At 38.7% G+C, this 72,089-nt stretch overlaps 3 protein-coding genes across 4 annotated transcripts in view; all 3 read left to right on the top strand.

The window, feature by feature from the left end:
- LOC104896634 (protein DETOXIFICATION 14) overlaps positions 1 to 4,407 on the top strand; it is a 13,743-nt gene extending 9,336 nt beyond the window's left edge. The window contains exons 2-7 of the mRNA XM_010683401.4: positions 2,176 to 2,720; positions 2,921 to 3,007; positions 3,135 to 3,191; positions 3,275 to 3,513; positions 3,644 to 3,849; positions 4,034 to 4,407. Of these exons, the coding sequence (XP_010681703.2) occupies positions 2,176 to 2,720; positions 2,921 to 3,007; positions 3,135 to 3,191; positions 3,275 to 3,513; positions 3,644 to 3,849; positions 4,034 to 4,102 (1,203 nt within the window). The 3' untranslated portion in view covers positions 4,103 to 4,407. The remainder of the gene's footprint in view (positions 1 to 2,175; positions 2,721 to 2,920; positions 3,008 to 3,134; positions 3,192 to 3,274; positions 3,514 to 3,643; positions 3,850 to 4,033) is intronic.
- Positions 4,408 to 32,240: 27,833 nt separating this feature from the next.
- Positions 32,241 to 33,819, top strand: LOC125498680 (zinc finger BED domain-containing protein RICESLEEPER 2-like). The gene is made up of 3 exons (XM_048646931.1): positions 32,241 to 32,387; positions 32,487 to 33,692; positions 33,772 to 33,819. Exons 1-3 carry the CDS (start codon positions 32,241 to 32,243, stop codon positions 33,817 to 33,819), a joined length of 1,401 nt encoding a protein of 466 aa, XP_048502888.1.
- Positions 33,820 to 45,463: 11,644 nt separating this feature from the next.
- Positions 45,464 to 71,731, top strand: LOC104896635 (DExH-box ATP-dependent RNA helicase DExH5, mitochondrial). 2 transcript variants are annotated; one of them, XM_048647374.2, is made up of 19 exons: positions 45,464 to 46,209; positions 51,339 to 51,493; positions 51,569 to 51,656; positions 52,090 to 52,335; positions 52,464 to 52,559; positions 55,904 to 56,092; positions 56,200 to 56,359; positions 56,442 to 56,572; positions 59,435 to 59,602; positions 59,682 to 59,954; positions 60,096 to 60,290; positions 64,769 to 64,972; positions 65,120 to 65,189; positions 65,273 to 65,421; positions 68,950 to 69,255; positions 69,901 to 69,960; positions 70,228 to 70,285; positions 70,384 to 70,494; positions 70,637 to 70,789. In XM_048647374.2, the coding sequence occupies exons 1-19, from the start codon at positions 45,739 to 45,741 to the stop codon at positions 70,648 to 70,650; spliced, it is 3,144 nt and encodes a 1,047-aa protein (XP_048503331.1). In that variant the 5' UTR covers positions 45,464 to 45,738; the 3' UTR covers positions 70,651 to 70,789. The 2 variants fall into 2 exon arrangements, with proteins under 2 accessions (XP_048503331.1, XP_010681704.2); XM_010683402.4 differs by having other exon boundaries at positions 45,469 to 46,209; positions 70,133 to 70,285; positions 70,637 to 71,731.
- Positions 71,732 to 72,089: the final 358 nt, after the last annotated feature.

Genomic DNA, 72,089 nt, shown 5'->3' with positions numbered 1-72,089 from the left:
GACATGATCTAATTCCAACATAATTATTAATCCTTTGTGTGAATTAATAAAATAAAGTTCTCAAATCTCATATGCTTGCATCAATCATCCATACATATTCAATTGAATATAAATCACATATGAACTAAAAATAGTTCCCTATACATGATACTATATAAATCACATGCTTTGAAGACATGATACTAATCCAACCAACACATAGGTATGTACTTACCTTGTGTAGACAAAGTTCGAGGCCACTTTAACAAGCTTAAAAGTCGCCTAAAGAGAATTTTCCGCCAAACTATAATCAACATAACTACAAATCAATACTCTAGAAATTTTTAGCAATATTAAAAGACTTTAAATCCTTTTGAAAAGTGTTTAGAAATCTTTTCCATCATTAAAACTTCAATTATTAATGCCTCCTAGTATAGTACTATTATACAAGCTACTTCCTCCATATCATAATATTTGCAAAACTTTCTTTTTCGGGATGTTTCAAAATATTTGCAACACCTTTTTTAATTTCCTTTTTTAGTAAGTTTAGAATGGTGAAATTACTTTTATACCCTTGCTTTATTTACATACTCTAATCTAAAACAATTAACCTACCTAATCTTTTCTCAAACTACTCCATGATCTTCACTCTCTCACCCCACCACCCCCACCCCACCCCACCCCCACCCCCACCCCACCACAAAAACCCAACCCATTCCCCACCACCTCCACTCTCTCTCGTCCTTCACGCCCTCCCTTTCTTTCCCCCTCCTACCCTCGACACCATTGTCGGACCAGTACCGCTGCGAAGTCGAGCTCCTCCCTCACGCACTCCCTCTCCTTCCCACGCTGCGAATCAACCACCGCTGCGAAGTTGAGCGAAGACGAACGCACGAAGAATGGACGAAGAATAAGACGAACGAACAAAGAAGACTAACCAAGATGCATGTGACCCTTCTGCTTTCTCTGTCCTTTGTTCTCCTTCTTTCTCTCTCCTTCGATCCCCTTCTTCTTCCTTCGTCTTTGATTTGTTTTTAGTTAGATTTATAATTTGGTTAGATTAGATTTTTTTTTATTTGCTTACATAGAAGATGAAGATGGAGAAGATGAAGATCTTGGTAAATTTTTGTGAATTTTCATGAAACGAGAAGATGGTGGTGACAGGATGATTGTGGTGGTTATGATGGTGGTGGCGGGATGGTTGTGGTGGTGGTGTTGGCAGTGGTGTTGGCGGGGTGATTGTGGTGGTGGTGTTGGCAGTGGTGTTTGCGAGGTGGTTGTGGTGGTGATATTGGCGGGGTGGTGGCGGCTGACGGTGGTAGGGTGGTGATGGTGGATGCTAGGTGTTGATGTAATGGATTTATTGTATTATTAATTAATCTAATTACATACCCCTTCCCATTTAATTATACACTATTGAAAAATTATCTTGGAGTCCGCAATTCCAAAAGTGTTGCAAATATTGCGAAATGGAGGAAGTATTAAAAACCCTTAAAACTCATACTTCGATCATAAAAACTCAATCATAAGCATACTTATAAAATTTTCACCAACTTATAATGTAATAAAACCCTTTTCAAACATACTCAAACATAATTAATTCCCAAATCTGATTCAAATTTATGTTCTCCATAATTGCAAATTACCTTCATACTTTTACGTTTTTATTTTTAGTTGTGAACAACTTTCAATTCTAACACTTGTTTATCTATTATTGATATAGTATAGCTAAAACTTCAAATAATGTACTAAATTGTCTTGATCTGACCTTATTATCCTATATGTAATTGACCTACACAAATTGAAATTATATAACCCATTAAAGTGATCACTTTTTTACATGACTATAATATTGTGGAAGTATATTGCTAATTTTTTATTTTGATGGAAGATTTTGATAATTTGTTATCTTTGTCTTTTTTTTTTTGTAAAATTTTTGGTCTTTCCTTTGTTTTAAACCTATTTTTAAGTTATTAAAATTTTAGTTGTTTAAAATGGCAAATATTTGATTGATTGATTGATTACCCATTATTATTTTAAAAATTTTAATAAAATTGATGTAATTAAAAAAGTATGAGTATTATAGTTATTTAATTGGAGGACACCATAACTTCCCTTCACTTATATAATAAAGAATGAGAGAGATAGGTTGGACTTCGGACATTTATTTGTTTGTACATTTGCATTTATACACAGCTAGGGATGGCAAGCGCATTAGAGACAATAAGCGGACAAGCTTATGGAGCACAGCAGTACAAGAAGATAGGAACACAAACATACACAGCCATTTTCTCACTCACATTAGTTTGCATCCCTCTCTCTGTGCTATGGATTTACATGGAGAAAATACTCGTTTTCATAGGCCAAGACCCTTCAATATCACATGAAGCTGGAAAATTCTCGATATACCTTTTGCCTGCTCTCTTTGGTTACGCAATTCTTCAAGCTATTGTTCGTTTCTTCCAATCTCAAAGTTTGGTCATGCCTATGGTTGCAAGCTCCTGCGTCACTTTGTGCCTCCACATACCCATTTGTTGGGCTTTGGTATTCAAATCCGGGCTTCAAAACCTTGGAGCCGCTATTGCAATGGGCATATCATATTGGTTGAATGTACTTTTTCTGGCTTTATACATGAAGTTCTCCTCTTCGTGTGCAGCAACTCGTTCTCCCATCTCTATGGAACTATTTCATGGAATTGGGGAATTCTTCCGCTTTGCTATTCCTTCCGCTGTAATGATTTGGTAAGTTCATTCTTTTTTGCTTCTATGGTGTTATGGACTATGTCAAAGGACCAACTCAACCAAAACCTAAGTTGATGGTTGGAGTCCCAGGAATAGTTTAATACTCTATCATTTTCCCTCATGCGAGAGCCCATTGGACTTGAAGTGTGGATGCAGCACAAGCCTCCCTCATAAATACTCTACTTATTTTGTGCTTGCAGTTTAGAATGGTGGTCATTTGAGTTGTTGATTTTGCTATCAGGCCTTCTACCAAATCCACAACTCGAGACTTCTATTCTTTCTATATGGTAATGCGCTGTATTATCCATCAACAACAGTAATGTTTGCATTTTTGAAATGAGTAAAAGGGGGTAATCTTGTGGTAAAATCTCTGTAACGTGAATGTCATTGGTTTCTTTTTCTGTGAATTAATAGCTTGACAACTTCATCAACTCTCTATGCAATACCTTGTGGAGTTGGAGCTGCTGCAAGGTACGTTCTTGATGAACAAAGTGTAGTTTCTGTAATTCAAGTTTCAGCTTGAGGAGCACTGATGTTTTCTTATTCAAGTACAGCACTAGAGTCTCCAATGAACTTGGGGATGGAACCCCACAGGGAGCTCGTAGAGCTGCTTGTGGAGTTGTGGCGATTGGTATGGCGAATGGTCTAGTTATAAGCTCAGTACTTTTCGCTACACGAAGAGTTTTTGGCTACACTTTCAGCAATGAGAAGGAAGTTGTCAATTATGTCACCGTGATGGCACCTTTGATCTGTGTCAGTGTTATAATAGACAGCCTACAAGGTGTTCTTTCGGGTATGTATTCAACACTTTGCTTTAGCACTCCACATGTATCATTATATATAGGATGTCCGGAAAAAGTTAAAATATTTCCTAAAATAGTACTCCCTCCGTTTCTTTTTAATCCACACACTGTACATATTAGGTGTTGCTAGGGGATGCGGATGGCAACATATAGGTGCTTATGTAAATCTTGGTGCATTCTATATTTTCGGAATTCCTATTGCCGCATTGTTAGGCTTCTGGGTGGACATGAAGGGAAGGGGTCTTTGGATTGGGATTCTCCTTGGTGCTTTTGTGCAGACAACACTTCTAGCTATCATAACAATCAGTACAAATTGGGAAGAGGCGGTATGTCTCCCTCAGCATTTTTATCAACATCTGTTGCTAATTTTTTTCTGTTTTCCTTCAAAGTGTCCACTTAATTTTGGACCCACAATTAACGGACCAGGACCACTAATCTGGTGTGAAGAAAATAAACCCAAATTAGAGATCATCGTTTTCATAGCAGTTTTTTTTATTATTTGTTTTACAGGCAAGAAAAGCATTGCAAAGAATATCCAAAAGTGTAAATGGGGATGAGCAAAGACTATTGATTAATTAACTAGTTTGGATGAGCGAAATACTGCCTACTAAATCACAAGCTTTCAATGACATGACAATAATTGCCTAGTGGAAAGATGGTGCTTCAAGCTGCTTCAAGCTTTGCTTTTCAACGTGAAGAATAGATAATTTTTTTTTTTTTTTTTTTACAGGAAAGAATAGAAAACATTGAATATAGGAAATGATTTTTTTTTTTAAGCAGAGAATTGTATGATGAGAAGTACTCCATCCGTTCTTTTTTTTCTTTTCAATTGTAATCTTGACACTATTTATTATTAAAAAAAGAATCTTCTTAATTTTATTCAATTCACAAGAAAAAATTAAATCATGTAAGGTCTTGTTTGATTCGTCTCAAGTAGTAATTTATTAATATTCAATCATTATAATTTTTACTAATATATAATGTAATATATTTTAGTTTAAAGACATGCATTGGGAAACGTGCACATGATGGTGAAAATGATAAAAAAAAAATGAATTATAATAATTAAACATTTGGGTTAATCGCTCGAATTAATTATAATCCCATTTTTTGATTATTTTGTTAATAATCCAACATTTTAGCATCATCTGCTTATTTTGAACCATGACCTGATAAAACACGTTAGTGACCAATATCATGGGTTAATTCGATATATGTCTTGTTCTAATTCATTCTAATTTAATTAATCAACTTCAATTTTAATTCACTCTAAGTAGAACAAGTAACCACCAACCACATCACCACCACTGCCAAACATTCTCATTTCACCCTACACCACCACCAACCACCACCACCAATCGTCAACACAAAATATTTAAACTGATTACCAACTACCATCTGCCATGTCACCACAACTCACCACCATTACCACAACCACCCACAACCATTCACCATAACTCATCTTTCTCACCACCAACCAATCATTGTCGTCTACCACAACTCACCACCATCACCACCATACACCCAGTGTCATCCACCACAACTCATCACCGTCACTATCATTCACCCACTTTCATCCACAAATAGTCACCACCGTCATTACTAATCACCTACAACCAACCACCAAAACTCACTACCATCGCCACCAACTACCACGTGCCATCCACATCCCACTTTCTTTTGATAATTTGATATGCGAGAACAAAGTTTTTGAAATCGATATTCTAATTTGAGTCGAGAACTATCGTTTAGAATTGATCGTAAAATCGAATCACAGAATCATAAGATTGTAAGAACACGTATAATCAAGATAATGCACTCAATGTTCATTGAATGTACTAAAATTATGAGTTAAAAACTAAAAATTGGAAAAAAAAAAGTTGTTTACCCACTATATTGACAATAACTAACAATATATATCTATTATTTTCTATGTTAGCATGATTTAAATTTGTGAGTTTTTCGTTAGTCAAAAGTAATGTATAGTACTGTCTAGAATCGGAATTGAATTGTCTACCATATTTGAATCATAAAATCGTAAGATTTTAATATTTGAATCATGATTTTAATAACTTTGTGCAAGAACATACATGACACTTCATTTAGCTTTTGTTGTTTCTATGGGTTATTTCTATAAATTAACGAAATTAGCATTTTATAACCCACGAAAACTTATCAATAAGAGCAGAATTTTTACTAGTCGCGAATATATCCCCATACTAGAGAGTTGAAAGTGAAGTGAGACTTCCAAACAAAATTATGCTCTAAGAAATCGTTTGTTTGAATGCAGGAGATATATATCTCTATTATATAAGGGAAGGTTGGAGCTATGGTGTCCCCCTATTAATTTACTTAAACCCATTGGTAAACTGAGTACTATTTAAAAAAGGGGGAAATCAAAGTCAATTAAAATCAAATGTAGCATTAAAAAGTTAAATTCATAATCGAAGACAATAAAAAAAAACATTGATAATTGAGCCACCAAAAAAAAACACTGGCTATAAAATTTAGTACATTTATGTTGAAAAAAGTAAAAGAGAATATTGAATCAATCAAATATTTTATCAATCAATTCACAAACACAATAAAAAAAGGAAAATTCATTTAATTAACAAAGTGAAATGATTTATTTAATACAAAATGCTATGTTAATACAACATAGAAATCCTAAATAAATTCACTTAACGTTCTTTTATCCTTCATTAAGTTTAATTTTAAAAACCTAAATGAAGAATAAGTAAAAAATAAATTCTACAATTATTACATTAATTTTGGTCATTTGATCATGGGAGATCTTTCTTATTTACACTTCAACGTCATAATCCACGCTCCCGAACGGCTGGTTTAATGCCTTATTAAGCTCCTTCCTTATTTAGCAAAACCATTACTGCATAATTGCTAGCTCTAGCCTCATGTTCTCTGTCATGTTTTCACGCCATAGTTGCTACGTCATCATGTCAAATGTCACTATGTCATCATGTCATCATGTCAATGTCGTTGGCAAAAACTCAGGCATAACAGTTTGCCTCCAATTGTTGAATCGCGGTAACACAAAATCCATGAGACAATTGTTAAAAATTTAAAAATCAAATGAAATACGTTCTAAGTTACCAAGATATTTTAGCAAAAATCATAGAAAGAATCTCACTCGTCAATTATAGAGAATATCCTTCGGAGAAACATAAGGAAGGAAAATTCATTTAGGCGGTTATGTTAGGCAACCCAATGGTCTCAAAAAATGAAAAAGGCAGTTTTCTTTTTTTTAAATAGCTGTTTAATTCTAACCGTTGGCACAATGTCATGATTGCTCTTGATGACATAAATATCGTGGGCGGTTAAGGATTTTAATTTTACCAAATATTTCTCTCTATTTAAGTAAGATAGTTTCCATAACTCCCCTTATTCTCTCCGTCGAAAAATCGATCACTGATACCAGGTAATTTCATACTTTTCGTTCGTTAATTCCTTTAATTTCGCGCTGTTTTCTTTTCTTTTCCAATTGCACTTATGGCACCTAGCAGACGTAGCATTAGGACATTCGTAAAAAATCAAGAAAAATCGAGAGGGAAAGAGAAAGTCGTGGAACAAAGAAGTGAGAATGAAGACGAACTGTCAACGATGTCAGAAGAAGACATGCTAAGGTTTTTAGACTTAGGGAATTTGCCCGAAAGTACTGTCATTAGGAATGCCGAGTCTGACGAACCACCAAAAACATGTCCCCCCAAATGGGTGGTGCTCTATGAGTACCCCTTCAAAATAGGCCTGAGACTTCCCTTCACCCCCATAGCAAGAGACCTGATGCAAATTTACCAGATCAGCCCTGGGCAAATTATGCCCCAAGTCTGGCGGATTCTTAGCGTCATCGACAGGGTGACAGCGTCATGGGAAGAAGCCTTCAAACTTCACGACCTACTGTTGTATTATGAAATTAGGGTCAAGGCAAAAAAATAGAATAGCCCTACATGCAAAAGTAAGGTTAGAACCTATGGTTGGGGGAGTTCAGTCGAATGACAGAGGTTGGAAAAACAGATTTGTGTTTGTGAAGAGGTCGTCGCTAGGGGAAGCTTGGACGTCTTTAGTTTGCGGCTGGAATGCCGAAGGTGTGTTTATTTTCAGTCTTTTAACATTCGTTTCGCGTCGTTAACACTACTCTTACATCGTTTCTACTGCAAGTCTTAACCCTAAACTACTGTCGCATCGCGACGAGTCTTAGAGTCTTTGTGACAAATTTTTGAAAGTACCAGAAGAAGACAGGCAGTTCAGAAGAATCCTATTTGCTTCTCAAGACAGTTGTTCATCTATGGCATCTGGTTAGTTTATCTACTCCATCTGTTTTTGGGTAGGATTTTTACCAGAAAAAATTTCACGTTACTAACTTAGACGCTACTGGACAGGTTCATCACAATCGCGCCCTAGGGGGAGTCTAGACAGCCAAGCATTGGCTGAAATGCTGCATAAACGCAAGAGGGAGTCCTCTGTTGACGCTGTGTCCCTGTCGATAGCGTCGACAAAGAAGGACACAACGGTCGTCGTCCACTTGGACGATGAGCAAGATGTTGCGTCTAAGACGCCCAGAACTGATTTTCTGGCCCCTCCAGACAAGAGTGGGCCTTCTTACACTGTGACCGTCCCTAACGACTTTATGTCGTTGGAGAGGTCCATATGGCCTGAGGCTGACAGGTTCCTTTTTCCCAGCGCTATGGAAAGGATCAAGGATCACACTCTTCCTCGCATGGTGTCGGATGGACTAGAGCTCCTATTCCTAGTATAGACACTCACTTTACTTTGAGACACTATGCTATTATGACAATGACTTATGACTGCCAAATGACACACATTCTCTCTTTCTCTATGCAGTCCTCTCAACATCTCCTTATGGAAAAGAGGGAGATCTCGTCCCTGCTGAAGGGTCACTTGACCATGAAGCAAAGGATGGAGAAGGCTGAATCGGACGCGAAGTCCAAAGGCACTGAAGCGGAGTCTTACAAGAAATCTATGGAGGACATTGAGGTAACCCTAAAGAAAAATGGAGAAGAGATGGAGGAAAGAGAAGAAGCAACCAAGTTGGAAGAATCCTCGCGTCGGGAGATCGAGACTCTCCAAGCGAGTGTTGACGCACAGAAGAATGAGTTGGACCTTCTTAAGGCCGAAGTGACGACCAGGGTCAGGGCTAAGCTGATGTACCAGTTCCTAATGAAAAAGACGTGTCGTGGATGCCACAGAAGGATATCGACCTGTATCTTAAGTATATGGGTTCGATGAAGGATCTGATGGACGAAGAAGACTTGGCTGCGACGGCAGACTCTTCATTAAAGGTGGATGAGAACGCCCCGTCTTGCGCCGGATTCATTGCGTCGGATGTGCCACCTGACCCTGAGACTGAAAAGGAAGCCCCAGCCGTTACTTTGCCAGCTGTAGCGTCAACGGAGAAGGAAGCTGACGAGGCCCCTGTCGCTTAGCTCTTAATCATTCTAAATTATGTCCCTTGTTTCTTGAACTTTAATCAAACCTTGTTTTGGGTCACTTAAGGGAGTGACTATTTGTTTTGTACTTTTTGGGTCACATACGGGGGTGATCATAACTTTTAACGTTTGAACCTTTGGGTCGCCCATGGGGGTGACCATTACTTTGATGACTGTGCTTTTGAACCTTAGCAAAGTTAATCTTATATTTTCACTTTGTGTCTTATGCAAGTGTCTTAGTCGTTATTCTGACGTTTTTAGAGGATAGTCAGACGCTTAGTAAGCCATCCTTGGTCGTTCAGACGTAACGTTTGGACTTATTAACTTAGAATACACATAGGAAATATATAGATACTTACGTGCGTGTGTCAAAAAAATAGATGAAGTGTCGCAAGCAGTTGTGACTTTGAAATGACTGTGCCCCTGCTGTAACGTTAGCTGGGGTAGAGGTAGACCAAAAGACTTTAAATAGTGAGAACCATGATCTCTCGTTTTATTATATAGTAGGATGCAAGTCTACTTGTCGCCTTGTAAAGGTCGTCGCGACGTTATTAGGACGGATGGGAGTAACTTCTCTGAAAGTCAACAACACACAGTGAGAGAACACTAAGGTCGCTAAAAATTAGCGATGCGGATACAATAGCAATATCATCTACTTCTTACACAATGATGGGAAAACAAAATACATCACTTAACTTAGAAGAAGTATCGTTTGAGGTGTGTAGCGTTCATACTGCGTGGCACGGAGCTTCCGTCGCGTCGGACCAATTGGTAGCCTCCATTGCCTACTACCTTACTAATTTGGTATGGTCCTTCCCACTTAGGCCCTAGCTTACCAGCGTTAGCTTCTTGTGTGTTCTGAAATGCTTTTCTTAGGACCCAATCACCTTCAACGAAGGATCTAGCTTAGACGTTTTTGTTGAAACTCCTTGCGACTATTTGCTGCTGAGCCGCCATGCGTACCAATGCTGCGTCGCGCAACTCTTCAATGGTGTCCAAGTCGTTCACGAGCTCATCACAGTTCTGTCGCTCCGTCGCTAGACCACATCTCGCAGTCAGGGCATTCACTTCAGAAGGCAAGACAGCTTCACACCCATATACTAGTGAGAACAGTGTTTGTCCTGTCGCAATGCGCATTGTCGTGTGATTAGCCCATAAGATGGAAGGCAGCGCCTCTGCCCATTTACACTTCTTGGTTGTGAGTCGTTTCTTCAAAGTGTCAATAATCGTCTTATTACTAGACTTCGCCTGTCCGTTGGCTTGCGGTTACCTTGGCGTTGACGTTAATAATGTTATGTTCCACTCGTCACAGAAATGTCTTGTCTCGTTGCTGATAAATCGCGACCCATTGTCGCATATTATTTCGGACGGGACACTAAACCTGCAGATAATGTTAGTATATATAAAAGAAATTACTTCCTTGTCACGTACCTGTTGGAAAGAACCTGCTTCTATCCACTTAGAAAATTAATCGGTTAGTGCCAACATAAAGATCTTCTAGCCTGGGGCTGGAGGCAACTTGCCCACTATGTCCATGCCCCATTTCATGAAAGGCCAAGGTGTTAAAGTAGGGTGCGTGCAAAATTTCGCAAGGTTTATGCGTCATACCTGCGAGCCGTTGACAGCTATCGCACTTAGCCACATACCTTATCGCGTCTTTCTTCATTGAGGGCCAATAGTATCCCATGCGCAACGCTCTATTGGACAAGCTACGCCCTCCTGAGTGATTTCCACATGTCCCTTCATGCATGTCCTCCAGGACTTGTTCCCACTGATCTTTTTCCAAACAACGCAGATAGGGCCCTGCAGCAGATTTCTTGAATAGCACTCCTTGGATGAGTACATACCGGAACGCTTTGAACCGAATCCTGCGCGCCTCTGCCTTGTCTGCTGGAAGCACGTCGTTAGCAAGATAGTCATAAAGCGATTTTGTCCAACTGACACTTACCTCCTCAACATCAGGGTTGCTCGTAGCCACTAGGTTACTGATACTACCAACAACCTTTTGGGTGTCTTGAGGTTGTTCGGTCGTTGCTGCAATGGTGTCTTCAACATTCTTAGCGACTGCGGGATTTGCCAGATGAACTATAGGGACGGAAGTAAACGAAATGTCCCTTAAAGAGGATCCGAGATTGGCCAACGCATCCGCCTGCATATTCTGGTCCCTTGGTATCTCGTATTTCTTGCGACAACGTCGCTCCGATTCGAACGACACGATCGGGGATGGACGGATCGAGCATCATTTCATCCACGTCCTGCTCACTGGGCGCGTCGGGCGTTGATCCATCCTTTAGTTGCTAGATGGCCGCTTTCGGCGGCTTGAGCGACGAGCTGTAGCATTCTCTCAACGATTTCTGCTCGCCCTTTATTTCTTGAACCCCCCACTTGGTTGGGAACTTCAGCGTCAGATGATAAGTTGACGGGACAGTCTTCATCTTATGTATCCACGGGGTGCCAAGGATGATGTTGTATGCCGACGGGCAGTCCACGACGTAGAATCTTGTTGGCAAGTTGACACCTTTGGCTAACGTTGGCAACGTCATCTCTCCGACAGTGTGTTGTGCTTCTCCACTGAATCCAACTAAAACAGTAGATTTTTTAGTAATATCTTTATCACACAATCCCACACCCTCAAGGGCACTTCTGAATATGATATTGGCTGAGCTGCCCCCATCGACTAGCACTCGCTTTAACAAGCAATTACTGACTGTCAAGGATATGACTAGTCCATCATGATGTTCTACGTCGCAGACGTCGTCGTTATGGCCATGATCATGATGGAACTGGCACCACCTTGTCTGATCTTTTTGCGCCTCCGGTCGGTCCCTCTTCTTTGGCCAACGGATGGGTGCTCCGATTTTGGTCAAGGCATTTTCGACGCCTTCGACATCGACGGAGAATCCATAGGAGTCTAGATCTAGGAAGGTTGGCGACTCCGTCCTTGCTTCATTACCTGCATTATCGACAACGTTAGTAACATTGTTTACCTGATTCGAGCGACCATACGGGTGGTTTCGCCAATTATTCTTTTTGGGGACAAAAGCCTTTCGGTCGCTGGTGGTTTCCGGTGCACGACGCGTCGATATGGTGTTGAGGATGGCATCGTCTTCTTCCAGTCTCATTTAGGCCAACGCTCGTGACTTGACTTCCTCGAACGTTTGGCACGAGTATTTCGTCAGACGGTTGTATAGTTTTGATCACAGAATTAGTCCTTTCCTGAAACATTCAATAGCAGTCTTAGTGTCAAGATCTTTAATGTTAATCATTTCTTTATTAAAGCGATTATAATAATCGCGGACAGATTCTTTAGGTCCTTGGACGATGCCATATAGGTCGCTCGCCTGCTTCTCTAGGCTACGACTGCCTTCAAACTTCTCATAGAACTTGTTGACTAGGGTGGAAAAATTGTCGATGCTTCCTGGCTTGAGGGATCCGAGCCATTTGAGAGTGGGGCCGGTGAGCGTGGCTCCAAAGGACTTGCACATACAAGCTTCTACCAAATGCCAAGGAATTGACGCTTGCCACATCCGCTGCTTGTACTGGGCGACATGCTCGCCTGGATCAGTCGAACCGTCGTAATTAGCAGCGAGGGTAGGCAGGTTGAGCTTTTTGGGGAGCACAGCTCTCGCGATCCTTTCTATGAACGGCGATTCTGCATAACCGTCCGGATTCTCCACGATGCTTGGCGTCTGGGCCCCAGGGAGTTGGGACATGAGCTTCATTAAGCGCCTATTTTGCTTTTCAATTTGGATCATGCGCTTTGCCATAAGATTTGCTTCTCCTTCGTCTTGATCGTTCTCTTAATTATTCAATGGTTCTTCGCCCTCAGGATCTTCATCGTTTTCAGGCTCTTCTTCGTCTGACTCAGAGAAGTCCCTCATGTAGGGGATGTCGTTCAAATTAGCGCGACGTCGGACCTTCGAAACTCTGGATGATGCTAACTCCTCTTGCAATTTCTGGATTCTTTCCTGCGATGTCGTGAAGTCGGTAGCTAGCCGCTCATTAGCTTGCGTCATTTCGAGCATTTTTGCTCTCATTTGTTCATATTGCCTCTGCATTTCCTCGGGGTAAGGTGTTTCTCCCATTTGATGGATTTTGAACAGTAGTTGGTCTGGTTATGCCCCACGGTGGGCGCCAAATTGTTTATGCTAAAATTTATCTCTTACGACGAAATTAAAGTTTTGGACGATTCAACCAGATTATGTCTAAGATAATGCGATGAATGAATGCAATGGGGATCAAAGGGGATGAACACATAAAGATGGTGACGTGGAAAACCCCAATGAAGATGGGTAAAAACCGCGGGTGGATGGAGATCCACCAATCTACTATGGTTGACTGTCTTTCTTGGCAAGTGACAATCGTTACAGAATATCTTTCCCCTTGGCTTAATTCTAGTAATGTTGCATAATCCTTAACTAATGATCCTTACTTCTCTTTTGTATGCCTCTTTTTTTCCCTTTGCCTTTTTCCAACGAGGATCTTAATAAATTCTACAATTATTACATTAATTTCGGTCCTTTGATCATGGGAGATCTTTCTTATTTACACTTCAACGTCATAATCCACGCTCCCTAACGGCTGATTTAATGCCTTATTGAGCTCCTTCTTTATTTAGCAAAACCGTTACTGCATAATTGCTAGCTCTAGCCTCATGTCCTCTGTCATGTCTTCACGCTATAGTTGCTACGTCATCATGTCAAATGTCACTATGTCATCATGTCAATGTCGTCCTGCAAGAACTCAGCCATAACATTACCCATATGGTGTTATTGCCTCCCCGACTCCTAGTTAAGGCTACAACGAAGTCCATGGATATCGAATCCCACTTCCATGTTGGAATATCTAGAGGTTAAATCTTTCCTTGAGGTCTCTTATGTTCACTTATGACTTTCTAACACGTTCGACATTTGAAAACAAACTCAGCTACTGCCCTCTCCATCCCAGGCCACCAAAACATCTTCTTGAGGTTCTTATACAACTTATCCCCCCCTGGGTGGATAGAATAATTCGTGTTATAACCCTCACTCATTATCTTTTATTTCAACTCCTCACATCTTTGTGGTGCACACCACCTACCCTTATAGCGTATACCCCCATCTTCATGGATTTCAAACCCTTTTGCTTTGCCCTCTTTAAGCTTTGCTTTGACTCGCTCAACTTTCACATCCCCAAGATGATTCTCTCTTATTTCATCTAGGAAGTTGGGCCGGATGGTTAGGGCACTCAACAACCTTTCTACTTCCCCTTCATGAACCACCTTCTATTTGGAGTTTAGAAAATTCCTCACAAAGTTTGTCGGCAACCACCAAGATATTCAGGTTATGGCTAGATTTACAACTTAACGCATCAGCAACAACATTTGTATGTCTAAGTCATAGTCCTTATTGAGCTCTAACCACCCGCCCTGCCTCATATTAAGGTCTTTCTAGATGAAGATGTATTTGAGGCTTTTATGATCGGTGAAGATTCGACAGGTCACCCCGTAAAGTTAATGTCTCCAAATTTTCAAGGCAAATACAATTACAGCCAATTCTAGGTCGTGTGTCGGGTAGTTAACTTCATATGATTTCAGTTGTCGAGACGCGTAGGCTATGACCTTCCCATTTTGCATAAGAACACAACCTAATCCATTTTTTGACGCATCAATATAAATATCATATCCCTCATTCCCGATAGGCAAGGTTAGGACAGGTGCTGAAGTTAATCTCTCTTCGAGTGTTTGAAAAGCTTTCTCACTGTCCTCATTCCAATTAAACGTACAATCCTTCTTCATTAAGTTGGTCATGGGCTTTGCTATTTGGAAAGTCTTTCACAAACCTCCTATAATAACCGCTAAACCAAGAAACTTCTATATCGTGACATTCTTTGGGTAGGCCATTCACTCACACTTTATCTTTGCAGGATCTACTGGCACACCTTCCTTGGAGACGAAATGACCCAAAAATGACACTCTTTCCAACCAAAATTCACACTTCGAAAACTTGGCATATAGTTTGTTGTCCCTAAGTGTCTGTAAAATAACCCTCAAATGACCCTCATGTTCCTCCTTGCTCCTTAGAATAGATCAGTATATCGTCTATGAACACAAGACAAATTTATCGAGGTAGGGTCGAAAAATCCTATTTGTAGGTCCATGAATATCAGGTGCATTGGTTAACCCAAAAGGCATGACAGTAAACTCATAGTGTCAATATCTAGTCCTGAAGGCAGTCTTAGGTATATCTTGATCAACAATCCTCAATCGATGGTAACCTAACCTTAAGTCTATTTTGGAGAAATCCCTGCACCCTGAAGTTGTCAAACAAGTCATCAATCCTAGGTAATGGTATTTTTTTTCACAGTGACATTGTTCAACTCACGTAGTCTATACACAACCTCAAACTACCATCCTTCTTTTCACAAATAAGACGGGAGCTCCCCATGGTGACATACTAGGTATAATATACCCCTTCTCGAGTAGTTCTTCCAACTGGTTTTACAACTCGTTTATTTCTACTGGAGCCATTCGATATGGGGCTTTAGAGATAGGTCCAGTCCCTAGTACTAGGTCGACAGTGAACTCTACATTTCTCCTTGGAGGCATACCAAGTATTTCTTTAGGAAAAACATCCTGGAACTCTCTGACTATAGGCACATCCTCAGGTCTCAATGGATCATCCTCAACCCTTCTCACCGAACACATAAATAAAGGCCATCCTTTCTCTATATAGCCCTTAAGTTGCAAGGCATTGATTACTTTAATTTCAGGTTCTCGAAGTACTCTCCTATATGACACCCTTTTTTCTCGAAGGATCTCTTAGTTCCACCTTCTGTGCATCACAATCTATCTTAGCCATGTACTTCCCAAGCCAATCCATTCCCAAAATGACGTCTAGGTTCGATAACTCAAACTCTATTAGATCGGAAGGAAAGAAGCCCTCCCCTATTTTCAGCGACACTTTTAGGAATTTCTTAGAGCAATTAACAGTCTCCCCGATGGAATAACTATAGGCATAGAAATTGACTCGAACTCAACCAATGGTAGAGTTCTAACAGTTGTATGGGCAATAAAAGACAAAGATGCTCCAGAATCGAACAATACTTTAACAGGAGTAGAGTTGATAGAAAAAGTACCGGTGACAACATCCCTACGAGCCTCCTCGCTAGTTGTCATCATATACAGCTTCCCCTTGCCCTTATTATCATGGTTATTGGTCACATGGTTCCCGTTGGATACCTGATTGTTGGTGTTGATTGGTGGCTTGGAGTAATTAGAGTTTCCATTGTATGTATTTCCACCATTTCCATTCTCATTCCCAGGTTTGTCTCCATAGTTCCCTTTCTTTTGACCATTAGGGTTAGCTTTATTCTTCGAGTAACATTCATATGCTCTATGCCCCAATTTCCCGCATTCAAGACACTCCACCTTATTACCCTCACAATCTCTCCCAGGATGGTTCTTTGGGCACCTCCTACACCTCTACACACGCTCAGGTCTGCGGTTGTTGGTGTTGTTGTTGCGGTTATTGTTGTTGGGGTGAGTGTTGTTGTTATTGGGTCCCTTACCGAAGTTTCTTTGGGAGTTTTAGTGGTTTGGGTTCCCATGATGTTTCTTTTCAAACCTTTGAACCTTAGGGTTTGGATTCTCCTTCCGTTTATTTCTCACCCTGCTTACCCCCTTCCTCTCGTTTTCTTATGGCATATAGATGAGCAGCTTTGCTAAACACATGGTCTAAAGAGTTGAAGGTATCTCCCCCAGTCTTCCTTTCAGGTTAAGGGTAAGTCCTAGTTTGAAACGTGAGGCCTTAGCTTCCTTAGTAAGGGTAATATCAGGAGCAAGTCTCATTAGCTCAATGAATTTACGGTAGTACTCCTCAACAGACATGCTCCCTTGTTCTAACATCATAAACTCCTAGGCTTTTTGCTTTTTGAGGTATGGGGGTAATACTTGTACCTTAAGGCCTTCTTGAAAGTTTCCCACCAATAACCAGGCTGTTTTAAGAGGTTGTCCTTAGCTTGGGTCCACCAGAAATGGGCATCTCCCTATAGGTAGTAGCTAGCTAAGGGCACAGTCTTGTCCTCTGGGTAGGATAGGGTGAAGAAAAGCTTGTCGAACTCCCTAACCCAATTCTCCATTTCCTCGGGTCCCCCTTTCCCATTCAATATTGGTGGGTTCCTACGGGCAACCTTTTCAGGCAACTCCCCATCACGGTTATGACCTTGGGCTAGGTTAGCTGTAATTTGCACTAGGTCACGTATTGATTGCTCGCCATTCAGAGGGGTCTCATGTATGCCTCCCGACCGAACCATTCTCCCCTGAAAATAATGTAATAGCTATCTCATACACGTTTTGTAACACCCCCAAAATCCATACACGTCTAAACTATGTCGCATCTATTCGAGAGTGTTACCGTTGCGGTGAAACGCAAAGGCTTACTGAAATAAAATATTTGACTTAAATCATTACCATGAAAACTAAACTGCAGTGAAAATAAAGATGTAACTACAACTCGGGAATCATCAACGACCGCTTTTTATTTAAACCATAACTAAATAAACTATAATAGTTCTATAATATTTAACCAAAACGCTTTAAAAGTTTAAAGACTAGAAAATATCCCCCCGTATGCTCAATCTCATGCAGCAACACCAGCACACCTAGTCTGCTCCCCATTGTAGCATCAATGGTTCATCACAGGTCAACAAACAACATAATAACAAACAATCAGCTATGCTGAGTAAATAGTAAAACATTGAGATAATAGCATAAACATAAACAAAACAATAAGAATCGTTCCTAGACATGATACTACAATAGTATTACATTCATTACTTTTTATATAGTTGGCAGCGAACGGGCACCTCATCTTACTAGAATCATACGGGTCACTATATCCTTAATAGACAACTTTGTCTATTAGATGAAATGCAAATACGGTTTCGTTCCGTCCCACCTCCATCACCTTAGTATGCATACCCCCATGATCGTACGGAACCTTCCGCCTACTTGAGTTATCAAAATTCATAAGGACATTATTGTCGTCACAGTAGGCCTGCGCGGGAGTGTAGAACAAGTCCCACACTCCCTCCATTATTCATCACTTGTAGGGAATCCAACTACAAGTTTTTTGCCAAAATCCTTTCTTAGTATTATCCAATCACACTACATTAAACATATAATCATTTAATGTTATTTCTCAGATACAATACTCGATTCTTTACTTCTTGTAACATCCTTGTTACACCATAGATCAAAGAATACAAATCCAATACTTTCATGCTTATAATACGATAGAATTACGCATAACAACGCTACATATCGATTTCCAATCACAATCATGCTACCAAACAATCTCAGCAATCACAATCATACAATTGTTTCCTATCATGATTTTAGGTTCCAATGGAAGAATTTATAACCTAACATGATACAAGTATTTGCAAGTGAACTGGTACGCGTACGTACCTTGTAATGAAGAATCTTCGCTAACTAATTAAACGCTTCGCTTATGAAATTGAGACCTAATCGAATAATAAAATATTTCAGTGCTAAGTTCTTGATAATATTAAAATAAAAATTCAGCTTAACTAACTATGTAAAACTTAGTGTTTTGAATAATAAAACAATCAAACTTATTGTTTAAACTTTCTTTTCATAAACTTTATTGAACCTACGGAATTAGCCAATGTCCATAATGCTTTCCATATGTCTCAACTTCGCAGATATGTTCATGACCCAAACCATATCCTTCAACAAGAAACTGTCGAATTAGATCAATGCCTTACCTTTGAGAACCGACCCATTAAGATCTTAGATACCAAAACGCGAATCACTCGACGCAAAGTAGTTCGGTTAGTTAAGGTATTATGATCGAATCAGAAGACCGAGGAAGCCACATGGGAAGCTGAGGATGCCATGAAAAACTGATATCCGGAACTTTTTCCTCAGGTATGATAGAGTCTCGAGGACGAAACTTCTTCAATGAGGGGAAGAATGTGATACTAACTTTTCGTTCTTCTAGCTTAGAGAGTCTTAGGGATTTAAGTCCGAGGACGAACTTTGCTTTTTAGGAGGAGTGAATGTAATATCCCGAAATTCTTAAAACTCCTAAATAATTATTTTCTCCAAATTACAAAATTCATGATTTTATTCATATCAAATTATAATTATTATTTCAAAAATTCATATATTACTATACTGTATATATATATATCTATACTTGAATTATTATTTTTATTATTTTATTTTTGGAAATCTAAATTTCAAAAATAATAATATTATTTAAGAAAAAAAAAGAAAGAAGAAATTCTGTTTTGAAGCAAACATCTTGCTGAGAGATTATTTCCAAAAGCAAAAAAACCAAATTCGTCAGTTTTACCAAGCAAATCTGTCAAATTGATTGCTCAATCAATTATCACCCAAAACTTTCTCTCAATCAATTCTAACCTTCCTCCTTTGTTTCAATCAAATCTTTCCTTCCTTCTTGAATTATTCCTCTCTCCATCTACTAGGACTATAAATACCGGACATCTACACCTCTTTCAAGCACAATTTTCGCTTCAAAATTCAGTAGGTGAGAAACCCATTTATGAAACACCATGTTCTGTTGAATAAAATCAGAGAAGAAAAAAAGGGGGTTGTTGTCGTACCGCCGCGGCCAACGGTTGATTTGGCCGGCCGACCACCTTATGTCTTCTTCTTCTTTCTTCTTTCTTCCTTTTCTCTGGTGTCGCTTTTCATTTTTTTTGGAAGGAACTGGGTTCAGTTCTTCCATTTTCTCCTTTTACTATTTGTAACATCTCTTAATTGTTTTTCCTTTTCTTTTTCAAACCTATTTCTTCTTTTATCACGTGAAACTTAACAACTAAGAAGTTGATAAGGTTCTTTTTGTCTCTTTTGCAGACTTTTTTTTTCTTTTTATTTATTTATTATTATTTATCATTTTCTTCTTTAGTTTTTGTTTTTTTTTTGAAACTAAACCCTTATACTACTTTTAGTACTTGATCCTTCTTAACTTTTAGAGTATAGTAGCTACCACCTTTAACTTAATAAATTTTAATTACATCGGGTATTATATTTAGGTAACTAATTTAGTTATTTTACTTACTATTGTAGACGAAGATTTTGTAGAAGGAGCATTCTAGGGGTGACTTTATTATTCGTATCTGCGCTACTCGAGGTAATTTCGATGTTCATCGTGCTCTATTTCCCGTTGCAAAACGGTTATCTATGTGATTGTATGATTATGTTGTTATGTATGTAACAAATAATTTATAGACTAATATTATGAATTTATGAGTTAGTAATTACTATTATAAAAGTATGATTCTCATAATACTATGAAACTGGAGTATGTTATTATAATTTTGGTAATAGTATAAATCTGTTATAATCATGTGACTTCTTTGAAACTAAAGTATTAGTATGTTAATATTCTTGTAGAGAACCTATATGACTAGAGTATGTTCTATGTTAAAAGAACGTGTGGAATTGTATGGTTATCAACTTGAGAACTTGTGTTTATTATGAACTTTTAATTAAAACTAAGGAGGGTAATGAAGCCCGAAAGGGTGTTGAACAGGTTGCCCTATATGATGGTATAACTATCTATAGGTTGTTTATTATATACGATACGAAACTGTTGTCTTCCTTCTATTTGTTGTGATGCAAGTAAAAGGAATATGCACACTAGGGACTCTATGATTTTGGCCATGGTTATATTAGGGTGACGAACTCTTGTTGAAGTAGGCGGATAATAGGGATTAGTCCCGGCCTACTGGCGTTCACATTTCCCTCCCTTAATTTAAAAATTGTTGTTTTTAGTTGCGTGATTAAATGTTATGATTATGTGACTTGTGTCTGGAGTTAGTAATACAAAACGTTTGAAAATCCAAACATTAATATTGAAATTGTTGGATCACTTTATTCTTTTTCTAAAAATCAAAATTTATTTTAAAATTATTATTTTTACGGGATGGAGTCGAATTACTCAGTTTTCTAATTTTTGGGAGTTGTCTCTCTTGTTGTATTCTTTCTATTACTTTGCAGGTTGGACTTGGTGATGGGATCTCGTGTGAGGAGGCTTAGATAATTCACCTAGACGACCTGATATAGTTATTCTATCTAATATTATTTATTCTAGTTTTTTTTTTTAACTTTGGTTGTAATTATATTCTTATATATTTTAAGATAATTGGGTTAATTTATCTTTTTTTAGCCTTACGTTTATTCTTAGAGAATGAATGGGCGGTAATATCCTCCAAATTTGAATAAAGAATTTTCTTAAAACTATATTTATTTGACATTACGCTTATTTAAATTTCGAGGGTGTTACACAAAATCTCACTACTGAATGATAGAAGTGAGGGTTTTTTTTTTTCTCTTCTCCTATTTATAGCATGAGAAACATTAGTTTTCTAGGACTTGTTTCCAAATCAAATTTCTATTTATTATTTAACAAAAATCGAATTAAAATATAATTAGACTCAAAAGTAGGTTGTAAGTTCAATTATAATTGCAAGCTTGCCCACACTATATTGTTTTTGTAAATAATGCTAAAATACTTTTCGATTATATTCTTTGTATTTTTATATCTATAACGAATAACTCCAAAAATACGGAGTATTACAAAGAGGATCTATCAAATTATACGAGAAATTTGAACACATTGCTTGATGCCCAAAGTACCTTGAACCATCTCACATCTCAAACTGGAAATCCTCAAAGGTTTCGTTTAGGGTACTCAAGTGAGTCTTCATGTTAAAGGACATATTTAGGCAAAGATTATACTTAGATAACATAATTCAAGAAGAATAAGTATGCTACTGCTCAAGAAATGCATGTGTGCACTTATTGTGGTAAGAATGGTCATAAAATTTAAAACTGTCGGACCAAGAAAAAAATGATAAAAGAATATAACACATGTAAATCAAGTTTGGGTTCGTAAGACCAAATTGCCACTTGGTTTTGCAACCTGAAATATTCTGAGAAATGAACCTATTAAGAATAAGGTACCCAAGTATGGATTCTAAAGCTTAAACATTGATTTCTTTATGTATGCTATAGTGAAAGGAAGAAATCTCTGGTATTTAGACAGTGGTTGCTCAAGACACATGTTCGATGATAAAAGTCTATTTTTTTTTACTAGTAGCCTTTGAAGGAGGGAGTGTGGCCTTTAGAGATAAAAACAAAGTACTTATCAAAGGAATAGGTATGGTAACTACTACAAATTTAATCTAATCCAACGTTGGTAAAGTGTTGTGTCAGGCCTTTAAAATGTTGCATAAATTCAAATGCAACATTTTATGTAGTGTTGCTTTAACTCCCGTTGCATTAGCTTAATGCAACACTTATCTTCGGCTAATGCAACACTTATCTTCGACTAATGCAACACTTTGTAGAAGTGTTGCAGATCTATACCAAATGCAACGCTTTATTATTGCAACACTTTTGTTAATCTAGTGCGACACTTTTTTATAAGACAATTGCAACACTTTCTCTTAATATATACAACACTTTTCTACATATTTTACATAGGTACGCAACTTCTATTTAACAAATGCAATACTTATTTTGAATTTTGCACCACTAATTAATATGCAATATTTGAAAGGTCAAATGCAACAACTTTTGTAAGCTACTATTTATAACTACAATACTTGTCTATTGCCAAAACAAAGCTTTGCATTTTTTGTAGTATACAAATAAAAAAATGCTGCAATTTTGCTTTCCTGTTGCTATTTCAAGAAAAATATATACAAGATAATTATTTCCCTGCAAATATATGACTTACAAAATCAAATTTGTCACTCAAATAATAATATATCGAGATATGGAGTATAATCCGACCTTCAGCAAAATATCTGATCATCACATCATATATAATATGTATATGAATCCATACACATATCAGATAATAGGTATTGCAAATTAAAATGACTATTGTTAGTTTCCCAAAAACCTATGTCTACTTAGTTCCAAAATTAGGACAAAAAATCTAAACTGCATCATTCCTTTCGGTGACTCCAATCGAACTAAAATAATGTTCATCGATATTACCTGCAATAAGATAAAATGTTCATCGATATTACCTGCAATAAGATAAAAAAATATTAGTACTAATATATAGAAACATAGTTAGTTAAGAATTTTTGTTAATTTTATTTGCAATCTAGTATTAAATCAATAATATATTACATAACAATCACCAACTTTTAAGAAGATGAATAAATTCACACGACACATACATCACATAAATTTATATGTCATTCATCATAAATACGCATCATTCAAGTTATTACAAATCACACAAGTCATATTCTTAGCTAAATAAGAAGGGGAAATTCTTAATGGCAACCCTGAACTATGTTTTTTTCTCTTTGGTCGCCAAACTTAATTTTAATTTTCAATGGCACCCCCGTATTTATGATTATACTTTGAGAAAGTGGTATTAATAGCCATTTGTTGTTACAAAGAGTTGGTGAAAGGGTTGTTTATAAACTAGTTAAGGTTCTTTAAACTAGAATATCATAAGCTCCTTTATAAATAAAAAAACAGATTTTCATTTTTCTCCTATTGAAAACCTATTTAATTCCTTTATTTAGAAATAGATGAATGTGAATGTGTTTTTTAAAGGAAAGTTATGTCTATCTACACTCTAAAATACTTACTTAGTTTGAAAAGAACCCCTTTAGAAATTGTATATAACGAAAAAATCTTAATAATACCAGTTTTTCAAGTATAACCATAAACACGGGTTTACCATTGATAATTGAAATTAAGCTTGGCTACCAAATAGAAAAGCCAGAACTCACGGCTATCATTGAGAATTTCCCTATAAGAAGTGCAAGTGTCAATTAAATTTTGACAACATCTCCCTTACATAGAAGACATATCCCCTAATAGGGTATGCCTTTAAACCTGTTCATAATCGACCCATAACACAAGTACATCCCCACTGATAGGGTATGGCTTCAAAACTAGTTCGATCATAAGCAACCTAAAACACATTTAGAAGTGGTATACGCTAATCTCACAACTAAAGTCCAAATACACTATATATAACAGCTCGCAGTACTTTCGAACTTTTAGTTAATCACACTTAACATTCATAAACCTCAATCATCATTCATGAACCTCAAATTTATTATCTCGTAGTGGGAACATAACTTTACAAATTCATCATGGACCTGTGGGTTATGGGTCCATAACAATCATCTCCAAAACCAAATATCATATTACATAATTCTTTAGAATTCATTCAAAAGTAACGAGGGAGGAGATAATATAATGACTATATCTTTTCTTATTTTTCTTTTTTCAAAATCGTAAGAGTAAAAATGTAACTTCACGTTAATGAAAATAAAAATAAGATTCCTTCAAAATACTATTAACATGTTACAACCAACTTATAATTAACTAAAAATGCATTCATGTTTAAGAAAAATAGCTTTAGATGGCAATTACATTAATATAAATACTACAGATCTCTAATAACATGTACTTAAAATTTTGACTATTACATTATGCCACTCTTAAAAGAAATATAGTCCTCGAAATTCAAAACATAAAACTTTAGATCACATAAAACATATTTGCAAAAATCAAACCAAATATACACTTAACTTAGCTATAGTATCTCCGAAGGCTCAAGCTTATTGTAATAATAATCACTTAAGCTCCGATTCAAATTCTCCATAAATTTCCTCAAATCATCACACACTATAATCCAAATCCTAATAACACTGCTCACTTTTTCATATCTAACATCCCACACTTTCGAGCTGCAAGCAAATTACACTTATCATACACAAATTTCAATTAACATTTAATAATCTCGAATTTACATATATTCATAGCGGAAACAAAACCCATAAAATTGATCATGGACTTAAGAGTTATGGGTATATTAGTTATGGTTCCATAATATAACAACTTCAAAATCATATATTATACTATATAATACTTTACTTGATTCCCAAACAAAGAATATTTTATTTTCAAATAAATACTTAAATACTTCTAGATACAACCTCTGAATCATTAATCTAATTACAATTTCATAACCAACTCTCTCTTTTCATCCACTTGCAGCCTTAGACATACATGTGCAAATTAGAGAAGAAAAATACAAAACAACCAAAAATTAAAATGAGCAGAAAGTTTAGCAACTTTACCTCAGCCCGTCATACTCCATTCGTCTTAGGAACACTCTTTACACTTTTTTTTTCATCCGTTCCAAAATACTCCTTACACTTATATTTTTGGATATGACCCATGCTCGTAAAAAACTAGGATATGACATTTTAGGGAGTCGTCTCGAGCTGTGTCCCCGTCCATTTCGAGCAAGCCTCGTTTGGTCAGTTTTAATCCTGCAAAATAAGGAAACCTACCCCGGGGAGTGTCCCGAGAACGCCCCTCCGATGCTCAAGTCAGTAAATAACTTTATGGCGGGAGAAAATAGTGAGAGAAGTTCTCAAGTGGCTGAGATTGGATATCTGAGTTATGGGGATGCGCTCCTTATTTATAGGGAGCTGTTTAAGATGTAAATTGCAACTTGTATTGCCAACAGGGGCCTAGCAAGGCTATGGACTAATATGTGAGCTTAGTTCCCGGTGAGGGTATTTTTGCCTTGTAATATGTTATTGGGCTCGCCATATTTTGGGCCCAAACATTAGCCCCACGCTTAATATGCGATAGAAGACCCTCTGTAGATCGTGTGTTGAGCGGAATTCTATAGATTATTATACCCAAAAATAGCTTTCAATATTGTGGACCAAGTATAAAATATATATGTATATATATACAAGTGGACCAACCGCATGTTGCCATGTATCTACTTGTATGCTTAATTCAGCTTGGTGCCTTTTGTAAAACGACAACCAAGCATTAAATTATGGTTGAGTTGCATTTTTCCATGTGGGCCATTATAACAAATATTAGTGCCATTAAAACTTTCAAAATGGCATTTAGGCGCCAACTTCCATCCTTTCGAATATTTACGACCTTCTTCGAGCTGACCAAAGGCTTCATGCACCTTCAAACACTGTACTCATCTTCCTTGAGCAAGGTAAGCGTCCTCTTGTAATCAAAAAGCCATGCAATCATAGGTAAGCATCTCTCGAGGCTTGAGGCATATGAATAATATGATGTCGAGCTATGAACGGGACTTGACGCATGATATCGAGCAGGAGAGAGAGAAATAGGGTTCTAGGACCCAACCCGTGTTTGAAGAATACAGTAATTGGTGCTGCAGCCAGCCCCATTCGATCCATGCTTAGGTCGCTCGAGCTACGGGTTACTCGAAGGATGGTGGACGGCTGCATCTTCGAGTAGAGTGCGGTCGAGGAGACTATTATATATGTTATAACTTCTTCGAGCCAAACCATGGTCTCGAGCATAATATGTGCCTTTGACGAGACGAGTCGGATCGCTGCCAGCTAATTCAACATAGACTGAGTCGAGGGACGTCATTGTAGATGCTCTAGTACGATATTTCGAGTGCAAACATGATAGCAGTATGAAGAGTTGAGCAGTAGGGGTCTCGTACTTGGCAAGTGTTTGTTTAATAAAACCACTTTCTTTGTCATTTATTCGAGCATGAGGGCGAGCATGAACCAAGTGTGATGTGAGCATGAAACTCAGTGAGCTCGAGCGTGGGAGAGAAGTGAGCGTGTAGAGAACATTTTCAAAGTCTTTGTATGAGTGTATTTAGGCGCCAATTTCCAAGCCATCAAATTCATTAATATAATTATTTTCCTTGAAGCGAGTGATTATTTAAGAGAGAGAAAAGAAGACTATGGCTTCATATTCACACTTCTTCCTCGACAAAGCTTATATAATTGCAAGGGAGGCAGAAAGAGATATCTCGAGGAGGCTCAAAAGCTTGAGTGATGCGGTAATGTTCGAGCTATAGGGTACTCGAAGGATGGTGATGTTGCATCTTCGATGGCTTTTGCATTTCAAAATTAATGCACCCTGCTACAAACTAATAAGTACATAACAAGCGAAGGTTGACTTTTGCGCCCATTATTTGTGACTCAGTAGTAGTACTTCAACATGCATCTTGTAGAGCGATTTGCATTTAGGCGCCACTTTCAAAAATTTCTAAGTCTTCGAACCCATACAAATCCATTCCTGCGTTATGACCTCTTCGAGTAGAACCATGAAGGTCATACTCGTGCTCCTCTTCGAGAGGATGGGAAGTCATCCTGAGAGGAGGAAGAGTTATCTCAAGAGCTTGAAAAATCAGTATTCCAGAGGGTGAACGAAGTGAGCTCGAGCATAGCCGAGTGATGTTGTGAACATGAAACCAGTTCGCTCGAGCGGGAGGGGGTAGTGAGTAATTCGATCATGAGAGAGGATTGAGCAGCTCGACCAAGGGAGTGAGGTGAGTAGCTTGACCAAAGGAGTGAGGTGAGTAGCTCGACCAAGGGTCTTAGGAGTAATGCGAGTAGCTCGACCAAGGGAGTTACTATTTGTATTACATAGTTTATTTACTTTAAACTCTTAATCGTTTCAATTTGAAATTCAAAATAGAAAAAGAGCTATCTTAACCTTAATCACTCAATTAAAGTAATGAATATATTAAGAATTGGGGCCTCGCAATCACTAGCTAATATGCCTTTCTCTCATGCCTTTCTTAGTTCGTGGTTTGATATTCTGGTGTCCTAGGCGTAGAGGAACCACACCAATCCATCCCGAACTTGGTGGTTAAACTCTACTGCGGTGACGATACTGTAGGGGAGGTCCTGCGGAAAAATAGCTCGACGCCAGGATGATAAAAAGCTTAACACCTCTCATTCTTATTACTTTTCAAAAAGAAAAAAAAATGAAAAGCTCGTCTTATTCAAAAACCTAATTATGATATCCCTTCTCTCCCACTTCACACCTCGGAATGCACCGTTCTTATTTTGAGGATACTCCCGGGAACAGATCTACGCAAGTAGCTCGACCAAGGGAGTGAGTTGAATAGCTCGACCAAGGGAGAGAGGCGAGGAGCTCGACTAAGGGAGCGACGTGAGCAGCTCGACCAAGGGAGCGACGTGAGCAGCTCGACCATGGGAGTGACGTGAGTAGCTCGACCAAGGGAGTGAGGTGAGTAGCTCGACCAAGGGAGTGAGGGAAGTAGCTCGACCAAGGGAGTGACGCAAGTAGCTCGACCAAGGGAGTGAGTTGAGTAGCTCGACCAAGGGAGTGAGGAGAGTAGCTCGACCAAGAGAGCGACGTGAGAGCTTGACAAAGGGAGTGACGCTAGTAGCTCGACCAAGGGAGTGACGCGAGTAGATGGACTAAGGGAGTGACGCGAGTAGCTGGACCAAGGGAGTGAGTTGAGTAGCTCGACCAAGGGAGCGATGTGAGTAGCTCGACCTTGGGAGTGACGTGAGTAGCTCGGCCAAGGAAGTGAGGCTAGTAGCTCGACCAAGGGAGTGACGCAAGTAGATCGACCAAGGGAGTGACGCAAGTAGATCGACCAAAGGACTGATGCGAGTAGCTCGACCAAGGGAGTGATGCGAGTAGCGCGACCAAGGGAGCGACATGAGTAGCTCGACCAAGGGAGTGACATGAGTAGCTCGACCAAGGGAGTGAGGGAAGTAGCTGGACCAAGGGAGTGACATGAGTAGCTGGACCAAGGGAGTGAGGCGAGTAGCTCGACCAAGGGAGTGAGGTGAGTAGCTGGACCAACGGAGTGAGGAAAGTATCTCTACCAAGGGAGTGGCGCGAGTAGCTCGACCAAGGGAGTGAGTTGAGTAGCTCGACCAAGGGAGTAAGGCGCGTAACTCGACCAAGGGAGCGACGTGAGTAGCTCGACCAAGGGAGTGACGCAAGTAGCTCGACCAACGGAGTGATGTGAGTAGCTCGACCAAGGGAGTGACGCGAGTAGCTCGACCAAGGGAGTGACGCGAGTAGCTTGACCAAGGGAGTGAGTTGAGTAGCTCGACCAAGGGAGTGAGGCGAGTAGCTCGACCAAGGGAGCGACGTGAGTAGCTCGACCATGTGAGTGACGTGAGTAGCTCGACCAAGGGAGTGAGGTGAGTAGCTCGACCAAGGAAGTGAGGCCAGTAGCTCGACCAAGGGAGTGACGTGAGTAGCTCGACCATGTGAGTGACAGGAGTAGCTCGACCAAGGGAGTGACGCGAGTAGCTCGACCAAGAGAGTGACGCGAGTAGCTCGATTAGGGGAGTGAGTTAAATAGCTCGACCAAGGGAGTGAGGCGAGTAGCTCGACCAAAGGAGCAACGTGAGACCAAGGGAGTGAAGCGAGTAGGTCGACCAAGGAAATGACGTGAGTAGTTCGACCAAGGGAGTGAGTGAGTAGCTCGAGAATACCAACTAGCACAAGGGAGTGCCCAAGAATATGCTTGTTCAAATGAAAAGCATGAGAATTTTGTCGTGACGCTTGAGAATATCACCAGTTGATCGAAGATATCTTCGTGTTATGGAGACCGAGCAATTCGCCTATGTGACCCCCCCATTCATCCAATTAGCCCCACGCGTAACTCTTAATGTGGGACTTTCCTTCACATTGAGTGTTATGGGGATTTGCTCTTTCAAGAGTTTGAGAAAGGTGCATGGTACCTTCTTGAGATGAATTAGGGTTTGGTGAGCTCCAAGATCTCGAGGGACATACATGGAACCTCCTCGAGATGACTTCGTCTAGGGGGTATGGGACCTCCTTGAGGCGAGTAAGAGGCCGATGAGGCCAAGGAACTCGAGGGACGGCACCTTCTCTAGATGAATTGGGACCCCAATGTATCTCGAGAGGAATCTTGGACCTCGTTCGAGATGTCTCAGGGACAATGAGCCCCATGTATCTCGAAGGAAATTTTAGACCTCGCTCGAGATGTCTCAGGGGCCAATGAGCCCCATGTATCTCGAGGGGAATTTTGGACCTTGCTCGAGATGTCTCAGGGGCCTATGAGCCCCATGTATCTCGAGAGGCATTTTGGACCTTGCTCGAGATATCTCAGGGGTCAATGACCCCATGTATCTCGAAGGGCGTCTTGGACCTTGATTTAAATGTCTCAGGGGCCAATGAGCCCCATGTATCTCGAGGGGTATCTTGGACTTCGCTCGAGATCTCTCAGGGGATAATGATCCCTATCTATCTCGAGGGGTGTCGTGACGGCGTAGCACTTGATGGGCATCGACTCCAGTAGTTACTGTGACTTTGGAGTAGGGGTGTTAATGAGCCAGGGTGGCTCGCAAACTGTTCGAGCTCGGCTCGGTCAAAGCTCGGCTCGAGGGGGCTCGACTCGAGTTCGAGATCGGCTCGCGACCTTAACAAGCCGAGCCAAGCCTAGTAGAGTTCGGCTCGAAAGCTCGCAAACATGTTCGAAAAAATTTAAAAGTACAAATTTTTATACATTAATTTCTAACCCGACTTGAATTACAATTTGAAGTCCACTTTAAAAATATATACCATATTAAAACTTTTAGCCCAATTAAAAGATACAAACTAAGGGCTTTTTTCTCAACCCAATTAAAATTTTAAACAAACTTGAAACACCAAAAAAAAAAAAAAAGCTAACACTTCAAGTCACGTTCATTCAGCAGTAGCGTCTTCACTTCTTCAAGGGTTTTCGAAAACCCTAAAGGCCTAAATCCCCAATCTCCGGTAGCGTCTTCAGCGGCGAGTAGCGTCTTCGGCGGCGAGCAGCGTCTTCGGCGGCGAGCAGCACTGCGGCGGCGAGCGACATCGTCTTCGGCGACGAGCAGGATGACAGGTAATGTTAATTGTTTTTGTTTTTTTTTTCGATTTCTATAATGGCTATAAATTTAATCAACTAACAACTAACAAGAAGATGTAAAAATCAAACTACTGCTAGTGAAAATCAAAAAAAAATTCGAAATAACATCACCAAGATCTTGTTCTTCAACGGAAAAAATCGATTCCTATAATGGCTATAAATTAAAACTTTCATGTTCAGATTAAAAAATCGATTCCTATAAATTATAATGGCAAGCAGTAGTTTCATCGTCTCCAGTAGTGCCATTTTTCGATTTTCACTTGTTAGTTTTTGCTTCACTACTGTTTGTCTGTTTCTCTACTGTTTTTGCTTGCTTGCTTCACTTGTTAGTTATAATGGCAACTCAGAAAAGAGAAACAATCAGTCTTTTCTACCAGAGAAACCCTAATTTCACCTCAGCAACTTAGTTTCCCAGAACAATAAAAATCTCCCCATTACAGGAATAACCACAAAACCCCATTAAAACAAACAAAACAAGTAATTGCTTCACTACTGTTTCTCTACTGTTTTTGCTTGCTTGCTTCACTACTGTTTCTCTACTGTCTGCAAAAAATGGATAAAAAGAACACTGATATAAAGAAAATACAGCCTCCCATACCATCTAATTCATGGCCTATTATTGGCCATCTTACTCATCTACATCTACTGGGACGATTTCCTCACATAGCTGCCTTAGGAAATTAGCAGATAAGTATGGTTCAATCTCCATGATTAAGCTTGGTTTGCTTGTATTATTACTGGTCTTGCTGCCTGCTGGATTGGTATGTTTGTCATTTTGGGTTGATTCATGCGCATTGCATTGTTGTGTGTTTAACAGATAATGATTCCAATTGTGCACCATCATCGACTCCTGGTTACTCTTCTACTCCTAATGTGGAAGAATTTTTTGTACCTATTGATGATGAGATCCAAGATGAAGAAATGGAGCAAGAACCTCATATTGACTCTAATCAAGAGTTAGGTGGGGATGGGGACGCGGATGATCATCCTTTCAAGAGAGCAAGAAAATCAGAGGTGTGGAATGATATGGAGAGACCCATAAAAATAAATGGGGAATGGAAAACTCAATGTAAGCATTGTAAATCTCGTTATACTGTTTCAAAGAGTGGCACTACTAGTCATATAAAAAGACATTTGTCTAATTGTGCTCAAAGAAAATTGAAATTAAAGCAACAAAGTATGATTAACTTTTTGCCATCTGATTCAAGTGCGGGTAAACCGAATTCTGGAGGTGTTAGTGCTTTACATAATGGTAAACTAGATATGTTATCTATGAGGGAGGGGATTGCTAATTGGATTGTCATGCATGAAAAGCCTTTTAGTGTTGTAGAAGAAGAAGGTTTTAACATGATGTTAAAGAGGGGGATACCTCAATGGACATCTGTTTCACGTCACACTATTAAAACCGATGCTTTCAAAGTCTATGAGGCAGAGAAAAAGAAATTAAAGGCTCTTTTGAAGGATGTAGATAGAATTTCCTTAACCACTGATCTTTGACGTGCTAGACCACAAAGGATTGAGTACATGGTTCTTACGGGTCATTTTATTGATCGTGATTGGAAACTCCAAAAGCGAGTTTTGAGTTTTGTTCATATACCTCCTCCTCGAAAAGGCAAAGACATAGCAAATTGCATTTTCAAATGTTTGAAGGAGTGGGATATTGAGAATAAAGTAAGTGTTTGTCAAATTCTTTTGAATAATATGTTAATTCTTACATGCTAGTTGATCTTTACTTATGATAACAATTACGTTTTTTTTTTTCAAATATAGGTTTTTTCGGTTTCGGTTGATAATGCCACTGCAAATGATTCATGCATACAAATTTTAAAGGATACTTTCTCACTTACAAAGAGGTTGTTATGTGGTGGAGCATTGTTTCATGTACGTTGTTGTGCACATATATTGAATATTATGGTGCAACATGGTCTCAAGCAAGTCAAAACCATTGTCAAGAATGTTCATGATATCGTAGATTATCTCAATGGGAGTGAAGCGAGAATGAGAAAATTTGCGGAAATTGTCCAACAATTCAATCTTAGAGAGCGGAGGTTGGTTCTTGAATGCAAGACTAGGTGGAATTCCACTTATGATATGTTATCATGTGCCATCAAGTTTAAGGAGGTATTTTCTAGACTTGCTTTGGAGGATAATGATTATGTTTATTGTCCTAGTTCTGATGATTGGCAAAAGATTGAAAAACTTCTTGATATCTTAAAAGTGTTCTATGATACCACAAATGTTATCTCAGGATCTGAATACCCCACTTCCAACTTTTTCCTTAGTGAAGTTTTTTACATCAAAGAAATGTTGGACAAAAATTATTGTTCTCCCGACCCTTTTGTTAAAGATATGGTGAAAAACATGAAAGAAAGATTTGATAAGTATTGGGGTGAATGTAATTTACTCATGGCTATTGGTGGGGTGTTAGACCCTCGTTTGAAAATGAAGGTGGTTGAAATTACATTTCCTCATATGTTTCCTTCCAATCTTGTTAGGGAGAACATTAATAAGGTTAAGGATACTTTGTATGAGTTATATGATGAGTATAAGGCTTTGTATCCTCCTTTGGAAGAACATCATGGAGAAAGTAGGAGTGGAGCTCCACTTGTAGTTCAAGGGGGGAGCCTTCCGGGGATGTCAAGGGTTTTACAAGTTGTTAGAAGTGGGATAAGAGTGGAGCCTAGAAAATCAGAACTTGATGTATATCTTGAGGAATGTACAACAACTGATGAAGGACATAGGTTTGATGCCTTAAATTGGTGGAAGGAAAGAGCTAGCAAATTTGTTATTTTGTCTATATTGGCTGCTGATGTGTTAGCTATTCCTATTACCACTGTTGCTTCAGAGGCTACATTTAGTGCTGGGAGCCGAGCTATTGATCCATATCGATCTTCATTGCTTCCAGAAACCATGCAAATGTTGATTTGCACGGGAGATTGGTGTAGGTCCACTTTTGGAATCAAGAGAAAGAACAAAGTAAGACTAATTTTTTTTTTTTGTTGTTTTATCTTTAAGGATATTGTTTTTATAGCTAATTATAATTTCATATTTGTAGTTTGTTGATGAAGATGAACCAAAAGAAATCATGATTCCTATTCCATGAATTGCATTCTTGTATGAGGTTGTTTTTTCACTCCTCTCTAATCTTATACTTTATATTACATTGTGTTTTTATAAAATTATATCTTCATAATATTATTCTAATGTATGTGTTAAACACATTTTGTAGGTCTTATGGGAAAAAAAACATGAAGATTGGCTTGGAGCCTTGGACTTGGAAATGAATGTCAAAGGAAGAGGAGTTGTTGTTTGGGTGTTTGTGTAAAACTTTGTTGTTTGTGTGTTTGTGTAAAACTTTGTCAAAGTTGTTGTGATTTGTAAACTTTGTTTTTGATGTGAACTTTGTAAACTTGTTATCAACTTTTTTTTCTTTAAAGTTTGAACTTTGAAGTATGCATTTCGTTCGTTGGAAAAAACTAAAAATTCAATATTGGAAGCAAGTTTCGGTAATGTACAGAAATATTTTCGAGCTTTTTCGATCCGAACAGTTCGCGAACTTTTTCGAGCCGAGCCTCGAGCCGAGCCGAACTTTTTTTTTTCGAACTCGAGCCGAGCTCAGATTTTCGAGCTCGACGAGCTTCGAGCTCGGACCCTCACATTCTCGAGCCGAGCCGAGCCTGGTCCTGTTCGGTCTCGGTTCGGCTCGTTAACACCCCTACTTTGGAGTATCCTTCACTCAATCTGGGTGAAGTGCCTAAGTGTAGGTCTTTCTGGGGTCTGGTGAGCCCCATGTACCTCGAGGGGCATCTTGGACCTCGCTCAAGGTGTTCAGGGTCTGGCGAGCCCTATGTACCTCAAGGGGTGTCTTGGACCTCGCTCGAGATGTTTAGGGTCTGGGGTGCCCCATGTACCTCGAGGGGCGTCTTGGACCTCGCTCGAGGTGTTCAGGGTCTGGTGAGCCCTATGTACCTCGAGGGGTGTCTTGGACCTCGCTCGAGGTGTTCAGGGTCTGGTGAGCCCCATGTACCTCGAGGGGCATCTCGGAGCAGCTGTTATGATTAGGTGGGCTTCCTCAACCACGACATGGAGCTAATAAGCCCCAAGATTTCGAGGAGGGTCTATTTGCCTTGTTGGAAAGGCTTTTGTACTTAGAATATATTTTTTCAAGTAAGATGAATAGATGGTTCTTGACCTTAACAAGGAGCTGATGGCCTAAGGGTCGAGGAGCTGTCATATTGGGGATCCTTACTCGACTCGAGCGAGGCCATCTCGAGCTTTTATGAATTTTTGGAGGTTGTAGGAGGGGACCTCTACGAACTACGTTGGGGACGGACGTCCATGAGCGTTCGAAGGCTTGATGAGGGGACCTTTACGAACTATGTTGGAGATGAATAACCTCCATGAGTGTTCGAAGGCCTTCATGAGAGGGCCTCTTCGAACTACATTTTTGCATATTGGTTGAATTGATAGAGCGATTGACTTCGGTTTTATATGAACGACGTGAGCACACTCACGTAGTTGTGACCTTTTGATTGACGATCCCCACAGAGGGCACCACTATTTCGGGTGAAAAACTAGGATATGATATTTTAGGGAGTCGTCTCGAGTTATACCCCCGTCCATTTCGAGCAAGCCTCGTTTGGTCGGCTTTAATCCTGCAAAATAAGGAAACCTACCCCGGGGGTTGTCCCGGGAACGCTCTTCCAACGCTCAAGTCAATAAATAACTTTGTGGAGGGAGAAAGTAGTGAGAGTGGCTGAGATTAGATACCTGAGTTATGGGGATGCGCTCCTTATTTACAGGGAGCTATTTAAGATGTGAATTGCGACTTGTATTGCCAACAGGGGGTATTTTCATCCCTTAAGTGATTATTTGCCTAGCAAGGCTATGGACTAATATGTGAGGCTTAGTTCCTGGTGAGGGTATTTTTGCCTTCTAATATGTTATTGGGCTCTCCATATTTCGGGCCCAAACAACCTACTTCAACCTTTTAACCATTGGCACACACTCTCTATCCTCCAACAAAAAAATATTACTCCTACTACCTACTAACTCTAACCATTGGCCCACACTCTCCACCCAATAAAATAATACGACTCCTACTACCTACTGACTTCTATCATATCTACGATTTCAATAAAATAACAATTGTTAACCAAACAACAATTTACCATCTAAAACTATGTGTCTTGATAAGTGTCAAAAGTATTATGGGATGAAGGGAATACATTTTATTGAGTTTTGATGGGTGTATTTACTATTTAGGTGTATTAGGTTTTATCTTTTTGGATGTATTAAGTTTTGCTTATATGGTGTAATGAGTTGTGTATGTTTTCATCATAATGTTTCTCTATTGGAAATGATAATTATATATATGAGTTGCTAAATGTAGAATGTAGAGTACGATTTTTTTATATTGTAATTCAAATTGTTGATTGAGTCATGCTATTTGGCTTAATATCTTGTAATTTGTATGTTTGAACCTGTACTCGCAAGTCGCACCCAAACTATCAAAATGTGTCCATTTGTTGCTTCTCTCAGCTCATAAGGTAAGTTACCACTTTAATTGATTTCAGATATTTCGAATAGACATCCGATCCGAACATTCATATATCCGAAATTTTCAAATATGATTGAGGTCTCCGAAATTTCGGATCAGATCATATCTGATATCCGATGAAGCGAAGAGCAAAGCTAAGTTTTTGGTATTAACGAGGATTCTTCCGCTGACATTGAGAATCTTTTGTTGTCGTTGACGATTCTTCTACCAATGAGGATTGAAACTAGGAGCAAAACGAACCACATCTGTGACCTTGATGAGAATGTTCCACCATCAACGATTTTTCCGACGCTGGAACTCAGTGAATCTCTCTCGTTTCATCTTCGCTTTCTCTAATTTTTTTCTCTCCGATCCTTTACTGAGGCGGGGGCTCGGGGTGTGAAAATGGCGACAATGTTGCCGAAGGTGAGGAGTGAGAAAGAGTGGTATGAGTAGAAAGAAAAAGATAGAAGAGATGAAAATATGGAGAAGATTTCGCTTCGCACATATGAAGTGTTTGTTACACAATAATATATGGTGTAATAGTTACACCTAATACTTTTTGTTTTCCATTTGGTAGCCATAGAAAAATATATTACACAAAATCATCTTTAGTTATTGCTAACGACATTTATATGACATTTATGAAGGAAAAGCAATAGCATCCTACAATAAAATTAACTCATGCTGAGTTGAAGTATCTTACATTCAACAAAATCAAGTGAAAATATGTTCACGAAAACTCATACATTTCATTTATATATAGGACATTTATGAGAATAAAGGAAAGTATGATCCAAAATTTATTATCTAATATTACACTCTTTTTGGGTAGTAAATCAGTTTACACATACAAAAAAAAAAATATTCGTCTCCCCTTAAATAATAATAACAATGTTCAAATGTCACAATAAATCTAATTAGATTATGAAATTTTCAGAGACGAAATATTATAAGACTAATATTGGAATATTATTAACATTATGCAAAATGATCTTCAATTTTAGATTACATTACCACGATACCAGCAACTAATCCATGGATAGAAAACGTTAATACATGAACAATCATTATCTTACAAAGCCCATATATTCTAGTATACTTATGCTCAAATAACAAACATCAAATCTTTTTTAAGAAAAAGAAATTAAATCTCAGATTACATTATCACGATACCAACAATTAACACAAATATTTTTTAAAAAACATTCAAAGTTATACATATTTACAAGGCAAATTAATTCCTAAATTACTTTTATTCGTTAGGGACATGTAGTTTCAAACTTAGGCGTATATGAGAGAGTAGTATTTTGAATGGAAAAAATGACATAAAAAAGCAATGATTAAATGGTAATAATCACAAATAGCATATCGATTAAGTTGTGTGAATGATTTTTTTTTTGGGAAATTCTATTTGCTAGCCTCTAAGTTTTGTCTTTTCTGTTTGCTAGCTTTTTCTGATTTTATATCTCTTTTGTAGCTCGTAATTATTGTATATGTTAATTTTATAGGAGTGTTTAGTGTTTTCTGTTAAAAGTCTGTTACTTGGTCTAACCTAGTTTATTTAAATTTCGGGCACAAGTTTCGAGGCAATGTTAAACGGACGATTTTGACCTTCAAAACGCTTTGTTTTAAAAAACGAATGCCACCAACATAAAAGCTAAAAGTTAGGGGTTACAAAGAGAATTACCCTTTTTCAAAAAAATTTTACGAGTAACACACTAACATTTAGGAGTCTGCATCGGTCCGGTCCACCGGAATATTGAAATTATGTAGAGACCGGTTGGATCGAAATTTGTATATTTTATTCAAAACAAAATCCTTGTTTTGCTTAGATGTAAGCATATTTGTAAATTCGATACATCAAAATCTAATAACTCTAAAAGCAATAATCCTAAATGCAATAATATAAACTTAAATGCAATAAATATGAGGCTTTTAACTTTCTAACTTCTAACTTTTAAGCTTTTTTTTTACCCTTAAACCTATTTTTATTCAAAAACCAGACTAGAAACTTAGATTCCCAAATTTTCATGTATCGGAGATCGGACCCCGATTCAGTCCATTCCGGTCCAGCTCCAAAATTGTACACCACTCTAACTTTTATAGAGGACAAGACATCATATGTATCAAACTAGCATAATAGATTTGATGAAGTGGTAGTGTACATGTGGTGTTGCAATTCAATCAAACTAAGACATGTGCCTTTTTTGGTAGCAAGATTAGTATTGTGTGTAAGATATTGAGAAGTGTCATGTGGCAAAACTTTGATTTTTTTGAATATATGCGTATACAGATAGGTAGATAGATAAGATAGATTTTAGAACCACAACGTTGTCCACGATCAACATAAGGAAAATCAAGCCAAAAAATCCCCAATTGCAAACCCTAACTTCCGAAAGAGTGTGAATAGTATCAATTAGTACTCAAAGGTGTGTTTACAAGATCTTCGCTTGCTCAAATCCCTCTTTGTTCTGGATGTTGTCCTGCTTCGAGTAGTTAATTCAGTGTTTGGAAGTGAGATTGAAGGTGTTGTGTCAGAAAAAGACACCTGTTTCACTGAGTTTTCGTCTTCTCTATAAGCTTCTAATTCCCTACCTATAGGGCTATGTTCTAGGTGTGAATCATTAATCTCTCCTTGGTTCTCTGAAAAATCTTTCTTTTGGGTAAAAGGGTTTGAATTATTTGGCTTTAAGTACAAATTAGAAGTAGGGGCTAGGGTTTTTTGCTCCAGAGCATTAATGGCGAAGAAGGTGAGGGCCATCTCATTTGGGATGAAAAATCATCATTACTGGGTATTACGAGTTAATTTTCGACTTAGCGTGCTTTGGGGGTTGATTTTTCCCGATGGGAGTGATCAATTAAGCCGCATTTCTTCTGCAAGTGCATTTAATGTGATTGTGCATGACAGTCCAGAGTGGAGCTATTCACTTCCTCAGCCAACGTTGGAGGTATTGTCACTACCATATAAAAGGGAACTCCAGGTATCCAAATTTCTCACGTCTTCTCCCTCCTGTAGTGTATTTACTATTATTCTCTAGCGTGGAAAGTTCTCTTCTGCTCATTCTCTCATATTTATGATGGAAAAGCCAAAAAATTTTAAGGAAGCCTTGTTAGAAAACCCTAAACCTAAAAATTCTGAGTTAGAAAGTAATTCTTCGTCTAATGTGCATGTGTTAAATGAGGGTTCATCTAATGGTCTCCCTACTTCCCTAGTCCCTTCTGTTCATGCTGGTGGAGATGGTTCTTTTGACCCACCTCCCCCTCCCACATTCCCGGAAGCTGTCATTCTTGACAATCTTCCTCAGGTTCAGCTTGATATAGCTGAGCTCTCTAAATCTTGCCTTATAGGAAAAATGTTATCTGCTCTTGTAGATTTGCGTACTATTATAGCTCGCTCCAAAGCTAATTGGAGGTTTGTTAAGGGTGATATAGACTACCTTGAAATGGGGAATAATTTGATTTTAATAAGGTTTTCAAATCCTCAGGATTTGTCTCTGGTTTGGAGTGAGAGACCCTGGCATATCCAGGGCGATCTCTTTGTCATTTATCCATGGAAGACATCCTTTGATCCCTATTTGGAAGAGATCAAATGGGTGGACCTATGGGTGAAGGTCCCCAGGCTCCCAACTGAGCTCATGAATTTTGACTCTATTGCTAACCTGTTTGCTACCAATGATATTGGTGCTTTGATAAAGTTAGATCAGAGATCCTTGTTAAGAAACAAAATCCGGTTTGCAAGGGCTTGTATCAGGGTGGATATTCAAAGTCCTCTTCTTGAGTTTGCTGAGGTAAGTCGAAGTGGTGATTTAGTTCATGGTTATGTGGTTTGGTATGAGCATTTTTCCTCTGGTTGCTCTTTCTGTGGTGATTCCATTCACCTTATTGATACTCTCCCAAGAAAGCTGTTACTGTTAAGTTGATCAAGAACCCAAAGCAAAAAAGTTTATATCAAACTCTTGCCAAGGCTGTTGGACAAGATCTGCATGTTTCCACTGCTGAGTCAGCACAAGTGGTTCATGCCCAATATAAACACCTTGGCAAGAAAGTCCCAAGCACTACCCCATTCAAGAAAATGTTTAATACTTCTGAGAAAGGTCTCCTTGCTACCCCTAATAATAAAGGTATTGTGACTCAGGAACCTTCCCTGAACGTCTCTACTGCTGCCCTAAAGAACAATGTTAATGCTGCTCCAGTTCATGGCAAAGGTAAGGGGAAGTTGTTGGTTGCCTCTCCTTTATTAGAATCTGACCCCTCTAGTGATGATGATGGAAATGCTACTCCTCTAGTCTCCCCTTTTGCTGAGCATCTTGAGGCTGATAAGGCTCCTGGAAAGATTCCCAGGTCCGATCTCTCTTCTCCTGGCCCTCTAAAAGTTTTCTCCACTAAGGAACTGGTTGACCCCTCTCAGTACATGCCTCTGAACTGTGGGGTTGACCAATTTCTGTTATTGGAGATGAGGTTTTTAATGCTACTGCCTTAACTGTTGCAATTGATCCTAGTGATCAAAATGAGGAATTTAATTCATTAGCTGAGCATTCTTTTCACTCTCTTAATTCTGATAACTCTCTGATTCACCACATTGCGAACATGGGTATGGATCCGGCCCTCCCAGTTGAGCTTTCTTCCGAGACCAGTTCAGAAAAAAAAAAAGGGTTGTAGACATGGAGGAGGATGATGCATCCTCCAACCTGAAGAGGAAATGTTTCTAAATCACCCCCCCCCAAGACAAATGTTATTTTGATGTGTAATTTAAATAATTTATGTTAGCCTTTTGGAACATTAGAGGTTGTCGGAGAAAAAGTGCGCTAGTAGAGGTGAAGGATTTTTGTGACACTAGTTGTGTCAAAATTTGTATGTTGTGTGAAGTCAAATCTCAAACTCCCCCCACTCTAGCATGTATTAGGAAATGCGGGTTCCAATATTTTGATTTTATCCCTACTGTTGGTTTGTCAGGGGGTTTATGGCTCATGTGGAAAGATTGCAATCAAAATCCTTTTAAGCTATGTGTTATGTTTAAAGGCCAATGATTTATTATTGTTGCAATCGAGCTTTTAAATTTACAATTCAAATTTGTGGCAATTTTTTTGTATGCTCCTGCCCAAGCGTCTCACAAAGCTGAATTCTAGGAGGAGATAATAGTGTATGCAAATGGCTTGCCCCTCCCTTTTATTATGTTGGGAGACTTTAACAAAATATCTAGTATTCAAGATAAGCAGGGGGTGCTCCCTTCCATCGTCATAGATTGCATATTATGGATAACCTCTTTAATCAAGTGAATTGTGCGGAGGTTCCCTTTGTTGGGCCTCGATTACTTGGCGTCGAAGCGTTTCTTCGTCTAATAATCTGTATGAGCGATTAGATAAAGGGGTGGCTAGCATTGATTGGTTGGCTAAATTTCCCCAAGCAAGTGTTAAACATAATATTTTCAAATCTTCAGACCATTGTCAAGTGTTGCTGCATTTTTTACCTAAGAATGTTAATAAAGCTCAACCTTTTCGTTTCGAAAAAATGTGGTGCACGAGGAAGGACTTTGATAATTTAGTTAAAAAAACCTGGTGCACCCACATCTCGGGCTCCAATATGTTTTGTTTGGCTAGTAAATGTAAAGCCTTAAAGGCTAAAATAAAAATTTGGAATCAAACCCAATTTGGTAACATATTTCGACAGTTAAGAGCAGTTGACTCCCAGCTGCAAAGAGTTCAACAACAACTTCTCACTAATGCAAACTTTCCAAATCTCCAAAGTAGACAAAAACTATTACTTAAGAAACGCCTGAAACTGTTAGCCTACTCTGATGATTACTGGAAACAAAAAAGCAAAACTTCTTATCTCACCCAGGGTGAGGCTAACACAAAGTATTATCATGCTCATGCTACTATTAGGCATAGTTGGAATCAAATTCGTAACTTCACTAAGGGCTTTGGTGAACAGATCTCTCGACCTTCTGATATTGCGGTGGCCATATCAAAGGAATTTAGGTTACGTTTCATCTCGAATAGAATGTGTCAGTTTCAAGATTCAGGCTTTCATCTCCTTTCCCCAATCGTCTCTTCGGAGGAAAATGATTTTTTATCTAGAGAGGTGGGTGAGGAGATTAAGGGGGCGGTTTTTGATATGGCTCCTGATAAATCTCCGGGCCCGGATGGCTTTCCTCCTTTCTTTTTTCAAAAATACCGAACTCTTGTAGGCAATTCTGTGATCAGGTTAGTTAAAGCTTTTTTTTCACTCTGGTAACATGATGTGTGAAATTAATCATACCTTCCTAGCTCTAATTCCAAAGGTTGAAAATCCTTCCACAGCTAATCACTTTCGCCCAATAAGTCTTTGTTCCACTATTTATAAAGTGATCTCTAAAGTGATTACGAATGGGCTAAAAACTGTTTTAGGTCACATTATTCACCCTCTGCAGAGGGCGTTTGTGCCAGATAGACTGATTCAAGAGAATATCTTGCTTGCTCATGAGGTTTGTCATTCATTTCGGAAGAAAACCGGTCGTGAAGGGTGGATAACTATCAAGTTAGATATGGAAAAAGCTTACGATAGACTAGAATGGGGCTGCATTCTTGAAACATTATCTAAATTAGGTTTTTGCTCTACGTGGATTCACTGGATTAATCAGTGCATCTCTTCTCCCTCCTTTTCAGTCTTAGTAAATGGTGTTCCGGGTGATCGATATTTCCCCACCCGGGGTATTAGGCAAGGGGATCATTTATCTCCATACCTTTTTATCCTTTGTGTTGAACTCCTCGCCAGGGAATTGGCGGCGGCCAGTGGGCCCAAGGATAGGAATCTGGGAGTTTCCATAGGAAAATCTGGTGTTCGTATTCCTTTTGTACCCTTTGCGGATGATACTATGATTTTTGCCAAAGCTAATGATGCAAGTTGTAAACTAATCTGGGATATTTTAGTCAAATATTATTCCATGTCAGGTCAACTTGTTAATTTCCATAAGTCGGCCTTTCAGGCCACTAAGAATGTGTCAGCTATTGACAAAGCTAACTTCAACTCGATTTTAGCCATGTCAGAGTCCTTATATTAGGAGATTACCTGGGGTGCCCTATTATTGATTCCAGGGTCACGAAAGAAACATTTAGTGGGGTGCTGACTAAAACTATCAATCAGCTTCCTAAATGGAAGGCCAATTCTCTCTCCCAAGTCGGAAGGGCGGTCCTCATTCAAGTTAATTTAGCTACTAAAGCAAATTTCCAGATGCAAAGCTTTTCTCTCCCAAAGCCGATCCTCTCGGGGGTAGACAAAACGTACCGGAATTTTTTCTGGAACAAAGTTGTGGATAGTAAAAGTGCTAATCTTATTAGTTGGGACCGCATTTGTTGCTCTAAATCCAAAGGTGGTCTTGGGTTTCGGAGGGCGGAGCCCAACAATATGGCTCTGCAGATGAAACTCCTTTGGAAGTTGGTTAAAGGCCACCCTAGCCTATGGGTGGACCTTGTGAAGAAAAAATATTACAAACAGTCAAATATTTTATCTCATAAGGTTTCGACTGGGGCGTCCTGGCAATGGAAATCTATTATGCGTCTCCGCCGAGTCTTTTCTAAAGGTTTGCGTTGGCAGGTGGGTAATGGTAGATCCATTCTCTTCTGGCGAGATAACTGGGTGTTTCCCTACCCAATTTGTTTGAAAATCCAAGTGCCTAGTGATTCCCTCAGTCTGAAGTTTGCGGATGTAATGATTAATATAGCTTCCTAGAATAAGGATAGGCTTGTGGAGCTTGTTCCTTCCCACATGGTGGACTCCATTTGCTCTTTGTTTATCCCGTGTTCAAATATGGAGGATGAACTCTTTTGGGGTCTCACTCCTGATGGTGAGTATTCTGTCAAATCGGGAGTTCGTCTTCTCCAAGGTGAGTATAATTATCCTCATTCTGATGTGGAGTACCATTGGATTTGGAACCTTGATATTCCTCCAAAAATTAAAAATTTCTTGTGGAAGGCTTGTAATGATGGCCTCCCTACAAAGGAAAGATTGGAAAAAAGTTGTATTTTCCTCCCTAAACAGTGTGTGTTCTGTAATTTTCATTCTGAGTCGACCACTCACCTGTTTTTTGAGTGCCCGTTTTCCCAAGATGTGTTTCAAACTCTTCATCAAGATTTCAATTGGCCTTCTCTTCCTTCTAATTTGTCTGTAGCAAATTCAATGTTTCGTCATTCTTTGAACCTGTGCCTCCAAAGGTCTTCGCATGATTTCATTCAGTATTCAGCCATGATCTGGTGGTTCATTTGCTTTTTTAGGAATAAGGTGATCTTTAATAGTGAGTCTATTACTTTCACAAAAGCTGCCTTTGCGATTCCTAAATTTCATGATAATTGGGTTAAAGCTCGGAGTTCTGCTGCCCTAGGCAATGGTGCTATTAGTGCTGCGCCCCGTCCCTCTAGTGCGAGGAGTGGGTCTAATCTCGTTTGGTCTCCCCCTTCAGAGCAGTCTTCAAAGCTTAATTTTGATGGCTCTAAATTATCAAATGGCAATGCTGCTTGTGGGTTTGTCATTAGGGATTCTGGTGGTAAGGTTTTGCTTGCTGGTGCCAAAAACCTGGGCCCTAATGTATATGTGTTGCAGGCTGAAGCTTGGGGGCTTTTAGAAGGGCTCAGAGGTGCAACTTCCATTAATTTATCTCGTTTGTGTGCTGAGCGAGACAACCACTCTGTTGTTAATGCTGTTAACAAAATTTGGAGTAAGCCTTTGGAAATTTCTAACTTGCTTTATGATGTAGGCTTGCTGATGTCGGAGTTAGAGGTTTCCAAGATCCAACATTGTTTCTGGGAGGCTAACCGTGCGGTGACATTTATGGCTAATAAAGGCCATTGTTACCCCTCCTTATTGTATTGGTTCCCCTCCTATTGTATCGATTTCTCCCTTATCATCCGCAAGGATGTTTTAGGTTGGCCTCCTGATTAAGAAGGGTTTGCCTAAATTCGTTTTTCTTTTAAAAAAACAAAGATATAAATTTCGTTCTTCATGACATAACTGAATTCGCAAGTAATCAGACTACTATATAAAAAAAAGTATTTAAATGACACTTTGAAAAAAAAACTAAGATATGACAGAATTTGCATCAGCGTACCCACCAGGCCACCACTCGTCCATTTGTCTTCGCTACAGGACATGTTCACTATATGAATACGACCTTTTCAAATTTACGTTTTCCGTTTTTCTAAATTCTCCTAAACACCAAATGGAACCTACTTGTATTAACAGACAGGTCAGTCAAACTGGTGTATTCTTTCTTCCCCCCCTCTCCTTTAGCAGTTGAACTGACACCAACACGGCAACACCCAAAACCCCAAAACCGAATAATTAAATTCAATATACCGTTTCCGTGACCTTTTAACTTCTTCCATCTCTCTCCTCTCTTTTTACACTAAAACCCTAAAAAATCATCTTCACTCTTTGACTCTTTCATCATCAAATCAATCCCAACTCTGAAAACTCCTGCAAATTTGCAGAGCACACAGTGCAACGATAATGAAGGATTGGGCGCAGTCTTCTGTGTATGTGCCACCACACCAGAGGCTGAGGTCAGTCATCACCGTCCCTTCTTCAACTTCCATTAATGACGCACATTCTCCAGCTCGCACTACCAGTATCGATAATCACCAAGGTCTCACTTCAATCCCTAACCCTAATTTTGATGCTAGAATTAGTCAGAATAACCAGAATCAAGGTAGTGCTGCTGCTGCTGGAGGAGGATATTTTCAGTTTAATCAGCAGCGGAACCTGTCGCCTTCGAGTCCGAATCAACATCAGAATGGAAATGTGAATTGGAATTCCGAGAGCTTTCACTACAAGTTCTATAACCGGCCCAAGAATTATTTGTTTAATGGTGATCGCCAGCTTACTCATTCTCAGCCAAAGTCTGGCGTCGTTGATGAGGTTTCGGAAGAGGGTTCGGACCGCGAATTTGGGGAGTTTGAGCCTTCTTCTTATCCTTCTGGGGTGAGTACTTTATAAATTTTTGCTGCATTTTATTGTCAATTTCTTCTAGTTTTGCTGGCATTTGGTTACTTAATGATAGACTGTCTCAAAATCATTATCAAGGAAATGAACGATCAGGATATTTTGTGTAATAATGGAAACATTATTTTGGTTTCATTTATGAAGGTATTACTACTAGTTCCTTTCAAAGTGAATCAGAGTGTAGAGATGCGCTGGCATTTCAGTACTGTGATCTGCATGGAGAGATTAGGAATCAACTGCTCACGTTATACTGCTTTCTCAGCTGAATTATACTTCCCTTAATTAGTTTCGACAGTCACTTAGTGTGATGAGTACAAAAGTCTATATTGATAATATTGGGTTATATTTCTTCTTAAAAGGATCGTTTGTGATTTGAGTACTCCATTTTCTGTAATTTCCTTTCCTTTTACTTGAGGTGTTAGTCTTGCTTGTCGCTTAAGATAGTGAGTACACATCCTTGAGGACTAAATTCGATCTTTGCTAAATTATTCTACCTTCTTCATCCCAATTTTATCCGTGGCTCAGGCTTTGGCACACAGATTAAGAAAACTAGTATGGGGTGACCAAAAAGTGGGTAGGTTGCTTTAAATTAGATTCCAAACTAGATAAAAGTACTAATTGCAAATTCCTCATGTTGAGTGAAATTTGAGGTCATCAATTACTCCGTTCAAGACAAAGATTTTACACTATATTATATGATTCAAAATCCAAATAAGGGAATTTCACCCCTGCCTCTCCGTTCTCTCTCTTTCCCTTCTAATCGCCCGTATCAAACAATATGTTCATGGAACATAACATTTCAATTTTTGGGCAAGAAAACAAGAGCCAAAACCTATTCGTTGGGCGTGGACCACAAAGACATTTTAGTTATTGCTATTTTTGCCATACTTAGTTGTGGAAATTATTACTCCCCCGTTCCATATTAGTCTGAACACTTTTTTTTTCATCTACCCAAAATAGTTGGACCTCTTCTATGTTATGAGGGTCTCACTACTATTTGGTACTTCTCTCCTACCCCTTTGGTCACTAAACTCCTTCTAATAAAAAAACACCCACTTTCTCTCTCCTTCAATAAAATAAACCGCACCTATTCCTATCACATCTAAATTTATAATAATTTGATAATCACTGAACAACTAATGGCCTAGAGTCAAACTATTATATGACGTCACAAGGGATTCTTTTTTTTACCCCTTTCATTTGTACTTTTATCATGACGGGAGCCTTATACTATTGGATTTTCAGGTTTTAATTAAGTGTTCACTACCACTAAAGCATGTTGTTTGTCGCAAGCATTAACAAATTTTGATTATTAATATGCTTTATTCACAAGATGCGTCCGGACCTTGCACGTAAGGTCTTCAGACCTTATTGTCTTGGTGTGATGACACTTTTTGAAGCTTACTTTTGTTTTGAACTCATACTATATAACTCAAGAGTATATACTTTATTTTGGTGTACGAAGCAACCATTTAATGTTGTTGTCTTTAATTAACAATTTTCTAGTGAAAATGCTGACTTCGTATATCGTGGTGGCTGTAATCTTATTAAGTGTAGTAGCTATTGTCATATGCTTGTATTAACTTAGTTGTTTATATTCGCTTGGCTATTGCAATTAATACTATACAAATATTGAATGCAATTATGGCCTTGAAGGACTTATGGCCTTGAAGGACTTATATGGCCTGCAATTAATACTATAACTCCCAACTATCTTTTTCTTTGTAGTATATGTATGTAGAATGTTAATCATTATGCCCTTCTTTTTGAAAAGGGGGAGGACGGGAGGCGCAAGACATTCAATATGGCCTAATTTATTGACCCATCAAGTGCTAGTGATTAGGGCATCGTAAATTTTGAAACCTCACCCCCTTATTAGTTGTTATCCTTTTGAATAATAAGGTCCATTTTGTTGGTACATCGATTCGTGCTAATGTGGATGCTCGGGAACACCTTAAAGGACATATTTGAAACTAAAGATATTAAGAGAAAGGTTGGAGTAACAAGAGGATAGGAAAAGGATATCTGACTAAATGCATTGGCAAGGACACTAGATAGTTGGGACTTTGAGGATTTCAAAAGAAGTCGGGGGGCATGGTTCGAAAATACGGCTATGGTCTTGGTCGCCAAAATGGTTGTGATTTTCCAGGAATGCAACGGATACATTAAATACAGATTGCATCGTGGTTTCGCCCACATATATGTTAATATAGTTCTTAATTTTTTTTAGTATACTCCAATATTATGATAACATAAATAATAAATTGTAACTTTGTAATAGTAAATAAAAATCTTTACCATTTCCTAGGTTATAATGTGTTAGGGAGCCGTGGGTATTGGGAGTGTAAACTTTTGAATAGAATATGAAAAGTAGTCTTGGCAGACATACAAGAAACGCGGGTGAAATTGCCTTGTCACGATTGTGTTGAACCAGCCAAATTCGATTGGCCAATGTTGAAAACCGGCCGGCCGTCCCAATACAGCAAAATGGACTAAGCCATACGCTTTTTGATACCAGTGTTCGGGGAGACCAAAGATGACTTGGATGGATAGAGAGAGAAGTGAGATGAATAAAATGTGTTTCTAAGAGCATGTAGCACTATGTAGAAAAGAATGGAGGAAGAGAATCTTTGTGCATGACATGGTATCAAAGGTCGGCTTTATCACCTCATTGTGACTGCATTCATAGTTTTTAGAGCACGGCCGAATTGGAAATTTCAAACCATGGTGCCCTTAGATTTAGAGAGCACACTTTAGCGAGGTAGGGTCTAGCGGAGGTAAAAATCTATATGAAAGACGGGCTTAGCAACGTTGCGACCCTATGCACGTGCCTCCAAGGCTCCAGCCGCCATCGACAAGGCACGGGCCACAGTTCCTTTCCTGCGTATTGTAGAGAAGAGTGAAGAGGCGGTCGGAGTTAAATATTAGAAAAATAGCAAACTATTTTCTAATTAAATTAACCTAAGCTCTAATATACACACATGAGATTGCTCTCTTTGACAACCAATCTGCAATGTTCAGTGCAGAATATAAAATTGTTAGTTTGAAGTAGAACCACAATCTGTGAAATGATGATGTTCAATCACCCCAAAACACTTCCATTGTTCTTAAATGATCCAAAGCACTCTTCTTTCCTAAATTATTAATGTTCTTGAGATTTATCTTAATAAACTTGGAGCTTATAATTTTAACCACCCCATTCATCTGTCTACTCCAAAAGCATATAAATCCTTATCCTTAGTGTGTCCTCAGTAGCAAGTCTTGTTCGCAGTGAGTGGCAAGTTACCCTTTGGAGGAGGTTTTCTTTGCACAAGGAGCCTTCGTTTTGCCATTTAAACTGAATTGTATTGACTTTTTATTTGCTGTCTGGTGTTTGACTGGAAAAAGGATAAGAAGCTGCTGTGGTGCATATCTTGTATGGAAAATATGTGGTTTATGTGGTTGGAACGGGACTCCCATCTCTTTTCACAAGCCTCCTTGCGTTTTGAATTGATATGACAAAAAGTAAGTTCTCTAGCATTGTTATGGGCTAAAGCATGTTAAGTTTGCTGGGCCTTGAAGAGTAACTCAATTGGGGAGGTTTGAATTTGGTTTAATTGTTGGACAACGTATTCTCTTTCTCTCGACTGCGTTTTATGCTATAAATTTAATATCTTATTTTGAAAATAAATTTTAATAACTTCCTATTTTTATTATAAATAGTTTGTTTGAACTTCTCCATTTGTGTCTGTTAGACTTGTATATATTTTGTGGTTGTTTAATGTGTATTTTAGTTGATGAATACTTAAAATTATGAAAAGACCCAGCGATGTCACCTGTTTATGCGAGGAGAGATAGGCACCATAAAACTTCTCTACCTTGAAGCAGGTACTACTTTGACTGAAACTCCACATATTTACCTTGATTCTAACTCATTTGAACTTATTGGCTTTACCAGATATCATTAGAACTTGGACAACTTAGGGTTCCTTATTTTCAAGCCCTTATATGAACATACTAATCTGTGCTTGGACTTATGTTCATCATGTGAAAAGAACAGGGCTTAAGCATAGAGGCCATTCTGGGATTTTTTTTTTGGTGTCCCATCCAGATGTAATATTCAGTTATGAAATATAAGAAAAGTAGATGAAAGATACACCCTGCATGTCCTTGAGACCCATGTAATTAAATAAGGCCGTTTGCTAAGTAAGGGTTTAATCTGTTTGCAACGCGTTTGTAACTTGCTGTTCCACACGTTATCAGTCTGAAATCACACTTCAACATCTGTTTTCCATTGCTAATTTCCCTCATCCATTTTGGTAATCCATTATTAACGCTGTTATGGATATTCATACTTTTGAACTCTCATATAAGTAACTTGTACATATCTTACATTCTTAGTGCATATAAATTTTATAACTGTTGTTTCCTATCAAAATAGAACACATGGTGCTAATATATATATGGTCAACAAGGATCTCAATACTGTCACTATTGAAAGTGAAGATATTCTACATAATTTTATTCGAACAAATAGGTATCTTCCAAAAACTCATGAAGTACCATGTCAGTGTGGCTGCTAAGCAATGTAACAACTGCAGACTCATCTCACTTTGCCGATGGCACAACTCTTACCACTAATGTGTACAACAATTGCTTTTTTTATTGTAACCCATATTCGCTAAAAAGCAACTGTTGACCTTTTCTCCCCCTTCTTGAAGTGGTTGCTCCTTCATTATGCACTGGGAGCATGGAGATAGATATACTGTAAATTAATAGAAGATAGATAATGTGCTCCTTTTTGGGAAAAAGAAGCGGCGTGGAGTTGATAAAGCAATTTTTGACAAACTCTCACAATTTGAGATAAAGTTATATTTAAGGAAATTAAGTTAATTTTTGATATGGAACCGCAATATCTAACAAATGGGTTTGCTTCAACAATATATTTGATGACTGTCCAGACAAGAATATAGAGGATATGGGAGACCAAGGGGACAGAGAAAGGATGCAAGGGTTTAGACTTTAGACTTAATCACTTCTTCCTGCCTTTTGATCTAGCTAATTTTTTTCGTTGTTATAATTATGATGTCAATTAATTTTTGTTGACTATTATTACAATGTGGTTTCAGTCTGGTCCAACTGCTGGTAATGTGGAGCACTGGAAATCAAAGCTGAACATGCTTCTACGGGACAAGGACAAACAAGAATTGATATCCAGGGAGAAAAAGGACCGACATGACTTTGAGCAGATCGCTAATGTGGCAAACAAGATGGGTTTGTATAGGTATGTTGAGCTTGAAAACAATTTTGCTGCTTTGGTTTGCTTCTATACTTATATCAACTATGTTACTTTTGGCAGCCATTCATACGTCAAAGTAGTAGTTTTTAGTAAGATCCCACTGCCGAATTACAGATTCGATCTTGATGAAAAGCGTCCTCAGAGAGAGGTACTGCAGCTTCTTCTTCAGACTATATTTCCTTGATGATATCTGGCTTTTACCCATTGATGCTTGTCCTCTTTGTTTGTCAATTATAAGTTCGTGAATTGTGGGGCCTTGAACCATTTATGACGATGATGACTTGTTTGCACTAACTTCAGTTCCTTTTCTTATCCTCTTCTGTATAGGCAATCAGTGTCTCCACTCTTCAACCCTTACTGGTTAGATTCTAGGTATAGTTTTCGGGATATGGGGTGGGCTGAAGATTTTCATTTACAATCAACACCCCCCCTTGGTCTAGAATTGGGGAGATGGAAATATGGAATACCCAGTGATAAGACTGGAAAAGGACATAATTGCCAAAATTGCTTATCCTCAAATCCATTAATTTATCTTCCGACTTGTGTATGGGGGTTTCAAGCTTTTGCTATAATATCCACAGGTTGCAATAGATTGTAGTTTGCAGAGGAGAGTGGATGCTTATCTTGCCGACTATCTTTCTCACAAAGCTAAGAGCGCAAATATTTTACATGATAATGGACTTTCAAGATCAAGTAGTAGCGGTAGCATTGCCACTGATGAAGGTTTCTTTGAGCAACCAGAACCTCTGAACCTTAGCAGTTCTGTCATGGAGAGAATCATAAGGCGCAGAAACTTGCAGCTTCGTGATCAGCAGCTTGCTTGGCAGGTTCATCTTCTCAATTTTTTCTTGTCATCGCCTCAATAGTACAATTTTGTTGCTCCTAAAAATTAGGAAATATGCACTTCTGTTAGTTCCTTATCTGTGTCTAATAGAGTTGCATTCAATCGTCACAGGAATGTGCTGAAGGAAGGAAAATGCTGGAGTTCCGTATAAGCCTTCCAGCATTCAAGGAGAGAGATGCACTGATAAGAGCCATTGCATGTAATCAGGTGAACTCTTTTTTAATTAATCAAATCTGACAGATTGACCAGGAATTTCCACTATTGAAGTCATCTTCGTGCAAAGTCAGTTTCCATAATTTTGTTTCCTTTCTGCTTAGATGTGGGGTGTTTGGCGCCATGCCTGATGACAATTGATTAGTTTGGCTTCTTTATGCTTTATGTTAGTTTCTGCAATATACTTTAATTGCAGTTATTAAAATGTACTTGATTGAGTCCCTCCTATCCCTTTATATCTGAATCATTGTTATATAGTATGCAACTTGATTTAATATGTGTTATTGGTTTGGAGGATGCTCCGTTCGCTTATGTAAATTGGGAGTTTCCTCCTTTTTTCTGTTTGGGGGGGGGGGGGGTGGGGTTTATTTTGTCTTTGTAATTGGATCTTTTTTTGGTGAGTCATAAATTGCTCTGTTTATTCTGGTGTGTGTATGACTGTGTGTGCGCGCGCAGTGGACGGAGGGTTAAACAAGAAAGATATGCTAGAAAGACACCAAAGGGCTATACCCATGTAAAAACAGAAGGCAAAGCACAGAATAGCTCATGCCCCCAAACTATCATGAAGCAATGAATACTGAAACAAACACCAACCACTTAAACTCCCTCCTCTTACCCCCTTAAACAAAAAAAAAAGGTACTAAGGAAATTCAGTACTTGTTGGATAGTCTTGTGTCAAATACCTACTACAAATCGGCAATGTATCAGGTTTTGTCAATTTTGGGTTGACTGTTAATGGGTTGGCAACACTTAACCTAACTCATGATATGTTTGTCAAACGCGTCATCAATCCTCAATTTATTAAACTCTTCTAATTGCATAACTTTTGATTTGCTTAAGTTGTTTATATCTAACAGTTTTTGCAAACCTATTACTGCATGCTAATCTTAACTCGAGAATTGTCCCATAGACCCACTAATTATACGAGCTTATTGGCTCACACCGGAGTAAGGGAAAGGAATCAAGAGAGGGAAACTTGATAAAATGCTACATTTACGCGTTGTAATTAATTCATTTCCATTTCCATTTCTATATGTTTGGTTCAAGTGGGGGTAATAAAAAGAAAACCCTTCCCTTCACATTGCATCTCTTATCTCCTTTTCTATATGGACAATCCCACCTTCCTCCTCAAATCTTCTTCCCTGAAGATTAGCATATTTTGTACTCAATCACATCCATGGCTGCCATTGATCATTGTCGTCTTCGTCTTTTATACTCTCTAAATAGTAGGTGCTGGCCTTTGATGTTGAATTCAACCATCAAGATTTTTCGATCCAAACTTTTGATAATTGAATTCAACCATCTCTAAGCAGTTAAGCACATAAAATATGGTGGGTCTTATCTTTTCCTTGTCCGTGGACCATGGAATTATAAGTTTCCCGTTCCGTTACAGAACGGGCATTCTGTAATGGATTTTGGATTTGCTGTTATGTGAAATCCCGCTACGGCACACCAGAATAAAAATCACAAACTTCTCGCCGGTTGTCCGTTCCGTAATGGGAACTCGCTGCGTCAGAAGGTTCTTATCCCCGTTAGATCCGTTCTTTTCGAACATGGCCAATAATGTTTTGTGAATTAATTATATAGCTGATTAAACATGATATTCAAACAGAATTGATTATATTTATGTTGTAATAGTGCTTCATGAACTAAAATAATACAAACATGGTTAGAACGTATTAATGTGAATTTTTCAAAAAAAATAAATAATCATGCCGTGTCGGCCGCAATCCTTTCCATTCATCTGTTACAAGCCGTTTCCGTGACAATGCAAACGTTATCGCGTTCGCTACCGCATCCGCGATTTTTTTCCTTGCCGTGGACATGTATTTTTCTTAAAATTCAATCTCTCGGATATGCTGATAAAGGGTAATGGCCCTGTGTTCATCAAGCTTGTGATTTCGGCGGACTTGTGCCAGTGATTTCTGATGGTCAGAGCTAGGTTGTCGGTCCTTGGCTTTGTGGTGAAGCCGACTACTGGCGGTGGTGATTGCAAGTGAGAGGGAGCTGATGTTGTCTATGGCAGTAGTGGTGGAATTGCAAATGGTGGTGGTGGATGTTTGTTGTGGACTGTGGTAGTATAGATGGAGGTGGTAGTAATGGAGTTGGCTTTGGAGATGGAAGCACAAAGCTCGAAAGTAGGTATGGAGTTAACTACCTGCCGCACATGACATCATGGACCTCTGGGAAATTGAAAAGCTCTCTAGTGTGGTCAAGTGTCTTCTTATAACTCCGGTAAGGCTTGGGTTACCTTTTGCTCACCTATGGAGGACTCCTGGTGAATACAAATCCACGGATCGGGAGCTGATGTTGTCTATGGCTGAGTATGGCAGTAGTGGTCGAAGTGCAAATGGTGGTGGTGGATGTTTGCTGTGGTAGTATAGATGGAGGTGGTACTAATGGAGTTGGCTATGGAGATGGAAGCACAAAGCTCGAAAGTAGGTATGGAGTCAGCTACCTGCCGTGCATGACATATGGACCTTTGGGAAATTTAAAAGCTCTCTAGTGTGTCAAGTGTCTTCTTATAACTCTGGTAAGGCTTGGGTTACCTTTTGCTCACATATGGAGGACTTCTGGGGAATATAAATCCATGGGGGAGGGGGGGAGTAGGAGTTGGGGGGGGGGGAATTGAATAAGAAAATAGAGCGATTTCGTATATGCTGGAGTTAGGTATTAGCTTGTGACTACCACTTGACTCTTGCTTCCTGGGTAAACTACTTGGTAGCTCGAGGGCATGAGCCTTTTTGTCCTTAGCCCTCCTGTATATGGGTGACAGGAGGGGAAGACATTTAAATAGTTCAAAAGGGTGGGGTTGGGTAATCTACAGTTTAAGTCTTCAGTTTTCCTAATCATTTTCAGATGTTAAACTTTATCTCATTTTCTTCACATATTTGAACGTCATTGCAATCATTTTTCTTTTTTTTTTTTTTTATTTCTAAGTATGTGTTACCATATCCCAGATTTGGGCACTTCTGATCTGAGCTGTATTTGGATAACGTCAAATTAAGAAACTTTCCATTCTATAACCTTGGTACTGTGGCTTTGCTTGATACCCACATTCAAGCAGAAGTATCGTTGACTCTTATTTCTGTTTTTTTTTTTTTTTTTTTGTAGATTATTTGTTGATCAATTGCTTTGATTGATGATTACATCATGATATCATGCCTTTTTTTGTTTACAAGTCCATCCGTCTTTTGCTGTGAGCTATCTGAGTTCATCTCAGCAAATTTTGTAATTTTACTGTTTTCTTGTACAGTATGCTACGTAGCTGTTTTTTTTTCCCATTTTCACTAAACCTGAAATGGTCTCTTGATTATTTTTACCATGTCATATATTAGGTCATCATTGTCTCTGGGGAAACAGGTTGTGGTAAAACTACTCAAATTCCACAATTTATTTTGGAGTCTGAAATAGAATCTAGCCGTGGAGCATCATGCAGTATAATATGTACTCAGCCAAGACGAATATCGGCACTTTCGGTGGCCGAGAGGGTTGCTGCAGAGCGAGGGGAGAAATTGGGAGAATCTGTGAGCATTGCTGTCAACCTATGTTTTGCACTTCAATACTTTACCGGTATAACATCTTAAGCTTAGAAAGTTTAGCTGGAATTTATATTCACACTTCTTTGTTTTAGGTTGGTTATAAAGTTCGGTTGGAGGGGATGAAAGGGAGAGATACGCGGCTTCTGTTTTGCACTACAGGCATCTTGCTGCGGAGATTACTTGTTGACAGGACTTTGAAGGGAATAACTCATGTTATTGTGGATGAGATTCACGAACGTGGGATGAATGAAGGTGAGCCTACAGGCTACATCCATGAAACATCTAATCTTATTTTATGTTTGCCAAATCTTATCAGTGCTCCTGTGTATTCTAGATTTTCTTCTTATTGTGCTCAAAGAGCTACTTCCTCGTAGACCGGAGTTGAAGTTGATTTTGATGAGTGCGACTTTAGATGCTGAGCTTTTCTCTTCTTATTTTGGCGGTGCTCCTCTTGTCAACATTCCAGTAAGTATGCTTTAAAAATTGCTAAGACATTGTTGCTTCTGAAGGATGAGTCTGCCAAACTACTTGTATGAATTTTGGCTATGCCTTTATGAAATGTTGGCTGTTGTTCTAATTCAATGCATCTAGCTTTGCCTAATGGCTTTATTTGTAATGTCTTTCAATCTCCCTCCTGAAAATAGCAGACTTCATTTAGCTGTTGTAAACGCTTCTGTTGATGTACATGTACTTGTTCAGTTTTCCAGTATTGCCTTTTCTTGTATGAAAATGTTAAGATGCTTCATAAACTCTTAATCTGTTGAATTCACTTTCAATTGCTAGTTTGATATGCATTGATCCAAAATCTGGATTGATATCATCAAATTTCTAATGTGTTCATTTAATGGTTGATTCATATAGTTCTTATCATGTTGAAATATAATTAGAGGTCTTGTCTTAGAAGATTAGTTCCTAGAGTTCTTTGGGTTGCTATCTTTGAAGTTCTCAAAGCCACCAAGTGTAAAAGACAATAGTTCAAGATTCGTCTTCTTTGATGCTTAACCCTATGTTTCAATAGAAGGAAATGGATAAAACGGAAGAGAGGAGAAATGGAGGGATCCAAAATCTCTTGTTTGGGTAACAAATGAAAAGAGTAGAGAAAGGAAAACAAAAATAATATGTGAATGCATCCTATTGCTCCCAAGTAAACTGGAGCAAAAACTGTGTTAGGAGTAGCAGAGTGAACCGCATGAATTGTTAACAAAATGCTCCAGTATGTGTCACCGCTTCACATTAGCAAAATGTAAATTGTAATGGTTGTAGTTATCAGCCTCCGTATGATTTGGAATACGGTCTTTCATCTGCCATTGTGCTGGGAGTGGAGTAGAGTCTTCCAATAATTACACGAACAATGTTTTTCTTCCGAATATTTCCAACTATTGAGAGATCGTGTCTGTTAAGGATGGTGGAAAAATATTTCCTCCCACTTCCTTCTCTGTTTGTCCATTTAATTCATTTGTTATTGAAATGAAGGGTTTTCAATCCCTTTCCTTCTTTCACTTGTATTTCCTTGTAAGAGCATTCCATCTCCCCTGCTCTCCTCCCTTTCCTTTCTCTTCCTTCCCCTTTTTAGTTTCTGTCCACACAAAGTGTAAAGTTCAAACTGCTAGCCATTATGAAAGGGAAATCAGGAACCATATTTGAGAAATAACACGTGTGCTGGGAATATACAACAGCAACTCCGACGACAACAACAGTGCTAAGGCGTTAATCCCAAAAGACGGGTTCTGGATGGCTGCATGAACCAAGAAATACTATTTGCTCCCTCAAAGCCATTTTCTTAATATCATTTTCAACTCTGTCCATCAATGTTATCTTTGGTCCCCCTCAATTTATAGTATATCCCCATAATCCCACCTCTTCACATTACTTACTGGTGCATCTTCTGTTTGTAGTCGCACATGCTAAAATCAACGAAGTTGAGTTCTCCTGACTCCCTTATCTTATCCTCCCTATTTTTGCAACTTAAATAGTTACATTTCTCCAGGTATGTTCATTTAGAATCCTATCTCTTAAGGTGCTTCCACACATCTATCCCACTTACACATTAATGCTGCACCAATCTTTTGAATGATCCTTTGTAAATGCCCAACATTCTGACCCATTGCCTTTTCCTGATTCCCCTCCCCCTCTGGGTCTGGATTTCCTAAATCACATAAGCACTACGGTGAGCCGTCTACCAACTTACCATTACTGCAGTACCGCCATCTTGTTAACTATTACCACTTTCCTCCCTCATTTACAATCCAACCCTATGCGTAAGGACCACCTACTGTACCACCTTTTGCAATAAAAAACGCCATCACAATCCTTCTCCAGCACTCTGACCACCTTAACATCTTTCTATTGTAATTTCCCATGGGTGTTATCTCTACTCAAGCCCATAACTGTATAACCAATCTTTCCCACCTCAAACCAGTCACCTGTACTTCTTTGCCTTGGCGTGCATTTTATGGACACCGTGGTGACAACCTTGCCTGTCACTACCTTTCAGTTTGGCAGTGGCGCCATGTGAGAGTTCCTTTCCTCCCAGAAATACTGTGATTCTAAAAGTGTTTTTCTTTTTTGAAGATGGACCTACCTCTGGTGGTTAGATTTTTGTTTTTCTGTAGGTGTGGGATCCCTCTCTCCCAGAACCAATGTGAATCTACCAGAAAGGAGAAAATCTCACCTTGTAATAGATTTTTAATTCTGTAGATGGACCTAAAACTTGGCCTCTGGTGGTTGAATTATCTTTCCTGGTCTGACACCATATCTCATGCTTGAGGTCCTTGTATATGATTATGGATACATTTAGGACAACCACCATGACTACAATGAAGTTAAAAACAAGACGGCAACTGTTGTTTGCAGAGAGAATGTTGAATGACATACTTGTGGTGGTGAGACAATGGGCAATCAGTAGGTTGGTGTTGGGAAGAAAAGGGAGGATGTCATTGATATTGGGCTTCCATTTCCTAATGCTATTAATGCTAGTTATGGAATCAAAGACCTTTTCCTAAACAAATTAATAGGTTTTTTTTTTTTTATTATTTCTCATTCTTGATTCTGTTTTTTTTGTCTTTTTCTTTTTTCTCCCTTGAATTTAATCAAAGAATCTCCTGTGCTATAATAGGATTCAGATATATAAATCAGGTATTCTCTGTCTTGTACAACTCTCTGAATGCTTTTCATGAAGCCCGGTGCACTGAAGTTGTAATCTGTCACTTTATCTTCTATGATCCTTAGAAAGCTTCGATTTTGATGTTCATGATGGCTATTTGTGTGTTGCCTTTTTGTTCCTTAACTGAAGAATGGGGTTTACATCTGCACTGTTGGCTGTTCTAGGGATTCACGTACCCTGTTCGAACTCATTTCCTAGAGGATATGTTGGAAATATCTGGATATAGATTGACTCCTTACAATCAGATAGATGATTATGGTCCAGATAGATCGTGGAAGATGAATAAACAAGGCTTCAGGAAAAGGAAGAGTCAGATTGCCTCTGTTGTTGAGGTAAGCTGCTAGAGACTGGGACTTGTCTTTATGTTGTGCTATTATATCTCTTTTATAATCTTACCTTTTAATCCACCAGGATGCACTTGCTGCTGCAGACTTCAGAGACTATAGTACACAGACCAGGGAATCTTTATCCTGTTGGAATCCAGATTCTATGGGATTTAATCTTATTGAACATATACTTTGCCATATTTGTGAAAAGGAAGGGCCGGGTGCTGTGTTAGTTTTCATGACCGGATGGGATGACATAAGCTCACTTAAGGATAAACTCCAAGCTCATCCTGTCTTCGGAGATCCGAGTAGAGTCTTGTTGCTTGCTTGTCACAGTTCGATGGCAAGTTCTGAACAGGTATATTGCATCTTGATGATATAAGCAACTGGTTGTTCTTTATTTCATATCTTTCTTGCCTGTGCTATGTTGTTTTCTTATCTACATATTGTATCATGTGTTTGTCATCAATTTTATGGTGTGCGTACTTATTATTTACAGAGGTTAATATTTGAGAAACCAGAAGATGGAGTGCGCAAAGTAGTGCTGGCTACGAATATTGCGGAGACCAGTATCACAATTGATGATGTGGTCTTTGTTCTTGACTGTGGTAAGGCAAAGGAGACGTCATATGATGCCTTAAATAATACACCTTGCTTGCTTCCTGCTTGGATCTCAAAGGTTTCCGCTCAGCAGGTAATTTGTCTTTTGTTTCAAAACATGCTCAATGATACGAAACTTTTGTTTGACTCAGTGGGACCACTCTGGGCTTATGTTTGACTATGTTGCTTTGAGTGAGTGAGGCATCATCTCCATTTTAGCAGTTCTGTATCTTTTTAAAACCTTAAGCGCATGTTTCCCTGTTCTCTTTATGTTGTAGTATACGCTATCATTCCAGATACGAGCCAGCTAGCTGATGTCTTGATGCCCCAATAGTGGACTGAATTGGGTATTAGACATTGCCTTTACTATTAGAGTCCAGAACTATGAGATAACTTTTTACTTTGCAGTGCAGTTAGTTGGCTGAAGGTGTGGGGCTATCTTGATTGCAAGCTAATGTCTAACATTCTTGTCTGTCCAATTTCTGATTTGTTTTGGAGCTAAATCTCAAGTAGGTTCTGGTCACAGAATGTTGATATATGTACAGTGAAGTGAGAACAGATGGTAGAACTGGTGGATGAGTGACCTAGTTTTGAAAAGCCTCGCGTAGGCGAGAGGCGGGTGGAGGTGTTGGCCAAATTGCCTTTGACTTGCTGGTGCAGCGATCTACGACAGGCGCTGAGATGCGCGCGCCTCGGGTGAGGAGCGAGGCGCAGCGCCTTCGCAGTTTTTGTATAAACTTGTGAGGTTGGGTAGATCTGAGCTGAAGAATAAATTTTTTTTAACATATCTAATTAAATCTTACCAAGGCTTTTATGCTCTAATTCGTTGAAAACCCCTCATTTCATTTTATTTAATTGCTTCAAATTGAACCGTAAAACAAAAACTGTAATTTCGAACACACCCTAGTTTGCGTCTTGGAAGAAATTGACGGCCGCTGCTTTGCTAGTCATTGCAGAGTAAGCCGGCAAACCACCTTTGATTTTATTCAGGCACCCTAGATCTGGTGATCGTCGACGTTTCAGGTTAGTTTATATTTCTCTTTGTTCTCTATAGCTTGCTCTCTTTCCTTGATCTATTCTTCAATTCTTTCTCTCTCTTTAGTGGGACAGTGTCAGATATTCATCCTTCTCCCAGTCTCTCTTCAGAGGCTTCTTTGATTTGGAAGCTCATGCTCTTGTGGAATTAGGCCAGCATGGGCTACTTGAGGTCCAAGTAGTTTAGAAGATAAATTGATAAGTTGAGCCTTCCCAACCAAAGTTAAAGTTAAAGTTCCATTATAGAGCGTGTCCATGGGGTAGAAGTTAGAACCTCAGAGAATATAAGGTTTTCACATGAGTATGATCTTGAGCTGCCATCCAAGCAAGATTATCTTCGTTTAAGAGAATATTTTTGGTACGATACGCCTGTTATAATTTTTACGGCCCCAGTTGACGTTATACCCTGACTAGACCAGTGAGGTCACATAACTACAGGCCTTTATGATTTCTAGAGATACTCTTTTTCCTTTTCCTTTTCTTGTAGCATTTGCTTAAGGATTGTCCATTTTACTGACATATGAGGCTCTTTTAATGAAGTCTTATAATGGCAAAATAATAATACTAATAATATTAAAAAAAATGTGAGTACAGTTGTGCCTCTTATATGAGATGCATTCGCCTTCACCTTGCACCTAGGCTCTAGGGACCCTTTTCCGCTCGCAACTTTTGAAACTAAGATGAGTGACCCTCATCAATACTAAGTCAGTCTCTTTGGCAATGGTTATGGACGTGCTGACAAAGATCATACAAGATGCGGTATACTGGTGTATTGCATTAGTGGATAAGCCGAGACAAAACCTTAATGATAAGGTAGAACCAAGGAGATAAAGTTGAAATTTTGAGGCGTCAGAATGGAGGCTGAACCGCTGAAGTTGGAGATTTTTTGACGAAGTAAACAAAATATCTAGAGTATGAATTTGATATGAAGCGAGTTTCTGTCAATATATTTTGAAAATGTCCAACAACATCACAAAACCCACCTCCACAACTGCTGTCAATATAGTGTGAAATACCTTGTGTTGCTGAATTGCGGGTCTGTTCCAGTGGCAAATCCAGGATCTTTACGTTGTGGGTTCGGACGTCATAGACAATAGTTCAAATTCTAAATCACGACAGATGACTAATTTGGGTGTGTGAAAATGCTATTACAAGAATTAAATTATTGTTGTTTTGTACATTGTACATGTATGGTAAATCTTGAAAGTATAGTAAATCATGAAAGAATGATCAACTTTGTCTCGTAAAAAGTACTCCGAGTACATTCTATGGAGAGTATTGTTTATTATTAGAACAAAAAGATAAGCCTACTGTATATAGAAGGAAAAGAATAAAAACAATTGAAGATTGAGAAAAAGAAAAGAAAAAGTAAGAAATACATCTGCTGTATGAATTTTTTAAAAGAAAAAGTGAAGATGGTGGAATTAATTTAAGCAGCAAAAAGGAAGACAAATATTGACGAGAGCAAGCATATTCGAACCCTTGACCAAATGCAGTACTACTGTCAACAAAACCATCAAGCTATCATGCTCCTTATGTTTCCTTGCGCAAGCTATTTCATTTTACATGTTTTCCAGTTAGATGAAACGTCACAGATTTTACCAGGATCCACTATATTAGATCCGCCACTTGTGTGTCAACTCCTTCACGTAAGTAGATCACATACTTCTAAGCATATCTTTGTTTGACTTTCATTCTCTTCCTATCTTTACTTGTGAAACGCAACATGAGTTTCCATCAATCTAGTGTCAAAGTATCTCATGCTGCGTTGAACCACAAGTAAAGATGGGAAGAGAATGAGAGGGAAACAAAGACATGCTTTGAAGCGTGTGATCTACTTACATGGAGGTGTGGAGCAGACCGCTATTAAGTCAATCAATGGAGAGGCCAATGGCCATCTCTCTTCTTGAGAGCTCCAATTTAGCCATTAGATGGGGAATGAATTCTTGGTTTAGAGTGGTAATTATATGTTCAGATCTAAAAAATTATACAGAAATGAGTTGATTCAAACCAATTTGTGGGACTTAGGGATCTAATTGTATTACAGATCATTTCTGAAAATCTGCAGATATAGGATAACATATCCAACTTGTACATTTATAGCCATGGACACACTCGAATATGTATGCATACATGACACCAAAACTCAATGTCAATAACTCTACTTCTGAAACACTTATCGTAATCATAACAAGCTAGCAACACAAGATTCCTTGCCAGCCAACGCTACTTTCAACTCTTCTAAAAGATAACACAAAAACCTAAAGGATAGAAGAGAAGACAAGAAATATTGATCTGACAATATGCCTAAGTAGAATTCGACTTATATCCCTCGAAACCTAAGCTAATTCAATAGTTATCTTAACTAAATAAATAAACATTGCTTAGCAAGGAAAGAAATCGTGGAAGCTGTCGCGATTGCGATAACATTTGCGTTGTCGCAAAACCGGCTTGTAACGGATAAATGGAACGGATCGCGACAGACACAGCGTGATTTTTTTTCGAAAAAATTCACATAAATATGTTCTGACCTTATTTGCATTGTTTTAGTTTATGAAGCATTATTACAACATAATATAATCAATTCTATCAGAGTATCATGTTTCATCATAAAATATATTTGGCCGATGTCTGAAAAGAACGATGTAACGGGGATAAAAACGTTCTAACGCAATGAGTCCCCATTACGGAATGGAAAATGCAGCGAGAAGTATGTGATTTTATTATGGTGTTCCATAACGAGATTTTGCAGAATGGCAAATCCAAAATCCGTTACAAAACAGCCGTTCTATAACCGAATGGAAGAGTTTTAATTCCATGTTGCTAAGTGACACTCCCTAGTTTTACCACACCAAAAATTTCCTAAAACAATGCTATGCAGAAGGTGTATGCCGTAGATGCTGCGATCTTTGTTTGATTGGAGTCATCATTTTTTGCATGAGGCTTGCATGAAAATCCAAGGTACACTAACCAAAATGTGATCTAGCTGCTGCACCGAATTCCAGGGATTAGACAACAACTTTATGAAAATTTAGTGGATAGAAAATGTCGACCCCTTGGCACTAAATCCCCTCCCCCCCCCCCCCCGGGTGCCTTTTGGGATTTGATCTTAATCAATCTATATGTATTTTGACAAACCACTATCTCAATGTTTAGTAAAATCTCCTTTATGATCAGTAATGTAACTTGTGGCCATCTGTATTGAGTACATTTGCTTTACAAATGTCATGTTCTCTGTGTTAATGGTCACTTTAAGTACTCAAGTTGGTAGATAACATGAAAACCAATATGGTATTCATTATGCTTGAAAACAAATTTGTAATGTCTGTTTTCTTGAGAAGGCAGCTACATATTAAATGGCAGTTGCATTCTGATTAAATAAATCATTTGTGCTGAATGATCAAGTCTCTGATTCAAATTGAATGAAACATGAATGAGGTGAATGCATGTTGAGGCGCAGTTTTCTTAAATGTCTTCACATCTATTTTCTGCTGAAAATATATGTTTAGTGATAACTTTTCTTCTGCATATATGTAGAGAAGAGGAAGGGCTGGTCGTGTTCAACCTGGAGAATGTTACCATCTGTATCCAAGATGTGTATATGATGCTTTTGCAGATTACCAGCTTCCAGAAATCCTGAGGACACCTCTGCAGTCCCTTTGTCTGCAGATCAAAAGTTTAAAACTTGGCAGCATCTCTGAGTTCCTGTCCAGAGCTCTGCAGTCACCTGAATTACTGGCGGTAACTTGGAATCCCTTTTCTTCATAGATCTTGTTATTTTTCTGTATGCTTTTACATCATACCTAATGGAAATTTCTGCCTTCGCATTTTGCACTTTGCCTTGGATTTCGTTCCCCTTTTTTTAATTTCCTAATGCTTATTTAATAGGTTCAAAATGCAATAGAATATTTGAAGGTTATCGGGGCATTGGACACAAATGAAAATCTCACTGTTCTAGGTGTGTTATCACATTTCTGCGGCCATGTCTTCTTGCTGTCCTTTGCTGAAATTGTGCTCTTTGTATACTTGTTTCTTTGACAGGTAGGTACCTAACAATGCTACCAATGGAGCCAAAGCTTGGGAAAATGCTTGTATCAGGCGCTATATTTAGCTGTCTGGATCCAGTGTTGACTATAGTTGCTGGCCTCAGCATCAGAGATCCCTTTCTGACACCCATGGACAAGAAAGACGTAAGTCAAATTTTATGTTTTGTAGAAAAAGTCCGATGCTTTATGTAGATTAAACGACGTCCTTGGTGTTGCTCTGGTTTGTTATGGTTTGTGCATTAGTGAGTTTTTGGTTTAACTTGCATCATTCCATATGTTTTATGTACTCCTGCTTCTCTCTAGAATTGAAAAGATGTGGAAAACCTGTGTGTAGCAAGAAGACAAAATTATGTTGAGATATTGTATGGAGTTCTTTATCTGCTTGGATTCGCTAGTTCCCTTTGGCTTCTGGATAAAACTGAATTTAGGAAAACCAAGAAAACATGGCTCTTCCTTGATATCTCATTTGACAATCGAGTAATGGCACTTATTTTGTATCTTTAAGTTCGATCACCATGATTATTCTGCCTGATGTACGTTTTAATGCAAAATCTAAATTTGAAAATGGAGCCATCAGCTTATCTGAAATAAATCGACCTTGGGCCTTTTATCATTGGACGAAAGACCTGGTTGGTGGTTAGGTTTTGTTCTGCAGAGCTGCACGCGTAGGTGATCAATTTTGCGTGTTTTTTTTTGAAACAATATAGATGGTGGTGGGCAAGAAGTGTTGCTGATGGTGGATCTCGGGTCCACACACAATTTTATCTCTTAGCCACTCTACTGCAGGTACAAACTGATTTTAATACAATCATTCAAAGAGCTACGATGAACCTTCATTTTTTAAATCACTGGACGTCTCACCTTAACGTTGTTATATAACATCTCCAGTCCGAATTGAATTGGCTGACAAGGACCTTTGCACGTCATTCGATGAAGGGGTTTGGTGTCTCCCTCGGGAATGTTGAGACTGTGCATGGTATTAGAGAGTGAAGGCTGTATGCTGGTGGTACAAGGGGTGCAAGTTTGTGATGATTTCGTACCTTAAGAACTAAGAACATGTGATGTTATCATAGTGGTTAGAACATTTGGGCGCCATCATGACAAATTGGAAGCAGCAGCTTTTGAAGCTCATAGTGGGGAAGAAGTTTTTTTTTTCAGGAGATCCCTCCTTGAGTGGTCCTCAAAATCCATGTTTCATACCTTGCAAAAAGAGGACAGAGGGCATTGGTTGGAGTGAACCACCTACAGGGGGGAGAATACGCGGTAAAGATGAAGGTTGTCGACTTGTCGTGGTAACACCCATCCCCTTTTTCTGGTAATTGTTGACACATATTAGCAATTTTTCCTGTGTGGTTGCTAGAAAGGAGCACGACATGATATTGAAGCAAGGCCATGACCCATTTTTGTTCTCCCTCATTGTTATCCTTTATTTCAAAAAGACGAAATCGAGCGACTGATTCAGGATGTTCACTTTCGGACTAATCCAATCCTCAACAAGTCCTTTCTTCCGTCTTGATATTCAAGAACAAAAGACGGCTCTTGTTGAAACTTTGCTGGTTCATATCGTGCACAAGAAAATTGCATTTGTACCACAAATGTCAGTGACGGAATGATACTGAGTGAGGGAGCCAACCTTATTTCTCGTAATTTAAAACTTTAGATTCCAGAACTTTTCCTAAAACAAGTTTGCCGTCACTCTATTTCCTACTCGCTTTGACAATGTTTTCTGGCGATAGTGTTGGGGTCCCTCTGCTAATACAGGCCCATCAGAGTTGAGTGGGAATTTAGTTGACTGAAGAAGCTATCTTTTATCTACCTTTCTTTTCTTTCTTTTTTACCTCCCTTCTTCCCCTAAACTTCTTTACAGTTGACAGTCAACACGGACTTCCCTTGCCCTTCCCCAAAATGACTTGATTGACTTCTGCCTCCACTCCCCCTAACCTCGTCGTCGAGGATACCACGCCACCAACGAATATTTCCCGTGAGTTTTAGCATATTGCACTGCAAAATGAGTGTCTTCAGACAAGTTACCACAGGGGGTGTGTGGTTTGCCCTGGTTTTGGGCCTACTTAGGAACTTCTCTTCTTGAAGCCACAATGGCGGTTGTTGGTGATTTTTGATTTTTTTTATTGGTAGCAGTGGAAGAAATGCCTGATTGCTTTTGTTTAGTGGTATAGTGAAATTGTGTCGGAGAAGATGAAGTGTTTGGGAATGGGGAGTTCATGCCTTTGCTTTGTGCTATAGTGAATTAGTTGTCTCCGAGAGGGGAATCTATATATTAAATGTTTTCAATCATGAGGTTTTGCTGTGGTGGATACTTATTTCAATTATGAGGCTCAGCAGTTCTTCGGCTCATTAGCCAACCAAGACAGCACCACCAAGATTTTTTAAATGCAACCCCTTTTATCTTTCTGAATTCCATTATGATGCAATAAATGATTAAGAGTGACAGAAGGCAAATGAGTTTAGATGTGGGAGATATTCTATACTTGGTTGGTATGAGTAACCACTTGAGTGAATGGAAATATTTGTTCGTTCTTCTCAGCGTTTCCTTTCACAAATTATTTTATTTCTTCTATTATTAATGGTGTGGTGTTCTCAATTCGCAGTATAGAGGAACATTTTTCCAGTTTATTACATCTAATTTGGTGAAAAGGGAATCCTCACAAACAAACAATCTATTTGTATGGATAGACAAATCTTGTGTCCTCTAAGGCTCTTAGTATGAAATATATTTTGGGATCTCATATACCTCCTGAATTAGTGGCTTTTGTTCCAAAATAATTGCAAGTGGATAATAATATACATCAAATATAGTATCAAGAAATTTGACAAGGCTTCAAGCCGGCTATCCAGATTTTGGATCAATTAGAATCATAATGACCATAATTCTCGGAGGTGGTTTTGTAGAATTTCGTTTTTCCTGGTTTTGCTTAAAAACTTGATAAATTAAAAGGACTCTGACTTTCTCAAATTCTGATCTGTTTTGGGGCAATAATCTTACTATAGCAACAGCTCTGCAAGCTGCATGGAGAAAAAAGGGGAATTTTTTTTTTTTTTAGGGGGGGGGGGGGGGGGGGGTTGATAATGGATTTGCTTCATTAAGGAGAAGACACTAAACATGTTTATGGATATTGTGCAAATGCCAGACACTAAGAACGTTTCTAAATGCAAATTGTTGTTTACTTTTATTACTTTTTGTAAGTTTCCTGCCAGAGATCATCAGCATGTTTGTAAATTTTAGCAGCCAAATAACTTAGTTGTCAATCTTGTGATGGTTTCTTACTCACATTCTGTGCTGAATGTAAATACTTCCTGTGATTTGTATTACTTACAACACTGGATTATGGCACACTAATTTAGGAGAGGGGAGAGAGAGATAAAATAAGGGATCCCATATTACCAAAAATGTCAATGTTGCATATGCAACTTTCTAAATTGGAAAATGATGCAAGTAAAAAAAAGGAGGAAGTATGTTTTATTTAGACCACTTCTAGACAGAATTGTATGTGCTGCAATGCAATACTCTCTCCGTTGCAGTGTCACTGGTCAAGATGCACAGTTTTTATATCTTCACTCTTTGTTCTTTTACTTACTCTGAAGCAACTTAAGGTTCTTTGTTTATGTATGATTCCTGTATAGTTTTAAGATTGCTTTGGTTCTACTCTTCAGCTTGCAGAGGCTGCTAAAGCGCAGTTCTCGCGCGATTATAGTGACCATCTTGCACTTGTTCGCGCGTATGATGGATGGAAGAGTGCTGAGAAAGAGTACGGTGGTCATGACTACTGCTGGAAAAATTTTCTCTCAGTACAGTCCATGAAAGCTATTGATTCTCTTCGGCGGGAATTCTATACTTTGTTGAAGGATACTGGACTAGTTGATGACAATTCATCCTTCTTCAATGGATGGAGCCAGGACGATAAGCTTCTTCGTGCTGTTATATGCTATGGATTGTATCCAGGAATCTGCTCTGTTGTGGTGAGTGGTTTAATTGCAGACTAAAACTTATCTTGCATACTGCAAATTTATGGAGATCAAAATTTTGTAGAATGCTTCACATGATTCCTATGCTACAATGGTCATATTGTGCCCCAATTTAGCTGACCATGCCGATTAATCAGAAACACCTCTAATGAACGACAAGAAATAGAATTCAGGAAGAAATGCTTATATGTGGAAACCTATGTTGAGGTGTGGAAGATCGTTTGTGGCTCATTCATTCATGTTCTTGAGGGATTAACATGTTTTACTTTGAGCTTGCAAGCCTATTAATCTTGTTTTTGACAAAATGTAGTTTTGTCTCCTTGTTTAAGAGATGAAAATTGACTTAAAACACTTGAAAACATTGGCGATTGTGAATTGTAATCCAAATGGGGTAAGTGGCTCATATGAATGGTTCTATCTGATCTTATTCCGGAACAAGCAGAAATTCTTAGTTCTTGATAAACTTTTTCAAGGAAGTCTGATTAGAAATGATTGTTGGTTTAGTTGGACAATAAAGAAGTGATGGGGGGGGACCTGTGTCTCTGGCTCTTGGCTGCTCTCTATTATCATCTATATGTCGAGTTTCTCTGTCTCGCCTGCAGGACATGTACTAATCTATTGGTTGTAATGTTTTCACAGCATAATGAGAAGTCATTGTCATTAAAGACAATGGAGGATGGTCAGGTGCACCTGTACTCGGTAAGATCATTTTGTCTCGGTACTTTGATTTTATATTCCCTTTTTGAATGTTTATTCCTTTTTTTCTTGTTAAATCTAGCAAATGTTTTACTGGGTAATCAATATCTACTGTATATCTCAGTTGTAAGTTCATCCTTATGGATTAAATTTCTTGTCTGTCATCATGTGGCAGAACTCTGTCAATGCTCGTGAGCCGAGAATCCCATATCCATGGCTTGTTTTCAATGAGAAAATTAAAGTAAACTCAGTTTTCCTCCGTGATTCTAGTGCAGTGTCAGATTCAATGGTCTTACTGTTTGGAGGAAACATTGTCAAAGGTGCAACGGTGAGAAGAATCATATAGTTACTCTAGTGATTCTTTTTCTTTCTGGACCCTGCATTTTTAACAGTTCCATTTCTACTTGATTTTTTCTGTCTTGGCAGGATGGGCATCTAATTATGTTGGGAGGATACTTGGAATTTTTTATGAAACCTGTGATGGCAGAAACTTACTTGAACCTAAAGAGAGAACTGGAGGATTTTGTGCAGCTGAAGGTAAGCAAAGCTTATTACAGCGACTGCTATGTGAATCCAGTTTTTTGGGCATATTATACATAATGTTGATTGTGGAAGCTTTCATATTTACCTATCTATGTCATAATGCTGTTTGTCTAAAGTGGTTCATATCTGCTTGCAGCTCCTAAATCCTAAGATGGATACACATGCTTATCAGGACCTTCTGTCTGCTACGAGGCTTTTGGTTTCAGAGGATAATTGTGAGGGCCGATTTGTGTTTTGCCGCCAGAATTTAAAGTCTACTACTAAATCTGTTTCGCCAATGGTGCCGACATTGTCGTCTAGAACTCAAAGTGGACCTGGTGGTGATAACTCCAAGAGTCAGCTTCAAACCTTAGTTACTAGGGCAGGTTATACAGCCCCTATATATAAAGTGAAACAACTGTCAAATAATCAGTTCAGAGCGACTGTAGAGTTCAATGGAATGCAGATAATAGGTCGGCCTTGCAATAACAAGAAGAGTGCAGAAAAAGATGCAGCTTCTGAAGCTTTAGAATGGCTAATGGGTGGGACCCAAATGGGAAACGAGCAAGTCAATCACATGTCGATGCTGCTGAAAAAGAGCAAGAGGTATCACAACTGATGCTGACTTGTACATACTGCAATGGCGGGTGGCTGAGCAGATCTTTGAAAAGGTGCGCAGAAAGCCAGATGAGGCCTCAGATTGCGCAATTGTGTGATCTGGCTTGAGTCTGATCGTTCACCAGGCTGATTTAGAACACCCAGCATACTGGTGAAAGAATACCTTGGAATGTCATGGTTTATAATTCAAGGTGGAAAAAATTTCTCAGAAGAAAGTGACTAGAGACAACAATTAGCTGTACAAAAATCTTGGAGATGTCTTTTGTAGCTTCCAAGTGTTTGGTGGCTACCACCACATACTGCTGTTTTTTGGCTGTAAATTAGGATTTGGATGGAGGGGTTTGTGAGGATGGGGGCAGAAATGACTAGGAAGGGAAATTTCCTTCATTTTCATTGCAGGATATATTGCCCTATTTTGGGAAATTTATCACGTGAAAGTGGAAACCGGATTCTGTAATGTAAATTGAAACTGGAGGCGCTTAGGGACCCGTAGCCATTCCATTTGTACAAAAAATAATTTGTGTCGCAGTATAGCATTATTGAATAGATATGCATCTCCTGCTCCTTTGTACTGTATGTATGATTTGAAGTCATTATATATGGAGGCCAGGATATCCAATTTTTTGTTGCTGTATACAGTTTTCATGTTTATTCCTGTTATGAGTATTTTGTACATGGACGACTCATTTCTCGCTACTTGCATGCTTCATCATCTCTTGGTTGTTTTACCTTTTAGCAGTACATTTCTTAGTCAAAAATCTTCTTGGATCCCGTTTATTTTGTGGTAATGGGGACTCTCAGTTATCAATTGTTTGGTTGACATACAACATGCGCCTTATAATACATGCATAATTTTCCTCTTTTGGATGTTTCAAAACAGATAGTACAATTTCTTCTTTTGGATGTTTAACAATACATTCCCTCCTTTAAAATGTAATTACATGGGTTTGAATTGCAATCACAACTCTCTCTCTCCTTACCCGTGGTTTGTG

Source organism: Beta vulgaris, chromosome 6 (genome assembly GCF_026745355.1).
Source record: "Beta vulgaris subsp. vulgaris cultivar EL10 chromosome 6, EL10.2, whole genome shotgun sequence".
Classification (NCBI taxonomy): Eukaryota; Viridiplantae; Streptophyta; class Magnoliopsida; order Caryophyllales; family Amaranthaceae; genus Beta; species Beta vulgaris.
This window is presented reverse-complemented; position numbering and strand designations above follow the sequence as displayed.

Bases quoted from the DNA above. Each gene is read 5' to 3' on its own strand.
- LOC125498680 (XM_048646931.1), top strand. From the start codon at position 32,241: ATGGTTCTTACGGGTCATTTTATTGATCGTGATTGGAAACTCCAAAAG. The intron at 32,388-32,486 runs GTAAGTGTTTGT...TTTCAAATATAG, and splicing joins AGTGGGATATTGAGAATAAA to GTTTTTTCGGTTTCGGTTGA. The intron at 33,693-33,771 runs GTAAGACTAATT...TCATATTTGTAG, and splicing joins GAATCAAGAGAAAGAACAAA to TTTGTTGATGAAGATGAACC.
- LOC104896635 (XM_010683402.4), top strand. From the start codon at position 45,739: ATGAAGGATTGGGCGCAGTCTTCTGTGTATGTGCCACCACACCAGAGG. The intron at 56,573-59,434 runs GTAAGTATGCTT...TGGCTGTTCTAG, and splicing joins CTCCTCTTGTCAACATTCCA to GGATTCACGTACCCTGTTCG. The intron at 59,955-60,095 runs GTATATTGCATC...TATTATTTACAG, and splicing joins CGATGGCAAGTTCTGAACAG to AGGTTAATATTTGAGAAACC.